The sequence below is a fragment of the Mauremys reevesii genome, linkage group 4, assembly GCF_016161935.1.
Source record: "Mauremys reevesii isolate NIE-2019 linkage group 4, ASM1616193v1, whole genome shotgun sequence".
Taxonomy (NCBI): Eukaryota; Metazoa; Chordata; order Testudines; family Geoemydidae; genus Mauremys; species Mauremys reevesii.
In genome coordinates this window covers 36,540,281-36,612,369 of record NC_052626.1, presented here as the reverse complement: position 1 = coordinate 36,612,369, position 72,089 = coordinate 36,540,281, and the positions used below count along the sequence as shown (strand labels likewise).

General features: G+C 43.1%; 1 long non-coding RNA gene across 1 annotated transcript; it reads right to left on the bottom strand.

Annotated features, from left to right (window-relative positions):
• Window positions 1–21,604: 21,604 nt before the first annotated feature.
• On the bottom strand, window positions 21,605–54,032 carry LOC120403259. Its single transcript, XR_005597506.1, has 3 exons — window positions 53,901–54,032; window positions 22,417–22,641; window positions 21,605–21,776 (listed from the first exon to the last, which is right to left on the bottom strand). It is a non-coding gene; the product is annotated as an uncharacterized LOC120403259 (long non-coding RNA).
• Window positions 54,033–72,089: the final 18,057 nt, after the last annotated feature.

Sequence of the window (72,089 nt, the reverse complement as noted above, 5' to 3'; positions counted from 1 at the left end):
AACTTTTAAGTTCTTCAGTGGCAACTATTCCTTTCTAGCATGTGTATTATATACCTTCTGATTCATCCAGATATGATTATCCTCCTCTTTCCTTCTGCTTCCTGTTTCTGTGTGCCTTTCTAAAACTAAAATTAAACAAGGCAATCCCTCATTCAGTTTTAATACTTCATTTAATGCTTCAACAAGTTCCAAAGCTCCATTTGTGTCATTGAGAGAGGCTGATATCAGTAAACCTCATCAAGTAAGTTTGTTTTTTTTTAACCTGTGAGTTATACATACTTTTTAATGAACCTCTGTGCTGGCAGGTAGAAAGAGACAGTCCTGTGCCGGAGGAGATGCTCAATTAGAACTGGATCATGTAGGACTTCTATTTATTGGGGCAGTGGAAAATAGTAGATATGCAATTAGAACTGGATCATGTAGGACTTCTATTTATTGGGGCAGTGGAAAATAGTAGATATGATACCAGTACAGAAACAAGTAGAGAAGAGACCTTCCTTTTACTTAGTGGAGTTGTGTGTATATCTTTGCCAGGCAGCAATTTTCTGGCTTGTGTAGACTCTAGTGCAATGGGTCTCCTTCTTTTCACAGCCAGAACCTCCCTCAGCCAGTCTCCCATCTAGCTAGCACTTCCCTCCCATTTAGCAACATAGAGAGGAAAGAGTAGTTGTGACCCTGACACTTGTTGTGACCCCAGGTTTAGAGCACAGCACTGCCCCTCGGGAGATCTAAGTTCCATTCCCAGCTCTGTTGCTGACTTTTGCAACCTTGGACAATTTTCTCTGTGTTGCAGTTCCCCTAAAAAAGGGGCATCATGACAGTTACGGACTTTTGTAAAGTGCTTTTCAATCCTTGGATGAAAGGCATCACCCAGAACTGATTGAAATTTTTTGACCAAAATTTTTTCCCATCAGGAAACATGGTTTTATTGAAATTGGAAACAGGGAAATGCTGGTTTTGATGATTTTTTTCAAGTTTTCAAACAGGTGAATCAAGATGGAAAATGTTCTTGAAATGTCAAATTGTTCTGATGCAAAATATCAACAGTTTCCAATTCAACATTTCTGATTTGAAGTTTTTTGGCACTTTTCATTGCTGAAATTTTTTTGATATTTTTATTTATTCCAATTTAGCATGGAAAGTAACTTTGAAATGTTGAAATATCATGTGATTGGAAAATTCTGCTTTTCCAGCAGCTCTGGTACTAAATAATAAGATTTGTTGTAAGCCAGAGTGAGGGAAAGGGATGTAAAACAAGCACTTGGGGAACCAGTTTGCCTTGGAGCTAAAGCGAGTTAAGATAGCTGGGTCCCTCATTCTCACTGGCTGGAGGAACTTGTTATGAACTGTTTGTGTTTAAATAAAATACCTTCCATTGGTTTAACCCAGAAACTACCTTCAGTTTGCAGGCTCTGATGACCAGAAATACAGATCAGAAACACTCATCTCACATAAGATAAAGTTTTCCCTTAACTTAACATCAAATAAGCAGAGGTATTAAAGGCAAGGACATTTAATACATCTCAGCTCCTTTCATTTTTTTTTCTTTTTAGACAAAGAAACATATACGATTTTTTTCTTTCTTATTACTTTCCTAGGAATCTACAGAAGGAAAAAAGATGTGATATTTTCCGGTTGCCACACCAAACACTTTTCTGCTCCTGCATTAGAGCAAATGCAATACATCATTTTGCCTTCCAGCAGCCAGCCCACCTTGGTGCTCCTAATTTGTTCCAAAGGGATGGCTCTCAGCACAACCAAATCTGCTATAGTCTGTACACTTACAAGGGAACCCAGGTGGCAAGCCTCTAACCGCTAGCTATCTGGAGAGAGACAGAGCGTGAGCAGATGCCTCCTGCTGCAAGTGTCACGGTCCTTATTTCTCATTGCCCTCCAGGAATACGCTGTCCTCTGCTCGGAGGTGTGTGCAGAGGGGGTTAGAATTTCATTACCAGACGGAAGGTCACAGGTGGTTTTGCATGGAAGCATAATTAAATTGCAGAGAATGAATTAAAATGGCTAGCAGATAAGATGGTCTTATTATTCCAGGCTGAATCGGGCAGATAAAATGCAGCTCCATGCTCAGACTGCAACCATTTTGCACTTTTGCCAAGGGAAATTAATCTGGAGTGAAATCACTTGATGATCCCTGACTTTCAATTCTTTGTCAAAATTATGCCTCTATCACCTGGGGATGAGAGAGCAAATCACTCATAATTAGGAGGTCATTTCTTTTTTGTATTAGTGTTTATGCCAGTCACAGAGTTGTTGGGGCCAGAGGGGAACCTCTCCCATCTTGGACAGAATTAACTCGTATGCGTTTGGGAAGAACATGCTGATCAAAAACAATTAAGGAGAAAGGAAAGTTATTAAAGATGAGGAGGGCCATTTAATTGCAAATATTGAGTTGCATGAGTTGTACCACAGGGGGAGGGAACGTAGTGTGGCTGCTGCCTCAGCTGCACATTCCATGTTTGCCCTTAATTAACACCCTCCCTCCCCACGAGAAAAGCTGCAGCATGGTCTAAGATGTTAAAGTACAGGACTGGGAATGAGGACTGCTGCTTCTGCCACTGAGTCACGGTGTGATTATGGGCAAGTCCCTTTACCTCTCTGTACCTCAGCTTACCTATCTTTAAAATGGAGGTAATATTTATCTGCTTCACTAAAGGGCTGATCCAGCAAGGTGCTAAGCACCTGTAATGCCCATTGATGTGAGGGTGCTGTACAGTACACAGGAGGCATTTAGGGTGAGATTCACAAGGGGGATGTAAATGCCTAACTGCCATTATAGGCTTCTAAGTCCAACATTTAGATGCCACTGATATTCACCATTTCCCTTTCCCCTCCACACACGCGCACACAATTGTTGTCCATCGCTGTAGGTGCCTAAAATCTCTAGGGGACCTAAGCTTCCACTCCTCAAGTCCCACAGATGCTTAAATTTCAACATCTGGGCATGCACACTGCAACCTAAATCCTGATGCTGTCCTGCAGCTTGGCACCTAACTCGTGCCTAAGCCCCGGCAGTATTCACGAACAAGGCATACCCCCACCTACCTCGTCTCTAGGAGTAGACATGGTCTGAGGATACCGGAACCTGTACTGGCTAAAGGAAGTGGTGGTGTTCCCCCTTATAGTCTTTAGCCTAGCGGTAAAACATTCACCCAGTATGGAGGAGTGCCAGGTTCAATTTCCCCTTCTGACTGATGGGGGGCAGGGATTTGAAGTTGGGTCTCTCTTGTCCCAGGAGAGCACCCTAGCTACGGGATTTTGGGGCATTCTAGGGCAATTCTTTCTCAACCTCTTTTGTTGAAATTAGTCTACTGTGTATCAATAATTAACTATTCACTAGAGCTGGGGGACTGGAACATGTGACTAACCTCTGGGCTGTAGAGCCATTCTAACTTTCTCTCTAGCCCAATTTGATCAAGAATTTGATTCCAAATATTCACAAAGGTTTGAGAGGGGAAGGAGTTCCCCCCCCACCCTTATGCCTTTCAGATGGCTTCATCCTTCCCTAAGAGAGATCATGGTGGAAGTGAGCAAAGTGCAAGCTACAGGCAGAGTTCCTAGATTTATGGGGGAATTTAAGGCCTATTCCTGTAGGAATCTGGATTGTGCAGCAGGAATTTCTATTACACATTTTCTTGGTTTGTTTTGCTTTGCTGTGGGAAATGACATGTTAGGGATTATGAACACTAGATAAATTGTTTTAGATGACATGGTGCATTAACTGTTCTTCACCTAACCACAACCATTGTCCTAATGTGGACACACTACAGTGCCTTTTAGCTCAATTGAGCAGGTGAGCATGTACTCTAGATTTCTCCTACTAGTTGTGTGAATAAGGTGAGCAGAGCTTGTCTCAAGATGATGGATAAGATACTAGAACCTAGGTAAACAGATGTGATTGGGTAGCCTATCTTCAGACAGGGAAACCTTATTCAAAAGTAGTAGAGGGATTCGTTGTGTTTTCTTCCCTCTTATCCTCATTAAAGGGCTTTTCAGCTGTTGCTGTGGACAATATTATTGGGCAACGGGCTGTTTTAAGTGGAAGATTTGGCCAGAAACACAATGTTTGTTAGTTATTTTAATTCTTTTTTTTCTTGGGGATATAAATATAGAATATTGTGTGGGCATCTTGGCTTCTGCAGGGATATTGTTAGAAACTAATTCAGCTGCTTGTTCCAAGGCCATCTGTCTGTAATGGAACAATTGGCCCATTTTAATCTGGAAGGACACTTTAGAGTTGCACAAATACGGAAATTCCACCAGGGAAGATTTTTTTTCCTGTTCTTTCTTGGCAAAGAATTAAAAATATATCTGTATTTGACTGGTACTCATTTGGTTGGACAGCACCTTACCCCGGGCACATGGGAGGAGCCAATGTCTCATGCAGAGCCGAGCCTAGTCACTATTTACTGTTACATGATCTCACAGTCTCCTTACTGGTGGGTTGGCACAGCTATGCGGCATTCCTGGAATAATGCCACGGGCAAAAACTCTGTTTAACAAGATATTACAATATCTGTTTATTACTGCAGCATCCTCTTAGAGTTGCTTCCTGAGACACTTCCTCACTGATAGCATTGTGCATAAAAAGTGTTAAATGCCAGATTACTAATTCCCTTGGGCAAGTCACGTGATTTATCTTTGTCTCACTTTCCCCATAATGACTTGAACAGCAGCAGTAGAAAATATAGGTTCCTCTCTCAGCCTCTAGGTGCCATCCTTGTGGAGGCATACAAGGATAACTGTGCCCCAAGGGATTCCTTTTGCCAATATGTGGTAAACCCCTCCTAGTCCATCCATTTTTCAAAGGTCGGTGAAGCACTGGCCTTTGGTTCCCACCAGCTAGCCCTTAGTCCATATATCAGTGGTGGTGTTGGTAGTAGTTTTTGGGGCCCTCTCTATTGTCATCCAGCTATGCAAGCCACTCCCCTTGATCCTGCTACTCGTGCCCTCCTGCCAGCAACAGGCTATTTTCCTGCTTTGCGCTCAACTGTTCAGCTCCAGCTCCCAGGCTGACTGCTTCCTCAACTTCCATTCACAGCCAGGCTGCTACATCTGACATGCTCATCCTCACACATAGACTTTTCCCCAAGTCTGATCCTGTCTGCCTTTGGGCATCCATTTTATTTTTTCCCAGATCACAGAGCCTCTTACCATTTAGAAGCAGAACTAGTTTACAGAGTTTTCTGAAGGCCAGATATTTATCTGGGTCCCTGCCCCTCACAGAATGGCCTATGGCCCAGTTTTTTCCCTTCAGCAAACTGGGGGCAAGAAAGGAGAAGGAAAGACGAGAGGAAGGTGATGGATGCCAGGTAATGATATGAACTTCTTGGATCAAATGTGGAGCCCACATTTCCAAACTGACCTCAGGGCAAGTAGCTGACGTGACAGCCATGGCTTTCTATGGGAGGCTGTTGTCTTTTCTCACAAAACCTCACTGCTAGCTATAAAAGTTGCTGCTCAGAGATCTTTGAATTCTCCGACTTGAGAAATGTTTGTCAACTCAAAGTTAATGGCAAGAGGAAATGAAATAAAGTGGAGATGCAGCTTGATTTATTTTTTTTCATTATTCTGATTCTTTCTCCTATCATAAAGGACTGAGTGCTTCAACATGAAATAAAAATAGCACTATTGCTGGGCTGACAAAAGGAATAGGCTAACTTATTGGATTTTACATTTTTACAGGAGGGAGCTAAGAAATAAATATCTTTTTTCATAAAAAAAGAAACATTGTAAAGTAAAATGGAAAGGCTGTAAGGAAACTGGATGCTTTTCATTTCCCTGCCCCACCCAGCTTCATAAAAAGGACAGAAGAGGTGCAGTGTGGGAGAGGGTCACTATCCTAGGGGGATGATACTGCTCATTTACCTTCTGTCTCAGCTTTCCCCAGAGGCAGGAATGATTGGAGGGGGAGAGCTGTGTTGCTGTGTGAAACATTTGCATTGAATGGCAAACTCACCTCAGCTGCACCTGGGTGAGAGGTTCTGCCAGTTCTGCACCCCAGGGGAGAAGACTTGCACACAAATAGCTTTGTCACAGCTGGCTGGCTTTGCTCTCTCTCGCCCATCCCCAACAACTGCTCCCTGAGAGAGTATCTGGCATTCAGAGCTACAATTCTTCATGAGGCAGGGTAGTCCCTTCTCCGTCTCTTTGAGGAGGAGGAGACTAGGTGTCTGTTTCCTATCAGCAGGCTTTTGGGGGGACTGTCCAATCTATAAGGGACTATGGGCCACAGGGTGAGAGGGAATAATGCACCCATTCTCTCCAGGTTCATGGAATCCTCTTCTACTACAGTAGCTGCTGGCTGAGCTCAGAGTAAAGCCTCAGGTTTGACAGAGCTGCTGTTCCTCATTCTTGCCCTGGTAGAGCCACCAAAAGCCTGCAGCCAGCAAAACTTCCTGTTCACCTGGCTAGTGGGTAACAACTATGACAACAACTGACTGGGGCTCGCTCTCACAGGAAGTATCCCCCTCCCTTCTCTAGATTAAAGATCACTATCTCTTGGGCCCAATAAAACACAGGGCATTCACCCATGAGGCATATGTAGAGAGTGCACCATTGCATCAGCAGAATCTGCTGAAGGGAGATGAGGTGCTGGCTAATTTGGTGAGGGAAGGAACAAGCCTATATTGGGATAATCCTCTTGAGCTTCACCTGCTTTCAGGGTACTTGTTTTGGGCCCATCAAGGATAGATGGTCTAGTTTCCAGTAAGGTAGTCAAGCAACAATTCATAAAGACCTTTCTGACTTCCAAGTGGGCTCCTTGTGGTTGATTTTTCCCCGCTGAAGATGCAGCTCACTTCTGCAAATAGATGTAGTGCATTCTGCTCTTGGCGAGCCTCCAGTGTAGTGATATCTCAGGTGATCTGACAGATTTCTCCAGGTAGGCGAGTTAATTTCCGTTTTCAATCCCATCCCCTTAGCAGAGATTCCCAGTTGTGTGTCAAATAGCATAACAGCTATTTTATGAGATGCACTGCATTGCATCAGAAGCCAAGCTGAGACCCAGCACCTGGTTGAGGACTGCAAGTTGGATCCTGACAGAAGCCTCCAAACCTCAAATCTGAGGCTTTGTCTTTGAAGTTATCCAGCTCTCCTGCTATTATGTCTTAGGGCGCCTCAGGGATTGCACTAATAAAAGAAGGAGAGACAGATGTTTCAGTTCTGCATTTGTAGGATTCACAGAACTGAAAATTCAATATCATCAAGTTAATGCTAATAATACACCTTCCCGTTCCACAGATATTTGGTGGGATAACTCACATGACTGGAGTATTGTCAAGGATGGATATAAACTGTTCAGGAAGGACAGGCAGGGCAGAAAAGGTGGGGGAATTGCGTTGTATGTAAGAGAGCAGTATGAGTGCTCAGAGCTCCAGTATGAAACTGCAGAAAAACCCGAGAGTCTCTGGATTAAGTTTAGAAGTGTGAGTGACAAGGGTGATGTCATGGTGGGAGTCTCCTATAGACCACCAGACCGGGGGGATGTAGTGGATGAGGCTATCTTCAGGCAACTAACAGAAGTTAATAGATCACAGGCCCTGGTTCTCATGGGGGACTTCAATCACCCCAATATCTGCTGGGAGAGCAATACAGTGGTGCACAGACAATTGAAGAAGTTTTTGGAAAGTGTAGGGGACAATTTCCTGGTGCAAGTGCTGGAGGAAGCAACTAGGGGCAGAGCTCTTTGCCGACCTGCTGCTCACAAACAGGGAAGAATTAGTAGGGGAAGCAAAAGTGGCTGTAAACCTAGGAGGCAGTGACCATGAGATGGTTGAGTTCAGGATCCTGGCAAAAGGAAGAAAGAAGAGCAGCAGAATATGGACCCTGGACTTCAGAAAAGCAGACTTTGACTCTCTCAGGGAACGGATGGGCAAAATCCCCTGGGAGAATAACATAAAAGGGAAAGGAGTCCAGGAGAGCTGGCTGTATTTTAAAGAATCCTTATTGAGGTTGCAGGAATAAACCATCCCGATGTATAGAAAGAATAGTAAATATGGCAGGCAACCAGCTTTGCTTAACAGTGAAATCCTTGCTGATCTTAAACACAAAAAAGAAGCTTACAAGAAGTGGAAGATTGGACAAATGACCGGGGAGGAGTATAAAAGTATTGCTCAGGCATGCAGGAGTGAAATCAGGAAGGCCAAATCACACTTGGAGTTGCAGCTAGCAAGGGATGTTAAGAATAACAAGAAGGGTTTCTACAGGCATGTTATCAACAAGAAGTTGATCAGGGAAAGTGTGGTCCCCTTACTGAATGGGGGAGTCAAATAGTGACAGAGGCTATGGAAAAAGCTAAGATACTCAATGCTTTTTTTACCTCTGTCTTCACGAACAAGGTCAGGGAACTACTGCACTGGGCAGCACAGTATGGGGAGGAGGTGATCAGCCCTATGTGGAGAAAGAAGTGGTTCAGGACTATTTAGAAAAGCTGCACAAGCACAAGTCCATGGGGCCGGATGCACTGCATCCGAGGGTGCTAAAGGAGTTGATGGATGTGATTGCAGAGCCATTGGCCATTATCTTTGAAAACTCATGGCGATCCGGGGAGATCCTGGATGACTGGAAAAAGGCTAATGTAGTGCCCATCTCTAAAAAAAGGAAGAAGGAAGATCTGGGAAACTACAGGCCAGTCAGCCTCACCTCATTCCCTGGAAAAATCATGGAGCAGGTCCTCAAGGAATCAATTTTGAAGCACTTTGAGGAGAGGAAAGTGATCAGGAACAGTCAACATGGATTCACCAAAGGCAAGTCATGCCTGACTAACCTAATTGCCTTCTATGATGAGATAACTGGCTCTGCGGATGAGGGGAAAGCAGTGGACTTGTTATCCCTTGACTTTAGCAAAGCTTTTGATACAGTCTCCCACAGTATTCTTGCCAGCAAGTTAAAGAAGTATGGGCTGGATGAATGGACTATAAGGTGGATAGAAAGCTGGCTAGATCATCGGGCTCAACGGGTAGTAATCAATGGCTCCATGTCTAGTTGGCAGCCGGTATCAAGCGGAGTGCCCCAAGCAGGGGCGGCTCTAGGCACTAGCAAAACAAGCTGGTGCCTAGGGCGGCGAAATCTAGGGGGCGGCAGGCTGGGCCGGCGGACCTGCCGCAGTTATGCCTGCGGGAGGTCCACCGGAGCCCCGGGACGACCGGACCTGCCGCAGGCATGACTGCGGAGGGGGCGCTCGTCCCGCGGCTCGGCTGGACCTCCCGCAGGCATGACTGCGGCAGCTCAAGCGGAGCTGCGGGATCCGCGAACCGTCCGCAGCCGCGGGGGGTCCAGCCGAGCCACGCGACACCAGCGGACCCTCTGCAGTCATGCCCGCGGGAGGTCCGCTGCTCCCGCGGCTCCGGGGCGCCTCCCGCGCATGACTGCTTGGGGCGGCCAAAACGGTAGAGCCGCCCCTGGCCCCAAGGGTTGATCCTCAGGCCGGTTGTGTTCAATATCTTCATTAATGATCTGGAGGATGGTGTGGATTGCACCCTCAGCAAGTTTGAAAATGACACTAAACTGGGAGGAGTGGTAGATACGCTGGAGGGTAGAGATAGGATACAGAGGGACCTAGACAAAGTAGAGAATTGGGCCAAAAGAAATCTGATGAGGTTCAGCAAGGACAAGTGCAGAGTCCTGCACTTAGGATGGAAAAATCCCATACACTGCTACAGACTAGGGACCGAATGGCTAGGCAGCATTTCTGCAAAAAAGGACCTAGGGGTTACAGTGGACAAGAAGCTGGATATGAGTCAACAGAGTGCCCTAGTTGCCAAGAAGGCTAACCACATTTTGGGCTGTGTAAGTAGGAGCATTGCCAGCAAATCGAGGGATGTGATCATTCCCCTCTATTCAGCATTGGTGAGGCCTCATCTGGAGTACTATGTCCAGTTTTGGGCCCCACACTACAAGAAGGATGTGGAAAAATTGGAAAGAGTCCAGCCGAGAGCAACAAAAATGATTATGGGGCACATGACTTATGAGGAGAGGCTGAGGGAACTGGGATTATTTAGTCTGCAGAAGAGAAGAATGAGGGAGGATTTGATAGCTGCTTTCAACTACCTGAAAGGGGGTTCCAAAGAGGATGGATCTAGACTGTTCTCAGTGGTTGCAGATGACAGAACAAGGAGTAATGGTGTCAAGTTGCAGTGGGGGAGGTTTAGGTTGGATATTAGGAATAACTTTTTTACTAGGAGGGTGGTGAAGCACTGGAATGGGTTACTTAGGTAGGTGGTGGAATCTCCTTCCTTAGAGGTTTTTAAGGTCAGGCTTGACAAAGCCCTGGCTGGGATGATTTAATTGGGAATTGGTCCTGCTTTGAGCAGGGGGTTGGACTAGATGATCTCCTGAGGTCCCTTCCAACCCTGATATTCTATTATTCTATGAATAATACTTTTTTTCCTTTTAAAGACCTAGGCAAACTGGTTCACCTAAAAGTTGTAAGGAAGCCTAATCTATTAGGTGTCTCAAAAAAGTCCAAGAAAGCCATTGGTTTATTTGAATGGTCCCACATGTCTTTGAGCTTTCTAGTTTCAGCAGACTGAAAATAAAATCTCTCCAGAAAACCTGATCCATCCCAATATTTAGATGAAAGATGTTCAGTGAAGCAGCTGACATTGTGATACTTATCCAAATGAAACTGCTAAAATGTAACAAATTAATAAAAGTCCTCATGAAAATATCTGTGGTGCACTTTGTAAACCTGTTCAGCCCAAGTGAGTCATTTGTTTTCTATGAAGTCTTTCTTAACAACAGCATGAGGTGGTGTGAGCTAGTAGACTGAACATGAACCCGAGAGCTGGGCTCTCCTGGGTTCTAATCCTGACTATGCAACGCAGTTGCTGTAGGACCTTGGGCAAATTATTCATGCTTTAAAGTGGGGATGAATTATATTTAGGCATTTCACCCTGTGGGGATGAATTAATTAATGTTTACACAGAGATCTGAAAATATAAAGCACTATACTGAGTATTATTGTCACCAGGCTATAGAACCTGGAAGAAAACCAACAATGAATTCAAAACCTGTGGATTGAAACCAATGATTTCAGTGAAAAGAGCAGTTTGGGCCCCAAACGTAGGTGGCATATAAACAAGAGTCACAGAACTTCAGGCTAGACCAACTGAAATGTTTCCCTGACATTTAAAGAAAGAAAAAAAAACACCTAATGCAAGAGCTTTTTCTTAAACAAACAAAACATTCTCCTGCAGTGTTTGCAATGTAAGCATTGTATGGCACCACGAGAGCACCGGAGGAGCTGGAAATAACAGTGGAATATGCTTATAAATAAAAGCCAAACAGCCTATTTCCATTCCCTGGGTTGAGAGAAATTCGAAGAATAAACCAAGAGTTGTAATAAAACAGGCATGGATGATATCTCGGTCTGTGTGTTTGTACAGTGCCTGACACAATGAGTCCCCAGTGGGGCCTTTGTCTAGAGATGTACTTTTATGCATCCACCCCCCTACTTTGCCTTCCCAGCAGCATGGTCTAGTCAGCATTGGATTGGGAGTGAGGAGATCAGGGTTTGACTCCCAGCTCTGCTACTGATATGCTGCATGAGTTTGGGCAAATTACCTCACCGCGCTGTGTCTCCCTCTCCTGCTTTATCTCTTTAGATTGTAAGATCTTTGGGGCAGAAAGAGTCACTTTCTATGTGTTTGTTCTTCTATCCACAATGGGCCCCCAGTCTCAGCTGGAACCCTAGGCCAGGGATCGGCAACCTTTGGCACGCGGCTCGCCAGCGTACACCCTGGCCAGGCTGGGCCAGTTTGTTTACCGCAGCTCCGGCTGATTGCATCTCCCACTGGCCGTGGTTCGCCGCTCCAGGCCAATGGGGGCGACGGGAAGCGGCGGCCAGCACATCCCTCAACCTGCGCCGCTTCCCGCCACCCCCATTGGCCTGGGACGGCGAACCACAACCAGTGGGAGCTGCGATCAGCCAAACCTGAGGACGCGGCAGGTAAACAAACTGGCCCGGCCCACCAGGGTGCTTACCCTAGCAAGCCACGTGCCAAAGGTTGCAGATCCCTGGCCTAGGCACTTCTGTGGTACAAATAGTAGTTATCCAGCCCATAGAATGGAAGGAAGTATTATCCCCTCTCCAGCGATGAGGTATGGTGGCCAAGAGAGATGAAATGATTTACTTATGGTCATACAGGAAATTTGTGGCAGAGCTGGGAATTGGACCCATGTCTCATGAGTCCTGGTGCACACAAGACTGTCCTTCCTGTTATGGGTGTCATTGAAATACAAATAATAATGGAAAATTTGTTCAGTTGGACTAATCTCAGAGTTGTGATTAGCAGTCTAGACAAACACCTTTTTTAATGTATTTTTTTTAATCTGACAATGTCCCTTTAAATTCTTACACCACAGAAAGTGGGAATAGTGATCTAAACACCTGGCTCAAAATATACCAGCTCTCTATGACCACTAAGGGGATGTTATGTTCTCACCATGTTGCACGTGATGGCCATTTGACCTGCAAGGTAGCAGTTATAGAACTTTACTCCCCCTCTGGCCAAAGTACAGGCCTCCCTGAACAGTGAACTAAAGGGAAATCTCCCTTAGCATTTAGTGGTGCAGGGCCGGCTTTAGGAAGCGCGGGGCCCGATTTGAACAGTTTCGACAGGGCCCCGGCAGGGATGACTAAAAAAAAAAAAAGAAAAGAAAAAAAACCACACACGTAAAAAAAAAAAACATGTGGCGCTTGTACTCACCGGGCGGTGCTCCTAGTCTTCAGCAGCGGGTCCTTCACTCGCTCCAGGTCTTCGGTGGCACTGAAGGACCTGCCGCTGAAGTGCTGCTGAAGACCCGGAGCAAGTGAAGGACCCGCCGCTGAGGACCCAGAGCGCTGCCCGGTGAGTAAAAATTTAAAAGGAGCCTCTAGCCAGGGAAGGGATTCTCGGCCACTTGCCCCACCCCGCAGCGGCTCTGCCACTGGGCACGGGGCCCTCTTAGGCGCGGGGCCCGATTTGGGGGAATTGGTGGAATTGGCCTAAAGCCGGCCCTGGGTATAGGAACAATTGTACAAATGATCAGCTCTGATTCTTTCCAGTAGAGGCAAGCAGTAGACATGACAACAAGCCAGCTCATTGCAAATCCTGCAGTATTGGTGACTGCACCTGTTCTATCAGTAGATTTTACAGGCATCTCATTCTACATGCAGTTTTGTCAAGAAGTCCAAGAAACAAAATGAAAGCCTTTGTAAATGACAGCATTGTCCCAGCAGAAGTGCTCCATTTGGCAAAGATAAGTCAGGCATCCCCAATGGATTTGCAATAGGGAAGTGGAGAGAATTCTGAAATCTTATGGTGCTGCATACTTTTGAAAGGCTGATTTAAACATTTTTTTTGCAAGGTTTAGAATGTTTGGAAATCAGTTATTTCTATCTTCCACTTGACTTTGCAAATGAGTGACATGGTTCCATTATTAAACCTTGCAAAATGTTGAATAATTTACTGTCTGTGACTCAGTAAATAGGCCAGCATTCATTGCGCTAACCTATAGATGTCAGAAAAAATGGCTATTTTTGCTTTGCTATGATCAACACTTTCAAGTTTTATCCGGTAGTATTTTAATCACTGAACCTGTCACTGTTGTCAGATGTGTAGTTAACACAAAGAAAGGCTCCAAAAAAGGAAGAAAGAACTTTTCATGCAACCCCGCCCTGTGTTTCTCCCAGAAGGTGAGAAGGCTGAAGCTTAAAAGGACTGTCAAATCATGATTCTAGCCAGGATGACACATACACACACACACACACACACAAAAGATTAAAGATCAAAAGCAGTGACATATGTTCTTGATTAAGAAACCAAGGACTGCTGAATACTGTTGATGAATTGAGTTTCCCCAACAGCAGCAGCAGCACCTCGAGAGACGGAATTGCTCTTTTTGTGCAGCTAAATAGTTTGAAAGAAAGAAAACAAGCACTTCAGCTAATCTTTCTCCTCAAAAACTTTTGAAATGTTATATATGATGCTAGTAATCTCCCCAGCCAGCAGGAATTCAGACGTGCATATCTGTAACCTTTAACTCTGATCTTCTAATTATGCTTTTACCTCTAGCTGTTTATCAGCTCCACACATCCCCTGATACAGACAAATGCTCTTGGAGGCTTGCAAAGCCATTTTGAGAAAAGGACATTTTAGGAGTGAGAGGAGGTCTATCTGTCTTGGCTCATTTCACAAGCTACTTGTAGTTGCACACTTGCTTGCTCAATAATTCTAACAATATGCAAACAGCTATATCTAAAGCATAGATAGGTTGGGCCATATTGTGTCCCCTAGGCAGGAAAACCCCCACAGAGACTAGGTAATCTGAAGGCCAGGAGGTTGCTGAGATCCCTCTAATGTCTCCAATAGAGGGTCTTGGTTTGCTGTCCTCACAGAGTGATTTGGAATTTGGTTCCCCAGACCTGTGGATCTTAGAACCATCCATCCATGGAGAGCTTTTTGTTTAGAATCAGTGCCTTTGTCTGACCACCCAGTCCTACTGCTTTTCTTATGATGACATAGTTCTCTCATCCTTTTCAGCCCCTTCCTAGCTCCTTGGTGTATACGGTCAGAACATGACGTGGAAAGCAGCATGAAATAATGTGGATAGAGGTAACATTATTTCACTCTGCTATGTCCTTGTGGATGATGCATCAAGCTGTAGTCATGCACGTTCTTGGCAATTCCCTCAGCTTGAGAGTCCTTCCATCGCTCTTAACATACATGAAGTAATATCTAACTCTAAAAGTGGTCCCACTGTAGTCAATAGGGTGCCCATGGGGTAAGATAATTTTTAATATGATTAATGATGGCAGAAATAGGGCATCAGAGAAGATGGGTTCCAGGTAACTTGGGGAAGAGGTAGCTGATAAAGAACCACTGCTCCATCCCTTCCACTCCCTCTTTGCCAGATTCTCATAGTTCACCTTCCCTCCACCAGCAGAACTGGAGAGAATCTCAGGCCCAAATATTTTGTAATCAAAATAATAACGATGGAAAAGAGCTATTATATCAGCAAGTCCATATTCTTAAAAGGTCAGGCTACACTCTCCCTGTTATAAGATGTATTAATTTTGAAACAGATTCCTCACTGGATCTTTTCCTAAATGTGTCTTGGGATCATTCTGTATAAAACGGACAGTATAAATGTAAGGTATGTTATTGTATACAGTATTTCTGTAGCTGTGTTAGTCCCAGGATATTAGAACGACAAAGCGGGGGAGGTTATATCTTTTTATTGGACCAACTTCTGTTGGTGAGAGAGACAAGCTTTTAAGCTTACACAGAGGTCTTCTAAAAAAGAAGTTGGTCCAATAAAAGATATAAACTCACCTACCTTGTCTCTTAGGTATATTATTTATTTATTATCCTACATCAGTGAGAGTCTCCTGTTAATCAGTAGGTTGAAGAATGGAATGTCCATTTTCCATGCAAGTGCCCAATGCAAATGTGAGTGTGAGCAAAATGCATAAAGAAAATAACATTACTGTAAGAATCACAAGATGACAGTAACATGCTGCTGTCAAACTGCTATCTCCATGAATAAATCTTTCCTTTCATCTCAGGATTTACAATAGCAGTTCAGTCGGGAATACACTTATGATTGAATTGAGATCCTTTTACACTCATTTCTCATGCTACAACATAATAAACACTTTTATTGCCCAAGTTTTCTCTATGTTTATGTTATTAGGAATCACAGAATGTGTCTCATAGTTGACTGCAGGAAATCAATAAGAAGTAACATCTTTTAAAAGTTCAGAGGGCCTGGAGGATTTTCACACAACACACCAATGAATATATTAAAGGGTATCTCACACACACACAAACAATGTGCCAATCTCTGGTGCTTTAGAAATGAAATCTTCTGCATTTTCACTTGTATGTCCTATCCAAATGTTGTCCTAGAATGACTCATCTCTACTGCATTAAAAAGCTTTGATTAGCCACTGTTACTGATTGATAGGAAGATCTGTCTGAATAAAATAGAAATCAGGACTTGCAGACACCGTTGTTTATTTTGGGGGTGGGGAAATTTGATGAGTTTAATGTCAGGAGAGAACTCCTCTCATGTTCAGGGCCAGTGCTACCATTTAGGCCAACTAGGCGGTTGCCTAGCACGCCAAGATTTGGGGGCACCAAAAAGCGGCGCCCCCAATTTTTTTTAAGCATTTCAGCGGTTGCTGTGCTGGGTGGGAGAAGGAGTCTGAGCTGTCAGCAGCCAGCCCAGGGGTTCCCCTGGGTCAGCGTGCCACCCCGGCAGGCAGCCCAGGGTTTCCCCTGGGTCAGCGCGCCACTGGCAGCCCAGGGGTTCGGGCTGCCGGCGGCACACTGACCCAGGGGAACCCCTGGGCTGCCTGCCGGCGGCTCAGACTCCCTCTCCCTCCCAGCACAGCGGCTGCTCCATCCCATGCAATTCTTCTCATTGCCAGCGGTGGCGCCGGCGGCTGGGCAGAGCTCCGCAGCTCTGCTTAGCGCATGTGGCATGAGCCCAGCGACGGGCGCGACAGCAGGGCTTCTAGAGCAGAGGTGAGCTGGGGTGGGGAGGTGCCGCATGGCTCCCTGGGGTGGGGAGCTGCCGGGGGGATGCCTCAGGGCGGAGCTGCCGCAGGGCTGGGGGGGGGCACAAGGTGGAATTTTCACCTCGGGCACAAAATTTCCTTGCACCGGCCCTGCTCATGTTCCTGCCAAGCTTTGGAATCACTCAAGTGGAGACTCTGAAGATTTCATCCCTGATTTTTACCAGTGAATTCTGGGGCAGGGTATTTTGGAGAGATGTCAGTTTTGTGTGCACCTCCAGCCCAGCTGAACATGCTGAACAAAGCTGCAAGTTCAGTTCTTTATATTAACACTACCAGTGTCTTAATTCAAAATTCCCAGTGATTTGGGAAATTAAGTGATGGGGGGAATCTGCCTTCCTTCCTTAATGCCCTAATGTAAAAGAAAGTTGCCCCACCAGTGGGGTAATGGGGCATGTGAAATTGCAGACTATTTTGTATTTCGTTTCACAGCAAGTTTATCAGTTTCTTCACTTTTCCCAAGAGTATGCTATTATGCACTGCTACAGGCTGGGGACTGACTGGCTAAGCAGCAGTTCTGCAGAAAAGGACCTGGGGATTACAGTGGACGAGAAGCTGGATATGAGTCAGCAGTGTGCTCTTGTTGCCAAGAAGGCCAATGGCATATTGGGCTGTATTGGTAGGAGCATTGCCAGCAGATCAAGGGAAGTGTTTATTCCTCTCTATTCAGCACTGGTGAGGCCACACCTGGAGTATTGTATCCAGTTTTGGTCCTCCCCGTTACAGAAGGGATGTGGACAAATTGGAGAGAGTCCAGCAGGGGGCCGGGGCACATGACTTTTGAGGAGAGGCTGATGGAACTGGGGTTATTTAGTCTTCAGAAGAGAAGACTGAGGGGGGATTTGATAGCAGCCTTCAACTACCTGAAGTGAGGTTCCAAAGAGGATGGATCTAGACAGTGGTGACATATGACAGAACAAAAAGCAATGGTCTCAAGTTGCAGTGGGGGAGGTCTAGGTTGGATATTAGGAAACACTATTTCACTAGGAGGGTGGTGAAGCACTGGAATGGGTTACCTAGGGAAGTGGTGAAATCTCCATCCTTAGAGGTTTTTAAGTTCCAGTTTGACAAAGCCCTGGCTGGGATGATTTAGTTGGGGACTGGTCCTGCTTTGAGCAGGGGGTTGGACTAGATGACCTCCTGAGGTCCCTTCCAACCCTAATATTCTATAATTCTATGATTCTATGGGGCCAAGTAGTTGTATAGCTTCCCTTTATCCTGTTTGTCATATTTCTTTATAACTCCAGTCATATCAGTATGCATTCTGACCTAAAGACAGTTGGAAACTTTTCAACAAAACAATTGTACATTTATTGTATATTTTTATTAGAAAATTATGATTCATTGAAGCCAAAACCTTTCATGGAAATGTAGTAGGTTTGACTAAACTTTAGTCAGTAAGGTTTCTTAAGTCTGGGATGAAATCTCTGGTCCAAATCAGAGAGAGAGAGAGAGCCTACCCCACATTAGCCAATAGCTTGGTGGTTATTACACTCACCTGGGATATTTTTATTTAACATGTTTATTGTGGTAGTGCCTCAGGGCCACCCCAAAATAGGGCCCTATTGTGCTAGGTGCTCTACAAAGACAGAGCAGTAGATGGTCCCTGCCTCAACAGGCTTACAATCTAATTAAACAAGACAGACACAGGATGGGGGAAAGGGTAGAACTCAGAAGCAGAATGAACAATGGGATGGGAACAAATGGCATGGTAGTTCCACAACTTTTTTGGGTGTGTGTTTGTGGTTAGTTAGGAGGGGATCACTGTGACATTGCACTCGATATGCTTTATGAAAATATGCTTATTAATGTGAATATGATGTAACTGGAATACGCTTTATGCAAAAGGTCTCTTGTAAGGTATCATTATGAAGCTTATAATCTACTGTGTGTGTTCATCCAATTTGTTTGCATGTATTATTTCTATGTCTGGAGTTAGGAGAATAAGATATAAACTTGTATTACTAATGTAAACATATTAAGTGGAAGACATTAAGGGTGCTTCAGAATCAGTGAACTGCAAATGACTATGTTTACTTGCAAACCTTCCTAGGTACATGCCAGCCAGCCCTGAAAGAATGGAGGCTGGAGTCTCACAGGACATGTGACCATGTCACTTGATAATGAAATCCATCTTAAATCTGGTACTTTTCCATTTAGAAGGAGAGGTGAGGACCCAGAGAGACAAAAGGTTCCCTCCTTGTGCCAAATCTATAAAAGGGGGTGGAGCAGAACAAAGGGGGCTGCCAGTCATGAGAAAACCCCTAGTTACCTCTTGAGCTGGAACTAACAAGGACTGTACCTGGGAAAGGATTGGGCCCAGACTAGGAAGGAGTCTCATCTGTGAAAGAAGCTTATTGGAACATCTCTGAGGGTGAGATATTACATATAATCAGTTTCTTAATGTATTAGGCTTACATTAAATACATTACATTGCATGTTTTTGCTTTATTTTCATATAATCATAGAATATCAGGGTTGGAAGGGACCTCAGGAGGTCATCTAGTCCAACCCTCTGTTCAAAGCAGGACCAATTCCCAATTAAATCATCCCAGCCAGGGCTTTGTCAAGCCTGACCTTAAAAACCTCTAAGGAAGGAGATTTCACCACCTCCGTAGGTAACCCATTCCAGTGCTTCACCACCCTCCTAGTGAAAAAGTTTTTCCTAATATCCAACCTAAACCTCCCCCACTGCAACTTGAGACCAATATTCCTTGTTCTGTCAATTGCTTGGTGACTTACTTTGTTCTGTCTGTTATTACTAGTAACCACTTAAATCCTACTTTTTATACTTGTATAACATCACTTTTGTTTATTAATGAACCCACCGTAAGTGATGAATACCTGGGGGAGCAAACAGCTGTGCATATTTCTTTATCAGTGTTATAGAGGGCAGACAATTTATGAGTTTACCCTGTATAAGCTTTATATGGAGTAAAACGGATTTATTTGGGGTTTGGATCCCATTGGGAGCTGGGTGTCTGGGTGCGGGAGGCATGTAACCCGCAGAGCTGTTTTCACTTAAAGTCTGCAGCTTTGGGGGCGTGGCTTGGACCCTGGGTCTGTTTTGCAGCAGGCTAGCAAGTCTGGCTCAACAAGACAGGGTTCTGGTAGTCCCAAGATGGCAGGGAAAAGGGGCTCAGAGGTAATTTCAGCACATCAGGTGACAGTCGCAACCTGTCACAATCACCTGAACGGGAAGGAAAGGAAAGGGAAGAGGAGTGTGTGTTGGGGGAGCAGGGGAGAATACGGCAAGGGGGCAGGTGTGGAGTGAAGTTGAGGTGAAGAGACTATGAGGGAGGGGGAGGATCGGAGCATACAGAGAGGAAGTCTAGTCAACACTGTAGAAAGTTATCTGAATGTCTAGGGGTACAACTGTCCCTGCTTGCTTTGGCTTTATCACAGGCTGCCTGGCCCTTTAAGGGCAGTCAGGCTCAACCTTGCCTGTAACCTAGCAGTTAACCACCAGCTGATCTTCATTTGAACTCAATAACAGTTAGTGATCCCACCTGTTAAAGGGTCAGGGAGGACTACACAGAGGGGGGGGAATAGAACTTAGTGAGGCAGAAGACTCAGGAGAGAGGCATTCCCTCTCTCTCTGTGGAATGGCCTGGTGAAGGCAGGCTGGACAGAACCACAGGGAACAGGTTAGGCTCTGGTGGGACGCTAGAGATAGGACCTGGAAGAAATAGAGAGGTCCTTGGTGAAACTGCCAGAGTTACCATGGAGAGGAAGCAGTGGGAAAACCTGTTAGAAGAAGGATCTCTGGGGGAAAAGCCTTGGGAGGCAGTACTCAGCCAAAGGCACAAAGAAGAAACTCCGCAGTTCCTGAGGGTAGAGATGAAGAGTGGGAACTTTGACATAACCTGAGAGGGGTAGGAGGAACTTTTGGTTGGATATTGGTTTGAAAGAATTCTTTAGCTGGACTTTTGTTACCTTTGGAAGTTGACCAAACTGGAAAGTGGTGACTTGGCTGGAGAGCTAGGGCATGAAAATAGTGGACAGAAACAGATCACCGCAGAGCCATAAGAGGCAATCCCAAGGGGAGGGGGTGTTAGAGGTGAAGACCCCTGCAACACTATGATCTAATGCCATGGGATGCTATGGTGGTGACTGGAACTGCTTACAGGCTGCTTTGGCTGTTCATTTCAGTGGGACTTAGATACCTAAGTGCATTTGAAAATCACACTAGGTATCTTTCTGCATTTTTTAGGTGCCTCAGCACCTTTAAAGATCTGGCCCTACGATTCTATGAAGATTGGAGGTAGATCTAACCAGTCTAATTGGCAAAACAGGTTTCAATCTGTGAATAATTAGACTGGAGAGCCCAAAGTGAAATGCAGTCTACTTCAGGAAAAGGAGTTGGAAATTCAGTAGATGAAGCCATGCCCTAGCATGGAGTTAAGAGAACATGTGGGATTATTAAATGTAAACTATTCATTCAATTACTGTAGCCTTTATATGTGTTTACAAATTGTGAACAGATAATTTTTATGTTATTCAAAATTAGCCAATGAATGCTTTGCGTGGACACATTTTAGCCAGTGAATTGTTCACAAACTGTATTACCTGTTCTTTCAGTTATTTGATATTTGCTGTGCCAGGTGGGTGACTGGACACCTAAGTCACATGGTATTGTTTCTGTTTCCTGATTGGATGATCTAATTTTTCCAAACTATTTTCATTTCCACTTGAAGTGAATTTGACAGTCAGAAAACCAAATTCCCTCAAAATTAAATTAATCTCAACTATGGCGTAGTCCCCGCAAGACAAAGACATTTTCTCATACAGTTTGTGTATGCCCACTGGTTGAGATGTATATTCCAAGGAACACAACTGTCATATTGCCCCCTTTGCTATTTGATTAGAGGAGCTAAGTCACACACACACGTGCGCGTGCACACACACACACACACACACACACACACACACACACACACACACCCCTGATAAAAAACACAACAAAAACAGATGAAAAGCCTAGTCACATGTCACGCTGAAAGCTCTCAAAATATAATTCACGCCATACTTAAAAAAAAAAAGCAAACAAAAAAGAAGTCAGTTTGCAATTCCACCATGGTGAAATAAACTTGTCCGTTCTTAGACCTGTTGCCAGGGGTGAGTAGAGTTAGCAGCTGTCCAGGCTGCAGTCCAGAATAAATACTGGCGGCATCATCAAGGCTGCTTTAATGGGGAGCTAGGGGGAGAAGAAAGAAAAATAAAGAATTAGAGAATAAGTAAACAAAGAGAAGCATTGTGCAGGCCATTTAAATGCATAGCACAGCATCTTTACCTTCCCCAACTCTTCTTTAATGCAAATGCTCTGTCTTATATGGCTTGGGAACATTACACTACTTCCCTGCCATTAATTACCACATTAACACACTTTAAATGTTTGGAGGGGAGGATGGGTAGGCAGCTTGGAAATGATTTCCAGGCAAAGCTTTGCATTCAGATGCTTCTCTTCTCACTCCCCTCTCGACAGCTCCACCCCTCCCATCCTCTCTCGCTCTCTCTTCATCTCTGCTGAGCCTGCAGAAAAAGGGGCAGCAGTGGATTTATGGCACACTTAATTCTTAGGCAAGGGGGATCAATATTCAGAATGCAGCCCTAGCCTGATAACCATAAGCCTCCCATATATCATTGGGCACCTCAGGGAAACTCGCAAATCATTTGGCCATCCTCTCCCTCCTGGAAAACGTTCCTTCCCATTGCTTGTTTCAGATTAGTTGGAGGCACTGTGTGACTCTTCCTTTGCTGATCTAGTCTTTCATAGTGGCTCATTTCCTATCCTGGGAGAGATGGGGGGACCCAAAGGAGCTGCGAATGCTGCTTACTGCTTGAAGCATAGCTGCGTCTCTGTTTCCCTCCAACTGGCTGGCAGGTCGGATTGGCCCTTCAAAGTCTCTCACAATGTCATCATGAATATTTGGTGCTTTCCTTAAAGTCTCAACTCCTGAAGTCTTGTGACTACATGAGACTCTGAGATTCCATTTTTTTTAAAAGCTAGTTTGTAGTCCTCATGGTTGCAGAGAGAATCTTGAATACGTGAATCTTGAAGGCTATAACAACAGAAGACAAAAGTTATTTTGAGTTATTAAAAGACTCAAAAGTTATTTTTTTATAAATAAAGAATTTTTGTGTCGTAGCAGTGTTGGTTGCTGGATCTGAGCGAAACAAGGTGGGTGAAGTAAGGCTCATGGTTAGTTATTATTATTATTTATAGTTATTATTACTTATTATATTAACCTGTCATGGACCAGGACCCCATCATGCAATATTTTTTCAGTCCAATGACACAAAAAAAGACTTTTCACAAACAAATGTTTTTCCCTCCTTGTGCTATAGTCCTCCTGCAAGTGTCTATGCAAGCTCTTCTCTTTATACGAGGGGCTAAGACAGTCCTTCAGTGTCTCTGGCCCCCAACTCTCTAAGGCAATCTCCTAGGCCGCAGGGGTTTCCTCACTACCTCTAGGCAGCACTGTAGGGTGCACCTATGCCCTGTTTACGTCAGATGCTTGCCCTGAGACACTAGACCATGAAGCTCCTTCTACCCCCAAATCAAAGCTTCCCCTGCTTTACCTTTCCCTATGACCACTTCCTATGACTGTCTGCTTCCTGTTACCCTTCTCCTGAGCCCTTTTCAGGGTGTCTGTAGACAAGCCCCTTCAGGGCCCATTCCCCAGATCCCTCTCAGTAAGGAAACCACAACAGCATTGGCCCAGATCCCTGTGTTAGGGAGATTCTTACCAACAAGCAGTAGCAGTTGCTGGTTTTTTTTCAGGTGTCCCCCACATTGAGCAAATGGGAGCTCTTTTACAGCCTGACTACCTTCCCTAGCAGGCTTTGCTATAGCTTACAGTCACATGATTTAGGAGGACACCCGTCACCGGGGAGAGCATTGTACTGAGCTCCTATTGAAGGTCCAGCTCATCCTGTGACAGAGCCATTTTGTGGACACTTCTGGATGGGTAGAAGGACTTTCTCTGACAAACTAGATTGATGCAGGAGAGCTCAGCTCACCACGTTCTTTCAAATAACAACAATACTTAGCACTTTGTATCTTCAATGTACTTCATGTGCATTAACTAATTCAAAAGTTCTCAAACTGTGCTGCGTGTGTGACGGGGGGAGCACTGGCTGGTGGTTAGGCGAGAATTGGCTGATCCCATAGTCCTGGCTCCTCCTCCTTATTTCCGGATGCTGAATTGCACTCAAGAGATAAAAATATATTTACGGATTTCTTATGATGGTTGCTATATATTCCTACTAGTGTCCATGGTGTGCTAGGCATCTTCCAAACAGAAGAGAAGGGATGAGGCCTGCCCCAGGAAGCTCATAATTAAAAGGTTGACACAATGCAACAGAAGATGGGGGGGCAACATGTTTGCAGTTACGTTAATAAATGTACTTTATTAAATGAAGGGCATGTAAATTATACCCAAGTTACTTATGTTTTTTCTCTGACACTGTCTCGGACACTGACACTACGTTTCTATAGGTAGCCCAACGGAGATGGGTATTTAGGCGGGACTAATAATACATTTCCATGTATAACTTATTTAGCTTTTGCTTACTAGGACTAGCTGAAAATTTTCAAAATTTGAATTGCAGCAAGGAAAAAAAGAGGAAACATTTTTCATATATATGTTTTTCTCCCTGGAAAAATGTTCCTGTTTTTTGACCAGTTCTCCTGTTTATTTTAGGGTTTTATTCTATGGCTAATGGACGGGAAGGTGGTCCATATGATCATGAAAGGGTGGGGAAGTGGTGTGCAATACAATCTCTAGTAATCTTCCAGGGTAGAGTCTCAAAGGCACAATGGCAGGCACTCAGGTGCCTAACTGGGAGTTAGTGCCACTTGAGCCTTTGAGAATCTACCCTGAAAGCTTACTATAGAGATTGTATTGCACACCTTCTCCTCTCCCTTTCCTGATTGCATGGACCACCTTCCCTCCAAAGTGTGTTTGAAATTGTTTGAGAACCACAGAGCTAATCTTGTCAGCACCCTTGCAAGAAAAGCATTTAAAATATGGTTCTGTTCTGAAAAGCGGCTGCTAAAAGGTATCAAAGGGTCATATGTGGGGACTAGGGCAAGACAGGAGAGAAAAATATGGATCAGAGCCTCTTCCCATCCCTCTCCTCCCAACCGATCGGGGGAAAGAGTGGGGAAGACAGACAGAAGAGATACTTAGACTTCCCATCTCCTGGTCTCAGAAAGGAGGAGTGAAAACCTCTCCACTCTGAATCCTCCTGCCCCTTCCCCTCCCTCCCCAGCTTCCTATCCCTTGAGGCTGCTGGGAAGAAAATAAAATGGCTCCCAATGGTTTGACCTGACTTTCTTCCCCTCCCTAGAGGCTGGGAATGAAAACCCAGCCACATTCCTCTCTAGAAGCCTGGGGAGGCTTTTAGGATTTCCCTGCTGCTTCCTTTCAGATTTCCTGGTGATAACATCTTCTGATGTCATGGAGAAGGACGGAGAAAAAACAAATTATGAAGCCCCCAACAGGCCTCATATTTCCCTTCACATTTATCAAGTGTTATCTTCTGATGGTATTTATGCATCCCTATGCAGACAGTACCCAAAATCTCTCAAGAAAACCAGATCTCAAGAGATTTCCAGTGCACTACAGACAGGGGCGGCTCTAGAAATCTGTGCTGCCCTTCCCCGGTCCCGCGGCGGGTCCCCTCTTCCCGCGGCTCCGGTTGAGCTCCCGCCGGCATGCCTGCGGCAGGTCCGCTCGTCCCGGGCTCCGGTGGACCTGCCGCCGGCATTGCAGCGGGAGCTCAACCGGAGCCAAATGCCGCCCCCCCGGGAAAGGGCCGCCCCACGCGCCTGCTTGGCGCGCTGGGGTCTAGAGCCGTCCCTGACTACAGATGCAAGAGCTATGGACAGTTAAAATACACTTTACCTGTGGGAGCAAACTTTTGATGCTTGCTTATATAAACCAAATCTGAACTCCAAATCTCCCTGTGTTGCAGCTTGCCTATCACTAGTGCCTATGTGAAGTGAAGAAAGAAAACATGGACACTTTTGTGCACATCATGAAAGTGCACCTGCAATTGTACATGCATTGACAGCAAAATGACTGGATAGTTAAACCCCAAATTAACTATTTTTATATACAGTTATCCTACATGCAGGCCGGGCTATTGTTCATGCATGTGCAGTCTGAGGTATGGTTTGTGTGTGTGTATTGCTCACCCATGAACTTCTACCAGTCATTGCATAGAATTCAGCTTCTGCTCACAAAGGCAATATCAATAGCTAGCAAAAAGCAAAAAATAAGATGCTATTGTGTAAAATCTTTACAGAGATTGAGTATATGTGAGTATGAGAGATGGAGAGAGAGGGGTTACATTAATAATTAACCTTTGAAAATAGCTCTTGCTTTCTGAGTGTGCATATCAATACAATATAATTACCAGATTTTATTCACTCTTTGCTGAAGAGTGCAATGGGTAATTTAAACATTGAGTTCACATTTGCATATTGGAGAGAGTGCTGCTTCTTTTAAGTGTCTCTCAGAGGAGGCCAGGATGGTGGCTCTCTAGTATAGATGCATACGCATTCCTTTAATTTGCCTGCTGGGGGAGGGGGGGAAGGAAGGGGAGGGGAGGGGAGGGGAGGGGCTGAGGGATGGAGCGGTGCTCTGTAAACCAAATCCTCAGGCTACATTCCTCTGACAGGTTTGCTGAGCTTTGCCAATGTTTCATTGAGCCTGGGCTGAACTGGGTGCAAACCTGGGCTGTATTCTGACTGAGCCTTAATAGAGTCTTCTAAAAACCTGGGACTAGATTCTGAGTGAGTCCAGAGGCTGGGTTTTCATGTAAACTCAGGGGCCCAGAGAGAGTCCAGAGACTGTGTTTAAGGTAAGCCTAGGTCAAATTATGAATGTTCATGGCCCAAAGTTCAACTGAGTGCAGAGGGCGTGTTTCAGGTTAGTCCAGAGAGAGGTTTCAAGTGAACCCAGAAGGTGAGTTTGAAACAAGCCAGGGTCCAAATGGGAGTTTTATTTAACCTCAGACTCCGAGATAAAATCCAATGCACGGAAACCTCACATGCCCTAGAGCCAACTCTTCACATCCAGCATGAACCAAAGAGGCTGAATTTCTCACAACTCTTCTCTCTCTGCTGTCAAATCGCTAAGCCTGGGAACCAGGGCAGTAACAGTATGTGGGGAATGACCCAGGAGTGGAACACTTGTGTTTTATTGCCTATGAGCGTGCAATGCCATCATTCATTTGATTGATGCATAATAACATCTCTTTCACCATAAAAACTGCGGGTTTTGCCTTATTTATGTGGGTTTCAAACCAATAATCTGGTTTCATAATGTGCTAATGTTTGCTTGTAAGCAATAAAGCGAATGGTGAGGCAATAACGCCGACACAGAGGAAATTATTATGTGATTGGAACTGAAGCTTTATCATAGGCTGGATTCTTTTTTTTTTATTTTCACACAGTCCCAAGCATGAAATAAAACATAACATCTTGCATCTCTTAGGAACATAAAAACCACCTTCTTACGGACATTAAGAGTTTAAACATCACTTAAAACATACAGTATCTGGCTTACTGTGAGATCCCATCAGTCTGTAAGATTTCGCTTTCTTTGTTGCAAAGCGATGCACATTGTACAGTCTGCTATGTGCCTTTTGTTTTCTGCTGATTTGCCTTTTGTTTTCTGCTGCCTCCGGATCTTCATTTCGATGTTGAGCATTAAAACAATTCTTCTCTTCATTCGTTGCCATGGTCAGAAGGGGAGTTTAGAGCTCTTAATTCTCTAAAGCTACACAGTTCTCTGTTCATCATCACCCCTTTGTCATCTTGCCTTGGGTATTTTTAATACCACAGTTCAATAGGTTAGATATTCCTACCAGCTACATGGCTCAGGCAGCCTTTCCAATCTATCCCATCTGACTTCTATCTAATTTATTGAATCAAAATGCCATTCAAGCGGATTGTTTAGGGGAGTGGCAGCAATTACATGGAATTTAAGGTCATCACAAGGAAGCTCCTCCAGAACATAAGCCATAGAATTCCATCCAGTGATTCCTGCTTCATCCCCATAACTTCTGGGCTAGAGAAGCATACCTTTTAGAAAGGCATCCTGTCTTCAAATAATGGAAAAGATGTCAAGCGAGTCATACAGCTTTAGTCTTAAAGCAGTTTGAGCTTCAGCCATGGGACATTTCTGTGAAAAGTTTCTTCACCTCCACCATAGTCTCTGCAAAATCTTGCTCAGCAGTAGTCTTCCGAGTGGTTAGTAGTTATGGAGCTGAGTTTTTCCCACTGTGAAGAATTTTCATGTTACTGTGCAAGCAAAATGTCTAAGGCTTGGACTGAGCTGTCTATTGCCATAGAAAGAACAATGTCTCAGGAAGCAATTCAGGCCAGGGACTTTCTACTACTCACATTCCAGGTTAATGCCCTAACCATGAGGCTATTGGGTATTCTAGAGTGGGTTTTATCTCTGAAAGATGGAGTGTCAGTGTCACTCCCTGCTCCAATAAATATGTTGTTATTTATGAGTGAAAGAGCTCCAACAGGAGACCTTGACAGACCTGCCCAATAATATATGAAGCTGGATATGAGTCAGCAGTGTGCCCTTGTTGCCAAGAAGGCCAACAGCATATTGGGCTGTATTAGTAGGAGCATTGCCAGCAGATCAAGGGAAGTGATTATTCCTCTCTATTCAGCACTGGTGAGGCCACACCTGGACTATTGCGTCCAGTTTTGGTCCCCCCACTACAGAAGGGATGTAGACAAATTGGAAAGAGTTCAGAGGAGGGCAACAAAAATGATTAGGGGGCTGGGGCACATGACTTACAAGGAGAGGCTGAGGGAACTGGGGTTATTTAGTCTGCAGAAGAGAAGAGTGAGGGGGATTTGATAGCAGCCTTCAACTACCTGAAAGGGGGGGGTTCCAAAGAGGATGGAGCTAGGCTGTTCTCAGTGGTGGCAGATGACAGAACAAGAAGCAATGGTCTCAAGTTGCAGTGAGGGAGGTCTAGGTTGGATATTAGGAAACACTATTTCACTAGGATGGTGGTGAAGCACTGGGATGGGTTACCTAGGGAGGTGGTGGAATTTCCATCCTTAGAGGTTTTTAAGGCCTGGCTTGACAAAGCCTTGGTTGGGATTATTTAGTTGGTGTTGGTTCTGCTTTGAGCAGGGGATTGGACTAGATGACCTCCTGAGGGCTCTTCCAACCCTAATGTTCTATGATTTTAATACCCAATATCTTGGTTGGGACATCCAGTGGGATTTTGGAGAAATGGGTTCAAGTGCCTGCTGTAAATCAGGCAGAGTGATGATTTGCAATGGGGTTCCAGCATTACAGGTGGAGCGCCCTAACCACTGGACAGTTGGGTACTCAGGACACTTCTGCCTGTCTGAGCCTGAACAATTCTTGTTCTACTCTCCCCGAGTTGTTGCTTGTGTGATGCCCAATTTTATAGGTGTTCCTACAAGGTTGGGCTCCTCTGGAAAGATAGAGTGGGGAACCCCTAGTTTAAGAATTCTGACAGGGCTTAGGCCAGAGTGAGGGTCTGAGCATCTCATTAGCTATGGGGTAGAGTCAGGACTTAGGCAGCTTTGCATATGTCTACCAGGAGAAACGAAGGCACCTAGGGACTTTAGGCAGCTACAGGATTAGGCAATAATTGAGGGTGGTTTTGAGAATGTCACTGGAACCTAAATGTAGGATTTAGGTGCCTACAGAGACAGTTAGGCAATAAGTACCTTTATGAATCTGCCATTATGTTGATAATGCCCAGATCCCCATCTATATCATGTCTATGTAACCCACACAGCTCCAGGGTGTGGTGTTCTGTCCCATCTAGTGGCACCGAGACCACTTAGAGAGAAAGAAAAAAAAAGAGTCTGCTCTATAACCTTAGCTAATAGCCAGTTGGCTTTTAGCTCATGCGGTAGAGGCTCATGCACTAAGCTCCAGAGATCTCTGGTTCGACCCTGCCCGCCGACAACTGGGGTCTGTCGACATTACATCTATATCCCCATCTAGAGCAGTACGTCAATAACCCAATGTCTATAAGAATTTGGGGGTTTGAAGATTCTAGCTGGCTATGGCTTAATCCAGACAAGACTGAGATAATATCAGTGGTCTGAAAGAAGCAGTCATAAGAGCTGGTGGAAGTTATATCAGCACCTCTGATTGAAAGAGTCCAACCACCATTTGTAACATAGGTTTTCAACTTAGGTATATCATTAGAATCTGGACCACTCCTGGATTATTATCCCTATTTTATAGATGGGGAAACAGAGATACACATAATAAATGAATTGCCAAAGATCACATAGGGAGTGAGTTTGCTGGGGGTGAAACAAGTTTCACTGAAGAGTTTAATCTTAAGGATCTGGGGAAAGACCTACTCAGCATTTGGGAGAGTGCATCACTGGTGATTAAAACAGAAAACAGTCTACAAGGGTCATATTTCCATCAAAAGTAGCTGGAATTTGGAATTAGTTGCTGAAGGAAGTAGTTGGAGCAGGTGGCATATATTCATTTCAAGAAAATATGGCTGTTCACCTAGAATCTCTTAACAAACAAACAAACAGTAATACAATATCAGTTCTTCTTAGAATCTCAAAGAATTTCCAAACATTAACTAGTTAAGCTTCAAGCACTGCTCACAGTCATCTGCCTGGCCAGGAAGTAGGACATTTTTCACTAGCAACTGGCAAACCTAATGAAGTTCAAGGTGTTATGAGCCTCCTAAATTAGGCTGTAGATTCATAAAACTAATCCTTGATCATGAACCTGTTTTCCTGTCATTTAAACTCATGTTTTATTTCACGGTCAGAAAATATAAAAAAATAAAAATGTTTTTCTAGTTAAAGGGAAGCCTGTGCTACATTGTGGGGATAGGAAAACCGTCCAGAAAGCTTAATTTATCCAAGAGTGTGTTGCTCTGTGTAGTGGGCCAAATTCAGTACTGATATATATGGGAGTATAAGTTACTCATTGGGCTAGAAAAGGGTCAATGTGATTAAGCAGAGCAAATCGCACCAATTTGGTATTCAATGTATGGGCAAAACGAGTGTAACTTACTAGCTAAGTGGTCTGAAGGAAGGATCTTGCACCATTGATTAGTTGCTTTTCCTGCTACATCATCTTTCTGCCCCTCATCATGTATGTGCAATTTGCCATCATGATGGAACTCACTGCAATCCAGATCTATGCGAATTACACACCTTTACCACTTGCATCCGTTTCTGACTCACACCCAATGTAGAACTAACAGCCCCATTTCTGTCACCACTATACCTGGCCCATGTATATTTATTTTTTCTTTCACATTTTCCTCTAGGCTCCCTTTTCCTGTTTCTTTGCATTTATTTTTCATTCTTCCTGTTCTCTGCTTCATTTTTCACTGCATTTTTTTTTTCAGACAGACATATTCTCTCTTCCTTTTTCTCTGCTCCTTTCATCTCAGTCTCTCTCCTTAGTGGAACATGAAGCCAATAATGTTTGAGCTTGAGTCATATTCTGCGCTGTGCTGCAGCAGTGTTTGCTCTTGGGAAGTAGTTTTTGTGATATTATACAATTACCTATCCTGTAAAATCCTTTTCCTTAATATTGTTTGGCATTTACTTGAACAGCAGCAAAAGTGTAGTCTACATAATAGGCCCCAAGACATTTAAAACAACTTTTGAATGTTCTTTGGCACAAGTGCCTATTTGGATAGGTAGGAGAGATGGAGAGATATAGACAGATCTTGGGATAAAGACACAGCAAAGCTTATGAATGAGCATTGCTAATCATTCCTTGCTTGGCCAATAGCATGCACCATTTTAGCACAACAAAGAGAAATGTCACTTCCTCCTTCCTCAGGGCCCACTGACCTGAGAAGTGACCAGCTTGGCTTCTGCCTGTCAGGAGCAGAAGCAGGTGAACTCTTGAATCCGTGTAAGAGGCTTTCATTAACCTCTCACTGCATGAGCTATGTCCTTCGGCTCACTGCTTGCTTATAAAGGGGATTAGACAAATGAATTAAGGAAAGTGACTAATGCTCCAGCAAAACCAGCCTGCCAGTGGGATGGTAAGAGGGGGTGATTGTTGGATTGCTCTCTTTCTTTAAGGTAATGAGAGTTGGTGAATAATAGTAAATTCTATCCAAGTGTTTTCTCACAGTTGGTTTTATTTTAGGGTAATTTAGGAAACAATTTGCAAAGCTTATTCCCCAGCTCACCTTTGAAATCACTGCTTTGGTAGCAGTGAGGTGTTATTGGGAAGCAATTTACTTTTCATTCCAGTGGTTAAAAATACAAAGTAACCCAAATAACAATTTTCTGGCTTGCACATTGTCTTGTGCAAATGGGAAATACCATCACTCAGGAGAACTCTCTCTGAAGCTAATTTAAATTAACAGATTCAATTTCATACATGTTATGAGCTACCTGAGTTTCCAGATGGGACCCGTGACATACAGACGGCAGAGCTATACTGAAGCTATCCTTCCTGTCCATCTTAAATTTTCTTAAAACGGGGTCATCACCAGTGAAGTGGATTTTAATCAGTATTGTTTTCAATCCAAAATTCAAATTTGCTGAAGACGTGGGGAGAAGAATAACATTATTGAAGAAACCAGAAAGGAAAGGCAGCCCTTAAGGATTGTGCAGAGGGCCTATTTACATAAAAGTGCTATTTAAGAATCTAATAAAAGAAAATATTAGCAGAAAAGAGGAAAAAAGCAAAGCCCAGCGGTGCTAAAATATAAGTGGGCACAATTCACAACTGTGTTACTGAGCAGCATTTAGCTACTGCAATGATCCATTGCATACAGTATATTTTTAAAATAACTTTTTAAACAACAACCCACTAGGGACTCGATTCTCCTCTCACTTATACTATTTTACACCAGCGTCATTTTAGTGGGCCAGATTCTTAGCCCCCAATAAATCCTCTTTGTACTTCACTGATGGTGCAAAACAGACTTAAGGATGCTTTCCCCTCATTAGCTAATGAATCCTTATACACATCTGACCTCAATGCAAGCCTGTTAGGCATGATTTATTGTTATTTATGATTTGTATCACAGTAGCACCTTGCTCATCCCAATCATAAATATAGCCCCATTGTGCTAGGTACTGTACAAACACATAGTAAGAGATGGATCCTGCTCCAAAGAGCTTACAGTCTAAAGAGACAAGATGAATAGAGTTGCTTGAAAATTTTCTATCAACATCTTTTTCCAGTGGAAAGGTGGGTTTTTGAATAATTGAATACTTTTTTCTGGAAAAAGTCTGCTTTCCTCAAAAATGTTTGATTTTTCCTTCTGAAAAAATGACAACCCCAATTTTTTCAGCTGACATCCATTTTTTCCCCAGTTTTCAGCAATTTTTGGTAGAAAAGTTTTGGTTTTCGGTTTTCTAGTGAAAAGTCAAAAGTTTCCCTTGAAATTTTTGACTAAAACAAGAAAAAAAAATTGTTTTTGTGAAAAATTTCTGTGCAAAAAAATATCACTTTCTGACTAACTCTACAGAACAAGGCTGGGAAAGGAAACAGAGATGAAGTGACTTGGCCAAGGCAACACAGCAGGTTTGTGGCAAAGGAAAAAAGGCCTTGAGTCCTAGTTCTGTGCACTAGCTACAAGGTCACTAACTGATACCATGGTCATCTCTGTAGAGAGGCCAAGGGCACAATGGAGACGGTAGCTGTATAATTTTCCTCCCCCAGAGGTAGTCCCTCTAGGACTTGGTTGGAGGTGAAAGGCAGCTTGTACTGATGCTACTCCGTACTCCCAATGATTTGTGTGAATGAATAAGGAATCCACTCCCCAGCATTGTCAGTCTAGTATCTTTCATAAGCACTAAATTAACTTAAAACATTGTAAATGTCATCAGGACATTATTGGTCTGCTATTATGTAGCTGTGCAATTTAAATAAAACACTAATACTCCATCTGTTTTACAGGGCTTGAATGGTACAATATTATGTTCAGGTTATTATATTTAATAAGGTGTGCAGCGGACTGAATGGTTAATAGTTTAGAATGGCTGTTCTAAAAGATTGGGCTTCCTGTATAATGGGATGTCTGACTGAGGATTTTTGTGATATTATCACCACTGTTATTATTACTTTTGGTATCTCAAAAGTCATATTAGGGCCATGATAGTCACTCACAAAATGACTCTCCCCCACACAGTACCCAGCAGTTTAAAAATGACAATTAATATTCTGAAGTGGGAGGGGTGGTTGGGAAGCAGAAAAATAATTTGCTTTTTTTTAAATTCAAAGCCCTGGCTGTTTTGTGCAATGGCAGCCAGTACTTAGGGAAACTAATGAAAGACTATTTCAATCAAGGCTAACTTAAGAAAAAAATCATGCTGTTTCAAAAAGGGGGAGTTGAATGTTGGGTAAAATGCATCATATAATTTTCAAATAGCTTGTGTGAACTGAAACAATTTGTGCCTTCAAGCTCTGCCATCTTCTTTATTTTCCTTTCCACCCCCCATAGGAAACCATTTGACTGGAGAGTCTAATAAAGCAATCTTTGCCTCCTATTTATAAAAAATCATTTGGCAGCCATGTCTCCTGTACATTTAATATAGCTCCCTCTTCATCTCATTGGAGATCCCTTGCAGGAGAATTACCCACATGGTTTAGACCAAAGTAAGAAATGAGCAGGGGATGGGGATGGATTCAAACAAAAAATAAACATTATTGTTCATGTAAATTGCTTCAGAGCTTGCACAAAGGAGTAGACTTTTATATGGCTTTCAGCCCTAGCTAGCGTAGACTCTGGCACCAAGGGTGAGTTATGAGTGCTCCATCTGGGGAGGAAGATACATGGCTGGAAATCACCACATTAATCCACAGATGGGGAATGACCCCTTGTGACTTGCCCTACTAAGAGGTACAGCTTGCTAATGGGGTTTAAAGCACCCCCTCTGTGGCCTTCCTACATCACTGATCTGTACATTCAGGAGAAAGAGAATCTGAAGAGGTAATGCTGTGTGCCACTCCAGGCAGGTGGAGAAGCAATGGACAGAGCCATGTAGGGAATCGGCGGAGTCTTGGCTCCAACCCCTCCAGTATGTCAGCCGGCATAGCGCAACTGAACCTGCACAGAGGGGGACGTAGACTGCTAATGGTATGGACCTGTGGAAGATTCCTTCTCCTTTGGAGCAAGTGTAGAGCCAGAGGAGGAAATGTGACTCTCCGAGACACAGTTCCTTCCCAGGACTCTTCCCAGGGGTTGGCGGGGATGTACATTGAAGTCTAAGCCTATGCATGTGATTCCCATAGCCATCTTTATTGCTCTTCTCTGGACCATTCCATCTTAAGGTGACATGACCAGGAGCCCTATTATACAATGTGTCTTCATTACAGTATTTCCTGTATTGTTTCTAGTTCCCCTTTTTATACACATCCTATTTGCTTTTTTCAATTTCTACTTCACAGTGAGCAGATGTCTCCACTGAGTTATCCATAATGACTCCTGTGTAAGTCTGTTTCCTCAAAGGTTCCCATGAGTTCAGAGCCCATCAGAACAGGTACATACTTGCCAGTGACAGATCAACTAGTCACAAGAGCTAATACCAAACAGAGAGAGAACATGAGACACATGAATTTTTCAGGAAGTGCATCTTCCATGAAGGACTAATCAACGTCAGTGGCAAAGATTCTGCTCACCCAAGATCTGTCATATTATTTCCCAGTAGGGGTGTTCGCAAAGACTTATATGCTTCTTGTCTTTTCAGTTTTAGTTTGATGTCATGTATATATCCAATTTATCTGTGCTCCATCTTATGCATATGTGATGTATTGCAAATTGACATTCAAACAGAGGGAGGGAGAGAGAGAGAGAGAGACTGAGAATGCCCGCAACCCAAGTTTAACAAAATCTCATCAGTTAGAAGCAGACAAGACAGTAACACTTCTTAATAACCCAGGGCTGTCCAACATGCATTAGTTCAGTTAATTTCTATATATTTTCCCCCTTAGATACTTCAACAGCTTATTTCTGCTGAATACAAATAAGAAAATGTGAAAGATATTTTGTTATAATAGCTAGATATACAGTTAGTAGTGCATTGCATTTGTAAGGACTTAAGATCATAGCATTTGGCAGTAGTCTATAGTTTTATGCATCATGGCACCCTGCCTCCAGCAATGACTGTTACTTGATATTTCAGAGGGTGCAGAACAAATTTCCCCCTGCCCTAAAAATCACACCTGCTGACAATCTCTGAAGCACTGTACTCTGAGAATTGGATCAGCAGATGACCCAGATTGTGAGTTTTGAATACATAGATTGAGTTATGATTTGAGATACATTGGTGTCAGTCTAGCACAGAGTCCATAGATTTAGATGAATTTACTCCTCATTCACATTGGCCCTTTGTCTTTGCTTTCTATACAGAAGTTGTAAACTTTACTGATGGCCATTAAATTAGCCAGTCAAAACTAGCAATATTATTTGTACTGAAGATCTCCTTCAGCAGCGAGTCCCAAAGGGTCAAGTAAAGATACAGTTCCCTTCATGTGTTTTTAAATTTACCCTCTGCTAACTTCAATTTGTGTCCTCTTGTTCCTACTCAGGTACAGGATTAAAAGGCAAGGACTGGATTTGTTTTCATCGTGCCCTTGATAATAATTTCATATGCCTTCACAACATCTCTTTCTACTTTTATCTTTTCTAACATGAATAATTCTTGTCTCAATGACAGCAAAGCAGTGCTATATTAAGAGCAATCAACCTAAAGGAGATCCAGGATTTCATAAGCGCTATTTTCCTTTCAGCATAACTAGTACTTGGGCACTTACAGAACCATGTATCTATAGAATAAGCAGTGTGGCATCATGGCTAGCAAACTGGAGTGGGAGTCAGGAAACACGGATCCTACTCCTGTCTTTGCCACTGGCCTATTGAGCGACCTTGGAAAAATCATGTCACCACTCCGTGCCTCGGTTTCCTCATCTATAAATTGATACTTTATACTATATAAAATGATACCTGGCTCCTTTGTAAAGGGTTCTGAAAGCACTAAGAGTGTCATTATTATATGTCTAATTGTGATCAAGTTATGTGATTGCACTCTAAAATCACCACATTCAATCTTGGGGATTATGTGGAATTTTACTTGTATCATTGGTCACTGAATACTGTCACCATTCAGAATTTCTTTATAAAGATTTTATTTACCACTCCAGGAAAAAGAATGAGAAGGCTTGCAAATGGTTGATATTTTAAGAGATTATCATTTTCACAAGAAAATATGTCCAAAAGAAATTTTGCAGCAGTAGCCAAGATGTGCATATGTGATTATCTTGAAGTGCTGAGGGGTTCATAATGAATTTATGGCCTGATTTTCAAGAGTGCTGAGCTCTTAACAGTATTGAAGTCAACAGGATCTGTGAGAACTCAGTGGCTTTGAAAAATCAGACCATTTGTGCTTTCAAATAGTGCAGGATTGACAGCCTAGAGATATAAACTATGTGATTATGAATCACAGACAGTGACTGCGGAAACTCTGCCTCCCCAGTGTAATTTATACCTTGACCTGGAAAAGCCACATCCATAAAAAAGAGAGTAGTTTGGGCTCCATGTCTAACCAGTCTTTGACCTTTCTGCCAAGGCCAACAACTTTTGGTATCAAGTATTAGAGGGGTAGCCGTGTTAGTCTGGATCTGTAAAAGCAGCAAAGAGTCCTGTGGCACCTTATAGACTAATAGACGTTTTGGAGCATGAGCTTTCGTGGGTGAATACCCACTTTCGTCGGATGCATGTACATGTACAGGACACCAACATAAGTACTGTCTGTGTGATGTGAGCAGGGGCGGCTCTAGGCACCAGCAAAACAAGCTGGTGCCTAGGGCGGCAAAATGTAGGGGGCGTCCCCTGCAGACCGGACCTGCCGCAGGCATGACTGCGGAGGGGGCGCTCGTCCCGCGGCTCGGCTGGATCTCCCGCAGGCATGACTGCGGCAGCTCAAGCGCAGCCGCCAGACCCGCGAACCGGCCGCAGCTGCGGGAGGTCCAGCCGAGCCACGCGGGACCAGCGGTCCCTCTGCAGTCATGCCCGCGGGAGGTCCACTGCTCCCGCGGCTCCGGGGCGCCTCCCGCGCATGACTGCTTGGGGCAGCCAAAAACGTAGAGCCGCCCCTGGATGTGAGTAAAGGCAAATCAATTCCAAGGCAGGGAAAAAATTACACATTACAAAGAAAGATTTTTGGAAATTGAAAAGCACTTTGAAATGCAAATATTAAATGTGGAGTTTAGGGAGTCAAAGGCACAATTGTTAACTGTAATGGGTCTTGTGCATCTGATTCTGTATTTATAATGTTTAATGCCAAAATTTAATAACAAATCTTAATGAAAGTATCCACAAGGACTCATCAGTTCCGCAATAAGAAAATTCTAGAGGTGGGCTGGACAGCTGAGGTGAGAGGCAGCTCCCTAACCGGGCTTTTTATTTCTTGGCCACTAAATCCAGCTCAGGAGTGGCCAAAAATGGGAGTGATCTGATGGCTGTTTGATGGCATCTTTGAAGCGGATGTCCCAGTCAAGTTCTTGGCAGATAGGTGTCCCCAATCTCCCATAAAACAAAAGAAAACACCTTCATATTTGGCACTCACTAACAACACTGATCAAAGTGAGAGGCTACAGGCCCATTGCCCCACTGACTTCAGTGCAGCTGGGTGAGGATCTGGCATATTGGTTTCAATAAAGTTGCATCACTTTTTATCAATGTACAAGGGCAGAGGAGCAGGCCTTGTGCTGTGACAGACATTGGTATCTTGCTTCTATTTTCTCTTTATGTATTTAACAAACAGTGTAACACCCCTTTGTCTTAGAAATGACTGTTTCCTGCTAGAAGAAGGATGAGCCAGTGCTGAAAGTGGGAGGTGGGGGTTGCAAATCCAGAATAAATACATAAATGAACATTGAGCTTGGTCGCTGAAGAGTGCACTTTAAGCACTGTCTTGCCACAGCTTCTGTTCCTGGGCTATGATAAATTCCTCACTTTTTTCAGGACTGGGAACAGCTTTTCTATACACGGGGAAATCCTGAGAGCCCCACTATAGTCCTTAGCTCTTATGTGCTGTACAGAAGAGCAAAGGGGAGTTAGAATCCCCCATGGCCCTGAGCAGCCACATCAGGGTATTGCTGCTCCAAGTGCTCAGGGGAATGTGCTGAGATGCGTTCCTGGGACATAGTTGAGTAGGAAGTGGGGGTGGAGGTTCTGGCCCCCACAATGTGCTGGCCTGTGTAGCTGACTGGCTGCATGCCAAAGGATATGTTGCACCCATAAAGAGGTATCACAACAGAGGAATCCCAGGGGGATTCTGCCTTTCTATGGGCAGTATGATCTAGCCCTCAGATTGTGTTCACTCCTGACTCTGGCAAACTCCCATTGACTTCAGTAAGGACTTCAGGATTTGCTCCATGGATTACAAACTATAAACTGCAGTGGTTGGCTTGTCCTGACTATGAAACACTTTGCTTCGTTGTGGACTTTCCTTTAGAAAGAACAGACTCAGACTTTTCCTTTTCCCTTCGATGATGCATGTTTTCATATATGGTGATGGTGACAATTTTATTGCTCTCTACATACATTTTCTGGGGCATCAATATATTTTTCTTGCTAGGGAAAGGACCAAATGTAAACACCTGGTAATTTATTTACCTTTGAAGTAAAATCATATGGTGTGCAGGATCCCCTCATTTATGCACATCTGCTATAAATGCCTACTTTAGGTAGATTTATACAGGTGTAAGGAGGGCAATGAAAGCCATGAAATAAGTATTGAACAATAGTGATTTGGTATCAATCAAGCTAAACTGCTGCTTTTACCTTCCACTGCCCCCTTATTTTGTTCACCTGTTTAAAGTAAATTTAGTACTGTTGAAAAATACCAGGCACAGAGCCTGTAGCTGAAAGCCTGAAGCCCTCTATTTAGTTTCTGAACAGCAGCAGTCTGAGGTCAGACAGAGCTGCAGTGCAAGCTTCCAACTCATTATCTTCTGCAGACATGCCTCAACCATGACCTGGAGAGACTGCCATAAAGATCAAGAATGGAGTTCCATCAGCCCTTGGAGTTGCTACTTCAGGTACATCTACACAGCAAAAAAAAAAACAAAAAAACCTGCAGGAGAGAGTCTGAGCCCAAGTAAACCAAGATGGGCTCACTAGGCTTATGCTGTGGGGCTAAAAATAGCAGTGTAGGTAGTCAGGCTCAGGCTCTAAGACCCTCACCCCTCACTGAGTGTGAATCCTGGCCTAAGCCCAGAGGTGAATTAGAGGTTTGTGGGTTCCTGGGACAGAGCAAGTGGGGGCCCCTCCCTACCCCTTCACCTGCAGTCCCCACCCGCCCCTCTCCACCGCTCCTGTCCTGCCAGGGAAATGGTGTCAGGATGTCGGGGCTTACCCCACCCCAGCCCCTGTCCGACATTCGTTTTGGGGAGCTGGATTGAGGTGTGGGGGCTTCCCCCCCCACCTGGCGCTCTTGCCAGTGAGCGGGGTCAGGGCATAGGGGTTTCCCCTGCTCTCCAGCAGGAGCGCTAGGAGGGCAGAGTGGGACAAACTTCTGTGCCCCAACCCTGTTCCCCAGGCAGAGCAGGTCGTGGCATGAGGGTGCCCATTTTTCTGGGGGCCCCCACTTGGTTGGGGGCCCTGGGCATGAGCCCCGTTGTCCCAGAGGCTAATCTGCCACTGCCTAAGCCTGAATGTCTACACTGCTACTTTTAGCCCCACAGCAGGAGATCATTGAGCTGGGCTCTGGGACTCACTGGCATGTTTTTTGTTGTTGTTGTTGGTTTTTTTGGTTTGTGTAGACGTACACTAAGGCTAGGTGGCATTTAGTTTCACTAGTGCTGATGATTTTTGTCATCTGGTCTTTTGTCCCCTGGTAATGGGCCTAAGATCCAAAGACTCATTGCACACAGGCCACCAAACAGCCATAATATGATAAGAGCTGTCGCTAAATACAAAGGCTGAAATCCTGGCCCCAGTGAAGTCAATGGGAGTTTTGCCATAGATTTCAGTAGGGTGCGGACTTTCTCTATTTTTTGTGGAAAATTTTGACTTTTTGTCAAAAAATAAAAACAAAATATTATGAGGTTTTGGTCGAACATTTTTGGGGCTTGTTTTTTTGCTGAAAAGAGACAATTTCCCATGGAATCTTGACCTCCCCACCACATGCACATATTTTTTGACCAGCTCTACAGCTAACCTTTCTGTGACTTAGATCTTGGCTTAATTAGTAACAAATTGTGACCCTTGAATCCAGAGCACTACAGATCATTATTTGTTATATTAGAAAGTCTTAATTTTTTAACCTGTGCAAACTCAAAGTAGAAAAACTTGTTTGTTAATCTGATCTTCAGAATAAAATAAAATAAATGACAAAACTGACCCTGCATAGTGGACGGGAGATCATACAAGAGATGGCTGTCAAACAGTAAGAATTTGTTGTAATCACCTGAGAAGAGGAAAGTGGATTGTGTAAGCATCAGTGTAAATGGAATATAAAGGATGCTGGATGATGGTCAAAGCTTTCCACACTCTTTCTTAGAGCTGAACTGAAAGAAGGATTTGGATAGAAAGCAAGAATGGTGAATTCTAGAGGCTGGTTTATTAAAGTGAGAAGACTATTGAAAGGTGATTGCTGTAGTAGGCAGCAGGCAACAGGAATACGAGGGATAATGTGTTATAGTGATTAGGAGCTCTGGCCACTTTGTAATACTTCAAGGCTCTATTCTCAGATAATTGATTTTACAAACAGCTACAGTGCACCTTAGTTTAGCCCAGTTGGTTTGGGGACATCATAAATATTCCAAGAAGGAATCAGATAATCAGGATTAATTGAGCTCACTGTCTGAGAAGATGTGGCTATATGCTAAAAAATGGTATATGGATAGGGACTGTGTAACTGAGTGTGAATTTTAAATAGGGGAAGTGGGACTGCTCCATCTTCCTTTGACAACAGAAGGGAGCAGCTGTATTCACAAGTGATTACATGAGTGGAATGTCATGAGACATTCATTGCTTCTGCTGGGGTACCTATGGCATAGAAAATTAGCTGATTTTATATGTCTGCTCAGGTCAGTTCTGACACTTTCCCTTAAGGTGCTCCAAAAGGTGCAGTCTAGGTGTCATTCTGCTATTGGACAACAGTGTTCAGTGTTGTATAATGACGGGAAAGAGAAACCACTCATATTGCATTGGATCTTCTTATGGCAAGGTGAGGAGAACCAGCTTCCCCTTGCATTAGAGAGGATCGTCACAGAGAAGAAGCACCACCAGCCATTTTGTGTCTGGAGAAGGATACCTACAAATATGACCCATGTTTGCAAAAGGCTCCTCTATTCTTTCAGCACTCCAGGATGCTGTTAGAGAGACACAAATGCTATGTGAAATGGTCCTTGCACTACCCATATTATATCTTTGTCTCAGGAAAGAGATGAAGCATGTGGACATCCCTAGTGTGATGCTGTAGGAAGAATGGTACCTCATCCACCAACGAAGTTGTTCTGAGCCAAACTGATCCTTGTGGAGATAATGGATTACCCCTTGTGAAAACACTGCTCAAAGGAATACTTCACTTCAAGGCTACAGTTTTCTCAGCTCAAGATACTTCTCTTGAGTTTGAGTGAATGGGAGCTGCCACCCTATAGCGGCTAATAGCACCTGGCTTTACACCATGCCAGATAGTGTGGCAGCTTATACCACATCCTGCCATGTCTTTTCAACATCTCATCTTGGTGGCAACCTCTTCAAAGGTAATGCACTTGGTACACTGGACAGTGATGCAACAATTTAAAGGAAAGTAGCTGATATGTCTCATAACACTAATGTCTCTGGACCAAATTCTGCAATCACTTACCCACATGCAAACTAGCTAACCTCAAAGAAATTGCACAGGTGCAAGAGAACTGGGCCCTTTGTCTGAACTTCAAAGGGTCACACTAGGCAGCACTTAACCTGTTTCCTGATGTATCAGGGGTTTTTACCTAGCTGTGACAGGATTACATAAAATTAAGCATCCAAACACTAAATTAATATAACTTTAGGAAAATGAGTATCACGGCAGGTATGCAGCAGTGCAACTGCATGTACACACACACACACACACACACACACACCTCTGAAATCACCTAGAGACAAAGAGTTTCACAGCACTTAAAGACCAGCTCCCTTGCTTAGCACCTAACATAGGTTTAATGCATACTGAATTACTATCACCTGTTCATTCAAGCACGCTACAGTACTTGCTGTTAACTGTCTTCTCCATTTTATTCTTCATGTTCTTTCACTTCTGCTTTGTCCAATTTAAAAATTCAAGCAGATAAACAAGCACCAGCTTGGTGTGGCTGTTTCAGATTTGACCCGTTCGTGCAAGCACTCCGGGGTTTTGTTTTGTATTTGGCTGCTCACTCTAAGCTGTTGCTGTTTAACTCAACTGCTTTTATTTACTGAGGGATATTTAAAACGTGAACATTCAGTTATACAAATCCTGTTGGCTGCCAGGAAAACATCAAACGACAAATACCAGAAGAAGTAATAGGAGTTCTAATAAACAATCTAATAAAATAATCTTATGTCTGATTCTCTGTCCATATACCCACCAAAACCAACAATTTATTTTGGGGAATGTTGTTAGGAAGGAATAAGTTTGCTGGAATATAAATCTGGGATCCACTGGATTCAAAACCAACAGCTCCGTAGGAACCATAGAGGCAAGATCTACTCTTTCTTCCGTGAGTAAGGTTAGTTCTCAATTAGATTGGTGTTTTGTAGAGCCCATGTCTCACTGAATGTCTACCTTGTGTAGGTTAATGGGTTCTGCTGGAATCTAGGCAAACTGTTTCATATTATGGAATTTCCTTTTTCTATTTGTTTTTTTTTTTAAATACCTAGGAAATTCCATGGGAGGGGAAAGCATTAAGAAAACATTAGGGTTATTCAGTTAATTACATAACATTTACAAAATGCCTAAGCTAAGGTAGCATGTGCATACAATTTGCAATCTAAATAGAGGTTAGAAAGAAAAGGTGCAATAAAGGAAGTATTATCCTCATTCTTTCTGATGGGGAACTGAAGTACAGAGCGATTAAGGTGCTTAGATGCCTAACACCCATTGACTTCAGTGGGAGTTAGGCTCCTAAAAGGCTTTGAGAATCTGGACCTAAGTGACTTGCCCAAGGTCACCATGGAAGTTTGGGGCAGAGCTGGGAATTTAATCCAGACCTCCTGCATGCCAATGCAGTGTATCAGCCAGAAGGCCATCTTTTCTTTCTGCACATTAATTGCATAACTCACCTAGATAACTTTCCTAGATTCTGACCGGCATACAGAGACTAGTGTACAGTAACAGAAGATATATTGAAGGTTGCAGGAAAAATGCTCTGATATAATATAGTATTTGACAAATGTTTTGTGTTTGCAGTGTTGTTGCAGCTGCATTGGTCCCAGAACATTAGAGAAACAAGGTGGGTGAGATAATATATTTTATTGGACCGACTTCTGTTGGTGAGAAAAACAAGCTTTTGAGCTTACACAGATCTGGGAAAGGTACTCCAAGTGTCACCGCTATATACACGGTGGAACAGATTGTTTTGCCTTAGGAGTTACCATGTTGTAAGAGACTATGCAAGGCGAAGTTGGTGTTGTGCATATACTAAAGGGGGCAGAGTTAAGGTTTTGTGTGTGACCTTTACTTTGTTATTTCCTGGTTTCTGAATGATGCAATTTTAACATTCTCTTCATGCATTTTCCTTGATAAATATATACCGTACATGTCCTTCAATGGGTTTTTATACACAGCAAGGCTCTAGAATACCCAAGGTGGCAAATATTTAAGATGAAGATTTTCTCCCTCCATCATCACCCTTTGAAAGATTTCAATCTGATTAGAGCCCCATTATTTTAAAAGTGTCCCTAATCCACTGCAGTGTGAATTGGCAGGGTTTCCAAATATATCTGTATACTCTTGCTTCTGATAACATCTCAGATGGAGAGAAGGAACATAAAGAGAAGTTGGGAAGATGAATAATTTCCACATGCATTCTCCAGAGAGGCAGCTGATTCAGACAAGTAATGAGCACAGGAAGTGTTTCTACACTGTCCTGTGATCAAGTGCAGTGAACTGGAAGGTTTATGCTTAAATAACTTGTCTCTGACTAGACTGGATTGCTATTTTTCATCCCTTCTCTCATCATTAATTCATTTCTCTCCCCACTCTTTTTTACCTTCAGTACTTTGGTTGTAGTTTGGTCATAGATTTGTTTTCCGTATTCACTGCTATATTGCTGTTCTTTTGCCATTCTGCACCCTCACTCTTCCCACAACAAATTTTTACAGCTATTAACAAAGGGAAGGAACAGAGAATTTTCCCTTTTTACATTTAATTGTGCTAAGAAAATATAAACAATTCCCATATATCTTGTGATTTGTATAATCAGATTGAACCTTGTAAATCTAGGTAGCTGGCAAACCCAGGTACTCCAGAATTTCCTCATTATTAACTGCATTGTCCTACCTTCTGTACTGGAATTATACTTTGAGAAAGAAGAGGTTGAACCTTTTCGCAAAACAAAGCAGGTGTGTGTGAGTGATGATTTTGGAAATTACGTAAAGAATGTAGCATGAGTTAGGATGTATTCTTACGTTTTAACAGCTGCTGCGTCTATATCAAATAACTCTCCCTAGCCAGATGGTATGGAGTTTTATAACTCTTAAGACTTTTCCATTTGACTAAGTTCTCACTAAGGTAACCAGTCTTCAAACCCTGAAGGTAGTGATCTAAATTCCAGAATGAGTGATTTTAGTAGTGTACAAGAGAATCAGACTTTCTGTTAGGAGCATTAAGAATAAAATTTCTTCTTACCCAAAAGACTCTTTGATTATTATAATGCCAGGTGACCAATAAAAGGTTTTGCTTTAAAAATTATCCTCTCTAGGAACTTATCACATATATCAGCTTTCAGATGATCTGTTTTCCTCTTGCTGATGCCAATGCTGTAGCAGTTAGGGAGGACAGAACTGCATCCTAATCTTCTTCCAGGTTTCTAGCTCAGATGTGAGTGGCTCCACGTATGTTTGCATTGAGTGAAAATGTCTCTGATTAGAGACAAGTGGGTATAGTAAAAGACATAAGCTGGCATTAACAGCAGGAGTAGGGGAGCACAGAGGACTTGATGATATTAAGGGTGATGCCAATACCGCATCAGCAACGTCCAGAATAATAGGATAAGGAGTGGGAAAAGGCCAGAGGTAAACAATAGTAGGGACCAGAGAATATATTGTGTTGTTTGCTTGTTTGTTTCAATATTAATGTTATGGTCTAATGAAAGGCAACATTGGATTGTGCACAGGGTAAGGAAGAACCTCCTCTGTTCTCTTTGACACTGACATCGATTTACTTGATTAAGTTACTTAACATTTTTGTGTCCGAGTTTCCCCATCTGTAAAATAAAGATGATTTACTGACTAATTAAATCTCACAATTTCTATGAGATAGACAAGTTAATATTTGTAGGGGGTTTCAGGATATAAAGTACTAACTAAGCTCTAAGCATCAGTGTTAAGAGTGTGTTCTTCTCTTGCTCCATTCATATTTCTTCTAGCAGTGTTATCTGGCATTACGCAAACAAATGGAGAGGAGAAATATTGCCGTGGTTTACTTTGTTTGCCAAACATCTTCAAGAATTAGGAAATGAGAAGAGAACCAGAGTGGACAAGATCAGGGCAGAGAACGAATGCGATTGTGCTCTTAGTTTAAAAAAAAAGTTCTTGATTAGACATTTTGATTTAAGATCTAATAAGCATTGTGTGTTTCATATATTGGAGAGTTCATGGAACTTTAGCCATAAGTTCAAGTGACTGTAGGGCATGAATTGATGAAATAATATAGCACAGTGCTTCAGAATGTGATTTCCCACTGACTTTAATGGGCTGGTTTCCCCAGTGTTCAAGGAATGAAAGGAGGCACAGGGAATGAGACTGTGGCTCTCTATTACCTGTGCCAGTCCATCCTGAACAGTAGGTCACAGAAGCTATGGTAGACAGGATTCTGTGGTATCTTAGGGCTACATTACTAAAGAAGTAATAAATAATAATAATAATTATAAAACCTTTAACAAGATTAAGCAGCTGGAATACAAGAAAACAGTTATTCTGAGCAAACAAGGTAGTTTTATAAAGCCAATTAATGCTTTGAAATTAGCATACAATTCATTTTTGTAAAGATATTGGCCAAATTCAGTCCTGTTGTAATCAGGTCCAACTCCATGGACTTCAGTTTAGTTACATCTACCTTCTGTACAACAAGGCAGAACTTAGCCTGTTTTTTCTATTCAGGTCTAGTTTTGAACAAAACTTGATCCTACCGAAGGCAAAAATCCTTTTGACTTAAGTGGGCCCTTGATGTGTGGATTGGACATCTAAAGCAACATTTTAGAAAGGATTTTTCCCCCTGTCCCTCTTGTGCTGTCCTTGAAGCGGGAGAATTGGTGGCTCTGATTCTGAAGGCCAACTCTGGCCCTAATCCAATTTAGTGCTGCTGACAGACCACTCTATGTTCCACTGATAATGCAGGGTCCTTAATGAACTCCACATTAGTAGAGGATAGGTACAGCATAGCAGAAATCTACCAAACATCCTCTCTTCCCTCAGCATACCCCCTGCCTCCTTCAGTGCACCCCATATGAGTCAACAGTGTGATGCTATTGCAAAAAAAGCAAACATGATTCTGGGATGCATTAACAGGTGTGTTGTGAGCAAGACACGAGAAGTCATTCTTCTGCTCTACTCTGCGCTGGTTAGGCCTCAACTGGAGTATTGTGTCCAGTTCTGGGCACCACATTTCAAGAGAGATGTGGAGAAATTGGAGAGGGTCCAGAGAAGAGCAACAAGAATGATTAAAGGTCTAGAGAACATGACCTATGAAGGAAGGCTGAAAGAATTGGGTTTGTTTAGATTGGAAAAGAGAAGACTGAGAGGGGACATGATAGCAGTTTTCAGGTATCTAAAAGGGTGTCATAAGGAGGAGGGAGAAAACTTGTTCACCTTCGCCTCTAAGGATAAAACAAGAAGCAATGGGCTTAAACTGCAGCAAGGGAGGTTTAGGTTGGACACTAGGAAAAAGTTCCTAACTGTCAGGGTGGTTAAACACTGGAATAAGTTGACTAGGAAGGTTGTGGGATCTCTGTCTGGAGATATTTAAGAGTAGGTTAAATAAATGTCTATCAGAGATGGTCTAGACAGTATTTGGTCCTGCCATGAGGGCAGAGGACTGGACTTGATGACCTCTCAAGGTCTCTTCCAGTCCTAGAGTCTATGAATCTATATGCTGGCATATTTGTGCTTTGTGGAATTCTCCATATCATTTATGGACAGATTACTGCCTCTTTACATCATCTGAGCAGTGAGCAGGCACCATTAAACCATGAGAAAATCTGGCCATAAAACCTGTCAGGGTTACTTTGTCTAGGGTTTAGATGCAGGCACATCAAAACTTCCCTGTGACTTGCATTGTGACCCCTGGTACAGGTCACTTAACTTTTCCATGCATTGAATTTGCTCCCTTGTAAAATGGATGTGATAAAACTTATCTCATAGGGTTGTTGTGATGCTAACTTAATATTTGCAAAGCACCTTGAGGTTCTCTGATGAAAGATGTTAGAATACCATGAAGGTGTACAAGTTTATGCATGAGTACTTCCATGGAAGCCAGGGAGAGGATTTAAGTGCTTAAATTTACTCATGTGCTTAAGTGCTTTGCTGGATTTGTGCCTATATGTAAAGTATGATCATTGTTAAGTCCTATGCCAAACTAGGAAAGATTTCAAACAAAGTGAAGGACTGAAGAAAGTTACAGAAAAATCATCTTGAAATATAGAAAAGGAATCATCTTGAGAGATGAGCAAAATAAAATTGGAGCTGGATTTATTTGAGTAAGTATAAAAGAAGCAATCCAAAGCAAAAAAATAAATTCTATGACTAGATCACGTTCAAAATCAGAGAGTTGGAGTAAAAGACCCTCAAACCTCACTTAGAGGAAAAGTTTCTTGGGTTAAAGGGTAAACCTTGGCTTTGCTGCTAAAATTGCCAGCTCTGTGCCTAACCCAACTCTAACAGATATTACTGGGATGTGGATGGTTTTGAGATGTGAATCCCTGTTCATAGAAGCTGGACTGAGACCCCCAAATGAATGTCATACAGGCCACCAAACAGCTACGTGCGACCAAGACAATGGTCACTCCCAACCATCTTGTATTCAAACCATTGACCTAATAATGGAAGGCTCTATATCCTGTGGCCAATATCAGGAAGTCATCCAAGATTCTTGTTAGTATTTCTTCTTACTTCCAATGTTTCCTCAACTCCTTGCTTTCATTCGGGGAGTTTGCTTATTTCAGTCATTGTTACATTCTCTGCCTCGCTCCCATCTCGCAGTATTTATCTTATTGCCGTCTCTGTGTGTGTTTGCTATTTTTGGTAGCCTTTCTGCTCCCTGCTGGGACTCATAATTGTTACTTGGCAGATTAATACTGGCATGTAGAATCATTACTCTGAACTTTTCATGAGCCCAATTAGCAAACAGTAGTGGTATTGGGGGCTCCACTCAATTGGACTCCCTGAGCCACTCTTCACCCATGTGCAAATTTGCAGGAAGAGCAGCATAATTATAGTTTTGCATAATTATAAATCGTGTTTGCCTATGGAGAATTAATTCAAGAGATGCCATTATCATTTGTAAGAGGTTACCTTTCCAATGGAAAGCAGACAAATGTTTATGAAGGTACATTGAATGGGTTCAGTAAATGCATTAATATGCATAGTTCCCAATGTGCAGCACAGAGAATGTTCAGAGAGACTAATCCATCTAGGTGATGGGATGGAACTAATAACACTTCACTTGCTGTTAGCTGTAAAGGCAAACCCTATTCTCAGGAGAGGCAGCAACACATACGGAGGTTATGTAAAGATCGTGAGCCAAATCCTCAACTGCTGGAAACTGGTACATCACCACTAGAGTCAATGGGGCTATGTTGAAATACACTAATTGAGGATGTGTTTCTAATTGTGTTTTAATTTCACTGCTATCAATCCATCTGGGGTGTGTGTGTGTGTGTGTGTGTGTGTGTGTGTGTGTGTAATTTATTAAAATGTTTGTATTTTTGTTAACTTTTGCTTAAATAATTGTATGACTTTAATGGTAAGGTGCGGGGTTGGGAGGGTCAAAATATTGGGCTTGATTCTGCTCTCACTTCCCCTAGTATAAATCAAAAGAAACTACGCTGAAGTCAATGCAGTTACAAAAGGTGTAAACTTGGAGTGGGAAGAGAAATAGGCCCACAGAATTACTTGTAGAATTCAAAATGTTTGGATTTGGGCTTGTGGGAGTCTGTAGAAGGGATACATTTTTATTGCACTTGATCTTTTCTCCAAAGAGCTAAAAATTCAAATACATTTCTAGATTTTTTATATGTGTATTCCTTCGTATCACCATGTTGCATGATCATTTGCTTCATTCAGATGCTACAGTATTTTTATGCAATGTTATTTACATCCAGTGACAAGAACTCAAACATCTTTTATGGACATGTACAGTGCCTAGCACAGGTTCAACCCTAAAATCAGATTAATTAATTGCTAAACCATTATTGTGGTTATTGTCTAATCAAGATGTGTGGCTGGCATAAACAAAAAGTGGCTCCATGATAAACTGTGAGGCATCTTCATTCCCTACTATTAGATTTTCTATATGGCTATAACCCTCCAAACTTGTTCCTGTAGCGTCACTGTTATCACATGACATTCCCTGTCTACTTATATATGGAACTATAAGCAGACACTCCAGGTTGCTTAACATGTTTGTTTCAGATGTGGTGGTCTGCAGCTAACCTTGTGGATTAGAAGGAAGAAACAAGTAAATGCTATTTGTTTTTATATAGCCTGGGGAATTATGGAAGATCAAGCTACAGTTGGGAGTCAGGAGTAATGCAAAAAAACCAGGAGTACTTGTGGCACCTTAAAGACTAACAAATACCTGCACATCTACCAACGTGATATATGCCATCATGTGCCAGCAATGCCCCTCTGCCATGTACATTGGCCAAACCGGACAGTCTCTACGCAAAAGAGTAAATGGACACAAATCTGACATCAGGAATCATAACATTCAAAAACCAGTGGGAGAACACTTCAACCTCTCTAACCACTCAGTGACAGACTTGAAGGTGGCAATTTTGCAACAAAAAAACTTCAAAAACAGACTCCAAAGAGAAACTGCTGAACTTGAATTAATATGCAAACTAGATACTATTAACTGTGGGTTAAACAAAGACTGGGAATGGTTGGGTCATTACACCAATTGAATCTATTTCCCTATGTTAAGTTCTCCTCACACCTTCTATGGGCCATCTTAATTATCACTTCAAAAAGTTTTTTTCCTCCTGCTAACGATAGCTCATCTCAATTGATTAGACTCTGCCTGTTGGTATGCATACTTCCACCTTTTCATGTTCTCTGTATGTATAAATATCCCCTGTCTGTGTGTTCCATTCTATGCATCCGAAGAAGTGAGCTGTAGCTCACGAAAGCTCATGCTTAAATAAATTTGTTAGTCTTTAAGGTGCCACAAGTACTCCTGTTCTTTTGCGGATACAGACTAATACGGCTGCTACTCTGAAACCTGTCATTATGCAAGGAGTAATGCAGTATTTCTTCAAGTAAACCTCAAAGCCCAAGAGGTCTTTGGGATTAATTAGGTCAATTATTAACCCCTCCCCCCCACCAGCTGAATCATAGAAGATGATGGGAAGAAATTAGTGCCATCTTCCTCCTGCATTCACAGGAATCAGATCAGCTGGTGGGATATGCCCACCTGATTTTTACCAATCTTAACTCTCCAGAGCAGTGGCTCTCAAAACTTTTTTACTGTTGACCCCTTTCACACAACAAGCCTCTGAGTGCACCCCCCCATAAATTAAAAACACTTTTAAATATATGTAATACCATTATAAATGCTAGAGGCAAAGTGGGGTTGGAGTGGAGGTTGACAGCTCGCGACCCCCTAAGGGGTCCCGACCCCCAGTTTGAGAACCCCTGCTCCAGAGGGATGTAGGTGCCACTTAAGGTGCATGATGCCATCCTAGAGCATTACAACGAGATCATTTCCCTCTGCAGCGAGTCAGGAAGTTTTTTGAATAAATGGGTTTTTGTTGGAAAATAAGAATTAGTCAAAACAAACTTTTTGTGGAAACGTTTCAGTTTTGATAAAACTTGCACTGGGAAATGATTTCTCAGTCCAGGGTACATATTGCCACTCTAGAGCATTACAACTGGGTCACTCCCCAGTCTGTCTGTCTTCCTTCCTGGTTTTTACATTCATTTTGTTAAGCTCTCTCTTCTCACAATTACTTTGCTGTAAAGTGTCTCTCTCCAGAGGCTTTAATCGGCTTTGCTGGTTCCACCACACATACAGAGAGTGACTGAGCAAGTCAGTGACCTCAAGTATGCTTTGCAGGTGAAACAACGATCGCTCCACTTCAGAAGAAAAAGATCCCCCACCACCACTCTGATGCCTCTGCAACACGTTCCACTGAACCAGTCCTAAAACTGTCTCTCTACCAGAAGCTCTAATTACTCACACTGAAAACATTTTCAATAATTTGCTACAGTGCAAAGCATTCCCTCCCCCACTATGTGTGATTAACCATAAACCCTTTCAAAGAGAGAGTCACTGGACTGGAAGTTTAGGGCTGGAGAGGTTTTGAAGGTTAATTGCCAATTATAGAAAAAGCTTTGTTAAAAGGGAGAAAAAAGAAAAAGAGCAAAAACTGAAGAGCCCAATTTAAACAAAATCCACTATTTCTCCTTTGTACCAAAGCATTTGCGTTCTGAACCTTGTTCAGTTGGGTCAGCATTGTTTAATTTAAATGTTGGAGGTTCTGTGAAGTTTGGAAACACACACAGTGATGATGAGGAAAGTGCTTGAAGAACCCAAAGAAAATGTCACAGGTCAAGGGGAGATGATCTGCTGTGCACTTTCCACATCCCTGCTGATTGCTGTAACTGTGGGGTGAATTAAGATAATCAAATGCGCAGTTTGCAGTAAAACTGCCCCTTCTTATAGGTGTCAGGAAAGTATATGGTGACTGACACCATTTAAAAATACAAGTCCCATGAAAAGCATTAAAGCTGACTCAAGTTCTGGCATGTGACAGAAGAAATGGATTGCGGTTTGTGGGTATGAAAAGGTCATACAACAGGAAACCTTTTAATACTTCTGATCCTTTGACTGAGTCACTCAATAAACTGTAAACGTTTCCTAGACAAAGTCTTAAATGTTCATCAATATTCCTCACACATCACTTAAAAGAATAATGATTAATGCCATCTTGAACTCACTGAACCAAAAGGAGAGAACAGCCCATGAAACATTTCTTTTAAAGCATACATCTCTGTTAAGTCTGCTATCCCACCACAGTCTTACTTGACCTCAAAAGCTCAGTGGGTTAGATCTGGCCAATATTTGATTGAGGGTCCACACAGGAAACTCAAGCTGTTGGGGAAAAAGCAGTCCTGGGGGTTCAGTAGATAACCCATTCTGCTCTGAGTTAATACTGAGTCTATTCTGAGGTGCTGTCTATTTTCTAAGAAAAAAATAGAGGTGCTGATCTGTGGTTGTTAAAAATCATCTGGCACTTTTCCTGAGGGTAGGAGGTCAACACCTTGATCATCACTTGAAAAATTACATTCTGCCTCCTGAAAGTGTTGCTGTGGGTTGAATTATACATGGTGTGCTTCTCCACTGGATACATGCTTCCACTTTAAAGGAAGACTTCTGTTGGTTGCTACCTATAGAGAAACCCATATAATTGCTTGCAAGAGCAACATTAAGCTTGATGCTAGACAAGTGCTTCCTCAGAAAGTGTTTTTCCACCAGCCTGAGAGCAGCAGATGCTTTGCCTATCACATTGGGCAGAGAAAGGATTAAACTGGAGGCTGGCCTTCTACAGGTGCACTAGACTACAACCTAGCTTCCAATGTGTGCAAACTGGATGTTGTACATTCCATGACCTATGGTGGAACAGAGCCTTTTAACACTAACCCACAACCAGGTAGATACTGGCAGAACCCAAGCACTGACTCTAATCCTTTCATCTAATTAACAATACTTTGTTTTCACATGTAAAACTTCTGTTTGCTTTTTGTAAACATTATAGGGTGAGGCTGGTAGCATTACCTATGACTAATGTTGCCCAACACTTCCCATTCTAAGAGCCTGCTTTCAGTTGCTTATAACTTTAGCGGTATAGGCTGAAATTTTCCTTACCTAGTGTTTGCCTCAAGTTGAAGTTTTTTAGAAAGTTTCAGCCAAAACAACTGTCTGTTACAGCTCCATTTTGTTCTTATAGCTGTCCCCTTACTCCATTTTGTTCTTGTTTTCCTCCTCTGGCCGCCCCTCCCTGGCTGTTAAGTTGTTTACCAGGGCCTCTGCCCTTCTCAAAGGGAGGGCCCTTTAAGTTGTTTAACAAAAGCCATTGCCCTTCTCAAAGGGATGGCCACTTGTGCTAAGTGGGACCACTGCCCTGTTCAAAGGGTTAGTCCTGTTATCACCTTGTTAAAACCTGGGCTTGGTGTAGGGTAGGCTCTGTCCAGAGTTGCAAGACCATTTGTGTTTTTAGGATCCTGGGCATGAGTCATACCTCTGGGCTCAGGACTAGTCCAAACATGCCTCTGTGGCTGCCTGCAGTTTTTTCTCTGCCTCCCTTCTCCCTGTAAGAGGGGGAGCCAATCAGAGTTACTGGCGGGAAGCTGCCAGGGTTTGCCTTTAAAAACAGACATTTTTTGAACAGACTTCAGAAAGGTTCTTGCATTGCTGCCTGATCTGATCAACCAGGGGTTCTGGGGGTCCTTTCTCTGCTCTTGTTTTATTTTTGAGTGTACCCCTGTTTTTGAACCCCCCCCCCCAAAGATCGAATTGCTGCCTGAGAGATCTCCTGATTATCAAGACTGTATCAAGCCTTCTGATGTTCTTGCTGCTTCTGCCTCTGTTGCTGCCTTGGGGGATGGTAAGAATCCCTCTGTGAAACTTTCTATACTTTTATTTTATTATTTTAGCTGCTGGCTCTGTCTCCCCAGCACACAGACTCAAGCTAAACCTTGGTCTGTGTTTTGAAACCTCTCTCTTAAACTCTGTGGCACTCTGCCACTAAAAGTAAGTTTGTGCTGCTGCTAAGTTCTGCTCCTGTGGGCTTTGCCTTGGACTGTTTTCAGCTCTATCCACTGCTGCAGTCACCCCCCCCCCCCCTTTGGAGCTGTGTCCTGGACACACACCACTCAGCCCTCTGGAACTATCCTTAGCATAAGGTGCACCCATTAAGTTAAGTTTAGCATTATACTTTGTAAGTTAGGCTTAGGGAATTGTTGCATTGTGTTTTAATTTGTGTAGTCTTGGTTAAGTTAGCTCATAGATAAGATTTTGCTGTGTTCTGTATAATTGTAATTGTCTGTCTTCCCACTGCAAACACACACCCCCCAGCTTCTCTGTGTCTTTCTACCTTGTTACACTCTCTCTGCTGCTTAAGCTTGCAACCTGTTTGCTCTGTCTCACTAAGTTTAAATCTCTAGCATAAAACCCCATTGGTTACTTTCTTCCTTTCTGGTACCCCTCACATTCTACATTTACACCACTGTGACACATTTTTACCTGGAATTGTTTGTTATTTAACACATTTTATCCATAACTGTTAGTTGGTTATATGCTGCTGTGACACACCTTTTTACATAGAAATCGCTAGCTACTTGTTACATTCATACCTCAGTGTTAACTGATTACCCACTGTATTGTATCCTACTGTGTTGTACCCCACTATTGAAACCTCCTTACTGTTTACCAAAAAAGAAACCCCTGCCCAATTGTCTACCTTAACAACCCATACCCCTCACTATTGAATTTTCCCTGTTTTTGTATTTTCTTAATAAAGTTTATTTTGCACCACACCCGTGTGGTAATTGTTCCCCAAGATCCCATATACCTGCTGGCAGGGACAACAACTAAACTATTTCTGAGAATAAGGCTACAGAAAAAAATATTGTTTTTCAATTTAAAAAAATCTAGTGACTTTTTCTTTGAAATGCGGTAGTGCTCTATGATGGGATGTGTACACTGCACTAGAAGTGACTAAAAAGGTTGGCTGGTGCCAGAGAACAATTAGGACACCCAGTAGCACCTGGAGGGTAGCCCAGGCCCAATTTAGTATTAGGCCCAGCTGGGGAGGAGCTGGGAAGTTAATAAAAGAACTTCAGGGCAGCAGGAGAAGAGAGTAGGCTCTAGGAGCCTTGCCTGTGAAGGAGCTATGGCAAAAGGCTAGGAGAGCTATTAGAAAATCATTAGAGCTGAGTGAGATCCTGTGGTGAGCCTTGATAAAAGGGCAAGACCCCTGAGAGGCAGCCCAGGGGATCAGGCTCCTGGAGTAGAGAGACTTAGACACACAGAAAACCTCCAGAGCAGCAAACAAGAGCTGGGCATCTAGGGAGGAAGCTGTGGAAAGTGTTGCCTGATACAAGAGCTTGAAAGCAATGAAAAGTGTGGAGGAATGAGTCCAGAAAGGAAAAGATCTTAGAGACAGACTGAGATAGGAATTATTCTAGGGGACAGCAAAGAGTCTGAGGAAGCAGAATTTAGCTGCTTGTTACAGGATCTCTAGACTGGAATCCATGCTAGAGAGAGGATCTGGGTTCCCCTACCAGCCACTGATGAAGGTGGCATGAAAGCCCTCTGATACAAGAAGTGTAAGAACTATTGAGCCTAGGGTCAGGATGAAAATATGGCATGAGGTCATTGGGTTATTGTTTGGGGGATCTCTCTGTTACCCCAGAAGGGAGGGACTATATGTTTGAGGGTAGAATCATAAGGAGACTAATGCAGGGCTGGAATGGCTGTCAGCTGAGATGGGGGGCAGAGAAGGAGACCTTGCTATGCCATGCCCAGCTATGAGGGGGTGCACTGTCACTCTTCTACATGCCCCCAAAGCTTTGGAAGAACTTGACATTTTGCAGTGGGTGTCCTTTGCACCAGGGCTGTGTCTTTTGCTGTTCCTGTAAAAAATTGCCTAAAGTAGCTAAGTTATAAGCCTTTGAGCAACTGTAATCTGAAATTTTTCAATGGAGATTTTTTTTGCATGCAGAAGCCAAAATCTCTAAAGATTTGTCCTTACTGAGCATGCTACTTTCCTTCACAGCTCCTATGTGTGATAGTCCTGCATGTATGCTCTTCCTGCTGAGCATTCTCCATCCCCTCACAGCTGCTCTGGGCCAGACACCATTACTAGGAGCAAGAAGCCCATCTATCCTGTGTTCTTAAGGACCCTCCCACCCCCACCCATTAGCATCTAGGCAGCATAAAGCAGGAAGCTGCTTGACTTAAATGCAGAGAGGACAAGATCTGGGCAGTGAGGGGAAGGAGTAGATTGGGTCAGGTAGCCTGGTGAAACTGGGACTTGTTTGTGTGTGTAGAGAAACAAACAGTTGTGTGGGAGACACTGAGACCAACTAGGTAAGGAAACTGTGATTTGGAGGTTGGTGGGGGTGAGGAGGTGGACTGGTGGTTGAGCAAGTATAGTTGGAGTAGGATAAAGAGCCTGGGTGAGAAATTATGGGACTGGGAAAGAGAGAGGTTGGAGGAGAAGGAGCAGAAGAGCCTGTGTCCACTAAAGCACACTCCCGTCCCGAGCCTGGAATGAGACCCAACATTGCTCAATCTCACCATTCCTCCCCCCTCAGCAAATATCTGTGAAACCCATTGGCACAATGTGTATCATCCCCTGCTAATGCTGGTTCACACAGAAGATGACAACCTACTACTGCTATCAGTTACTCTCTTAGCTCAAGAGGAAGAAGCCTGGCTGATGGATCTAAAGTATCTAACCCTGATAATTTGCCATGTTGGTAATATGATGCCTGATGCTGGAATTTTTCGTTTTTCCATTTGCTTAAAAAAAAACCCCCAAAACATAGGAAATTACATACACCAACAAAACAAAATCCTCATATTAAAACAAAACACTGTCAAGGGGGCAAAACTGAAGCACTCAACTTAGGAAATGCCAGAATTGTGGTTCTCCATGCAATATAAGTTTGGCCTACAGTGCATATGAGTTACAATATCATGATCACATACTATTTTGCCCATAGGATGCCTTCCTCATTTAATGCACAGGATGAACCTGTAGTGAAGGAAGCTGCTGTCTGTAGGACTCCTGCTTCATTTTTTGCAGAACTTGGAAAGTGCATAGTACATGAGGCAGGGGACTGTACGATCAAACAGGATGTTATACAGTTAAGCATGGGCATTGGGTAGGAAGGCTGGAGGCTGTGCCTCCCCAAACAGCCAGTTGTGGTCCTGCCCATACTCCAGCCCCACTTGGGCAGTGCCGCAGGGCTCCAGGAGCTGGGGCCATGCTGCCTGCCTTCCTGGGGCTGTGGAGGCTGCAGCAGTGACACCATGCACTCTCTCTCCCGGTGCTCCAGGGCTGGGGGCAGTGCTGCCACAGCAAGCTCTCCCTCCTGGTACTCCAGGGCTGCGGGGGGCTGTGGGCCTTAGCCAAGCTGGGGTGGGGGGGCCAGGGGCTGCAGCTCTGGATTGTGTGGAAGGGGCGCAGCTGGGGGTTAGCCTTCCCTAGTCAGTGGTTCACGTACCGCCCTTGCAGTTAATACAGTTGAATAGTGCACTGGAAACAGGATTCTATCCTTTCCTCTGCCACACAGTTCCTATGTGGTGCTGGGGAAGTCATTTAAACCAAACTTTTCACAGGTGATCACTAACTGGGTGCTCCTCATCTTCTGAGTATTTGACTTGAGACACCTGCATTTAAGCACTTACAGCTGCAACTAAAGTCAGTGGGAGCTGTGCTTTGCACATAGAAAATACTATGTAGTGCTAAGAACTCTGAAAATCTAGTCCTAGGCATCTCAAGGCAGGCACCCAGAACTAATGGATACATTTGAACTTAATCTCTCTGTGCCTTCATTCCCCATCTGCAAAATGGGGATAATACCACCCCATACCTTACAGGAGTGGTAGAAAGGTAAATTAATTGTGAAGCACTCAGATACCATACTGATAAGTGCCAATGAAAAGTACACAAAGCTAATCATTCTGGTTTCAGAGCAGTTTTTGAACAGAATACAGTAACTAAATCATAGAGCCACACATTGAACTATGAGGAGAAAACACAAAATATTGAGTAGCTACTCAATAAGTGAGCACTGTTGATCCTGTGCACTGAATGAGGTGGGATCCTGTGGAAAAAACACTATGTGATTAGGTCATTAAAGACTGTATCATAATGCATATGCATAAGGGGGCCAAATTAAGGCTATAGAAAATGCTATAATTAAGGTTGCTTCTATCTTTTGAGTGCTTGACCTTGCAACCTTAGTGCTTGATTAATGGTGTTTTAGTGTGTACTATTCACATACATTTACTGACAAGCAAGTGTGTAGTAGCAGTTTGTTTCATAAATACTCACAAATTCATATGATTGTTTTTATGTTAGTTTTGTTACAATGAGAAGTCTCTAATTCAGTACTTCTACTCCCTCTTTGCAGTCTTTGCAATATCTTGCATCATAATTTTCCCCTTTACCGGTGAGAGGGACATTACACACAGTGTATAATACATAGCATCCCTTCTCTACCACCATCGTAGTTCAGAAAGTATTCTCTCTGCACTTCAGGCTTTATGAACAATTACTGGGAACACATGATAACAGCCTTTATCTTGCTAGTCCTTCCATATCTATTCTCAACCAACTGCACATTTTATTTACAGTTGATTAAATTTTCTTTTACCCCTTTAATTTTTTAATCATTCTGAGAAACAGATTCTTTTCCCCTTCAAGAAAATGTTATATTATTAAAGTAGTTTGAAAATTAGCATATTCTGTAAAGCCATCTCTCTCTCCAGTCCTCACCACCTCCTCTCCTTATTCTTCACTAGATGAAAGTGAGTATGTTAAAGTGACCTGTTAACGTTGGGACCTGCTGTGGTCTATTGGCATTTCTTAAACCTCCCATAAATGTTTAACTGATTGTTCACTTTAACTGTACACAGATATGATTGAACTATTATGAATAATATTTAGGGTGTGACTACAAGTTAGACACATTTGTCTGGCTTGTGCCAGCTGACTCGGGCTCATGGTGCTCAGGCTGCAGGGATGTTTAATTGTGATCCAAGAGCTCGGGCTGCAGTCCAAGCCCAAAAGTCTACACTGCAATTAACCAGCCCCTTAGACTAAGCCCAACCTCCTTAGCCTGAGTAATGTGGCATGGGCCAGCTGCAGGTGTTTGCAGTGTAGACATACCCTTAGTGCACAGCAGCAGGGTCCATGTGGCAAGCTAGTTTGCTGTAGATTTACATCCCAGTTGGCCGTGCACCCAGTCTCCGTATAGACAAGCCTTTAGAAAAATACGCAATGCTTAATGTATTAGGGTGGGGGCTTTAATTCCTAAAGACAGTAACTCTACAATTTTTTGAAATTTACTTCATCTTAATTGTTTTAGAGAACAGCAGACTCAAGCATGTGCAGCTGCTTTCAAGTCACACCATATGCTTTCCACAGAGAGCAACAAGTGAGAAAGGAACTGAGAAAGACATTGATTTATTAATGAAGGCAACACAATCTTCATGTTCCTGTGTTTAGCAGCGAAAAGAAACATTGACAGAGACAATGTTTTGGTTTTTTTTTCAATATGAGCATTAGGGAAATTCCATTGGGCACATAAGGTTATCTCCTAGAAGCATGTACCAACACAAAGTTAGCTAGTGTGTTAGATACATAAAGCCATCCCTGCCCCAGGGGCACTGGAACAGTTTTTATAGTAGAGGTGCTGAAATCCACTGAACAAAACTGTAAAGTATTTGTTTGCAATTATTAATTCAAGCTGGGTATGCTGCCACACCTCTAATTCATAAAATCATAGAATATCAGGGTTGGAAGGGACCTCAGGAGGTCATCTAGTCCAACCCCCTGCTCAAAGCAGGACTAGTCCCCAACTAAATCATCCCAGCCAGGGCTTTGTCAAATTTGACCTTAAAAACCTCTAAGGAAGGAGATTCCACCACCTCCCTAGGTAATCCATTCCAGTGCTTCACCACCTCCTACTGAAAAAGTTTTTCTTACTATCCAACCTAATGTCCCCACACTGCAACTTGAGACCATTACTCCTTGTTCTGTCAAGTCGATCCATCCTCTTTGGAACCCCCTTTCAGGTAGTTGGAAGCAGCTATCAAATCCCCCCCTCCTCATTCTTCTCTTCCGCAGACTGAACAATCCCAGTTCCCTCAGCCTCTTCTCATAAGTCATGTGCTCCAGACCTCTAATCATTTTTGTTGCGCTCCGCTGGACTCTTTCCAATTTTTCCACATCCTTCTTGTAGTGTGGGACTCAAAACTAGACACAGTACTCCAGATGAGGCCTCACCAATGCCAAATAGAGGGGAACGATCATCAAATCTTTCGATTTGCTGGCAATGCTCCTAATTATACAGCCCAAAATGACGTTAGCCTTCTTAGCAACAAGGGCACACTGTTGACTCATATCCAGCTTCTCATCCATTGTAACCCCTAGGTCCTTTTCTGCAGAACTGGTGCCTAGCCATTCGTTCCCTAGTTTGAAGCAGTGCATGGGATTGTTCTGTCCTAAGTGCAGGACTCTGCACTTGTCGTTGTTGAACATCATCAGATTTCTTTTGGACCAGTCCCTCTGTATCCTATCCCTACCCTCCAGTGTATCTACCACTCCTCCCCAGTTTAGTGTCATCTGCAAACTTGCTGAGGGTGCAGTTCACACCATCCTTTAGATCACTAATGATCTAGATGATGCTTCCAGCACCTCTGCCTCTCACTGGGAGATTTAGTGCTATCTGTAGGAATCTGGTCATCCATATATTGATTTTTCTTTCTAATAGAATGGTGTGTTAATATACATTGTTAGGCAAGATGTCTTTGTGACATTTGTAATGGTTAAAAAATGCACAGTTTGTATGACCTTAAAATATCCAAAATAACCATTAAAGATATTGGACATGCATGGTTATACTCCTGTAGTTGATTAATTTTTGCTTTTAAAATGTGAGAAACTTTGATTGTATGACTGAAACTAGAGCATAAAATAGTCACAATAAAAGTGAAACTACTTGAAATTTGAGGGTTAAGGATTGTTACTGTCTACCCTGAGTTGTTAGCCAATATTCAGAATCCCCTGGGTTGTTTCCATTAGGAGCAAACATTGATAACGTAGTCAGGAATTTCTTTGATGCAAGCCTGGTTGTTTACAAAGAACGTATACAAAGCCAGGTTTCCTGAACAATGTAGGGAAAAAAATGAAATAAAGCTGGACGCACCATCTTTACTCACAGTTCTAAGCCTTATTTTCACCCAGCACTCTGTCAAAAAAGCTCAGTCTCTTCACTTTTTCTCAGGACTACATTTCCAATCCTTCTATTGTTGTTGTCTTCTTGTCTTGTTGGTTGGTTCTCTCTGCCTGGTCTCTAAGTACCTCTGTCTTCTTCTGCTCACAAACACATAAACTTCCCCCACATAGTACCCAGCAAAACCCTTCTAGCCACATATATCAATTTCTGACCAGCATTGCATGTGGCCTAGAGTTGCCAACACTCCTGGTCTCATCAGGAGTCTCCGGGAATTGGGCTCTATCTCCCAGAGATTTGAGGTTCTAAAAGTCCGGCAACACAGCAGGGCTAAGGCAGGCTCCCTGCCTGCCCTGGCTCTGCACCGCTCCTGGAAGCGTCCGGCATGTCCCTGCAGCCCCGGGGGGTGAGGGGGAAGGGCAGGTGTCTCCGTGTGCTGTCCATGCCCCGAGCACTGACTCCACAGCTCCCATTGGCCAGGAACTGTGACCAATGGAGCTGCGGGGACAGTACCTACAGGCAAGGGCAGCGTGCGGAGCCCCTATGTCCCCAGGGGCCACAGGGACATGCCGGATGCTGGGAGAGGCACAGGCCCAGGGCAAGCAGGGAGCCTGTCTTAGCCCTGCTGCGTCGGCGCCTGGGAGCCACCCGAGGTAAGTGCAACCCAGCTTAAGCCCTCATCCATCCCACACCCCAACCAGGGGCGGCTTCAGGCCCCAGTACGCCAAGCGCGTGCTTGGGGCGGCAAGCTCTGCCGGTCGCCGCAAGGGTGGCGGTTTGCCTGCGGAGGGTCCGCTGGTCCCACGGCTTCGGTGGACCCTCCGCAGGCAAACCGCCGGAGGCAGCCTGCCTGCCGTGCTTGGGGCAGCAAAATCCCTAGAGCTGCCCCTGACCCCAACCACCTGCCCCCAACCACCTGCCCCAGCCCAAAGCCCCCTCCTGCACCCAAGCTCCTTTCCAGAGACCCATATCCCTCACCCCCTCCTGCACCCCAACCCCCTGCCTCAGCCTGCTGAAAGTGAGTGAGGGTGGGAGAAAGTGAGCAACGGAAGGAGGGGGATGGAGTGAGCAGGGCAGAGCCTCAGAAAATGGGCGGGGCAGGGGCCAGGCCAATGATGTTTGGATTTGTGAGATTAGACAGTTGGCAACCCTTATGTGGTCTGTGTTTTGGACGGTGACTCCTATTTCAGCTATCTTACTTCAGAAAGGAACTTAATTGCTTCTTACATTTACCTTGAAAGAAGACAGCTGTCACCCCTTCCCAGCTTTAACAAGGTTTTACTCAACCGCCAGCATAACAGTATTTTCTATTGAACCCCAAAATGTGCCTATTTGCCACATAGTGAGTTTTTCAATTGTGATGAGCCAGTTTTTAAATCTAAATGTACCCATTCAAGAAAAATTGACTTCAAAATGCAAAATTTGACATTTAATTTCTGCTGCTGTCAATTAAAAATGACATAATTTCTTAGGAAAGAAAAGTCTGAGAAGCCCCATATCTTATGAAATGAGACAACTGAACATTTTTGTGTAATTTCATGGAAAATATTCATTAATTTTTTACCGTTCTGCCTAAAATATCTTAGTTCATCTTGATCGCTGAAGCAAGTACATTTGTGAAGCTATAAAAAAAGAAAAGCATCAAAGCCAAGAAGCTCCGTAACATACCAAAATTTGTGCTTAGAACATTGACATCACATGTGGACATATAAAACTCCCTTTGACTTTAACGGCAGTTCCATGTGTGTGATTTTGACAGTATAAGACCATCAACACAACTGTGATGGTTTGGATGAAATATCTGAGCCTTTTACTCAGAATTTTAAGAATTAAACCATGAACCTTTGAGTTTTGGGGGGAAAAAACAAAAGTTCTGAACAAATTCCCATTATTAAGGACTTCAGTAAGCCTTTTGAGATAGTCCCACATAACATTTTCATAACTAAACTAGGGAAATATGGGCTTAGATGAAATTACTAGAAGGTGCACAACTGATTTAAATAGCAGTCAAAGAGCAGTCATCAACAGTTTGCTGTCAAACTCGGAAGACATATCAAGTCAGTTCCCATCGGGATCTGTCCTGAGTCCGGAACTACTGAATGATTTGGATGATGTAGTGAGAGGATGCCTATCAAATTTGTGGATGACACCAAGCTGAGAAGTGCTGCAAGCACTTTGGAGGATAGATTAGAATTCAAAATGACCTTGAGAAATTGGAGAATTAGTCTGAAATCAACAAGCTGAAATTTAATACAGGTGCAAAGTACTGATTGAGGAAGGAAAAATCAAATGGACAACTACAAAATGAGAAATAACTGGCTAAGGTGTAGTACTGCAGAAAGGGATCTGGAGATTATAGTGGATCACTAATTGAAGGAGCCAACCTTTGCAGTTGCAAAAAAGGCAAATGTCATTCTGTGATATACTAAGGGGAGTATCAAATGTAAGATGTAAGGTAGCTGTTCTGCTCTACTTGGCACTGGTGGGGCCTTTGCTGGAGTACTGTGTCCAGGTCTGGGCACCATGCTTTAAGAAAGATGTGAAAAAATTGGAGAGAGTCCAGAGGAGAGCAACTAAAAAAAGAGAGTAAGGCCTGTTCTACACAAGGAATTTAAGTTGAAAAATCCACAACCCTGAGCAATGTAATTAAAGTGACCTAAGTCCCTATGTAGACAGCACTAGGTCAGTAGAAGAATTCTTCCGTCGACTAACTACTGCCTTTCATGGAGGTTGATTACCTACACCAAAAGGAGAACCCCTCCTGTCAGCATAGGTAGTGTCTATACTGAAGGGCTACAGTGATGCAGCTGTGCCGCTCTAGCATTTTAAGTTATGACAAGCCCTAAGAAAACATGACCTGTGAGGAAAGTTGAAAGAACTGGACATATTTATTTTAGAGAAGAGAAGGCTGAGGGGACACACAGTAACAATTTTCAAATATTTAAAAGGTGGTTGTAAAAAGGATGGTGACCTATCCTCAGTGAACATGAAAAATAATTGATCAAGAGGTAATCAGCTTAGTTTTCAGCAAGAGATATTTAGTCTACTGAAGCACTGGGACAGATTCCTTGGGAGGTTGTAGAAACCCCATGAATGGAGGTTTTTAAGAACAGGTTAGATAAATACTCATGAGGGATGATTTAGGTATACTTAATCCTGCCTCAGCATGGGGAGATGAACTAGATTGCTGCTTGATGTCTCTCTATATTTTTATGATTCCATGAAAGTGGGTGACAACATTCTGAGTCACAAACTTATCCCTGCATTTTCAATATTTTATAATAATCTTCAATTGCTGTGTGCCACCCTATTAATGGCTGCATTTTAAATGTGGCTGAGGTCATTCTTTTACCTATTTACTAGCTGGTCCAAAAATATTTTGGTTTTCTTTTTCCTATGAAAAATGTTGTCAAAAATATTTTTGGTCTAAATTGTCCATGGAAAAAAATCAATACCAAAAAACTCAGCTGAAAAAAAACCACAAAGAAACAAACAAACAAACAATTCAGATTAAATTAGAAATATTTTGATTTGGAAATGCTGCCAGCGTTCTTCATCAGAGCTGTAGTTTGGGTGCTTCATGCTCCCATTCTTCTCTCTAGGCTGGGCTCCATAATTGAACTACATCTCCCATGATTCACTATGTCTCTCCATTTGGGGTGGGCAGGTAGTTCATCATGGGAGTTGCTGGCATTCAATTTTTTATTTCTATTTGATAAATAAATCTCAAAAGGATTGTTATATTTGGTCATAGTTATGATACATTTTCAGAGCTGTGTTGAGGCTCCCAAGTGTGTAATGGCCTAATGTAGTTCAGGATTGAGATAAACTGAAAAAGCTGCATGGGAGCCTGCATGGGAATGAACTAGCAAGTGTCTGTGATCTCTAAAATTCCACTGTCCTCAGTGTGAATCTCAGTGAATGGTGGAACTCCTTTACAAAAGTCCTGACTTGCTCTTTTTTCATAAGAGACGTGCGGTTTGATAACTCCTGGTGCCTTGGAAGAATTGGTTATGGCATTTTATGTATCCTGTATACTGCACTATGCCTGGCTGTAGCCTGCAGTATCAATAGTTCACTTTCATATGCATAAAATTCATCCTCTCGTTTTTGAAAGTTTTTTCTACCAAGATGGTAGTCACACGTCTGAGTGGCTTGTTAATTAGAATAAAGCATCTGAGTTGTTTAATTCTCCAGTGGCATAATTCTAGTGTAATCAGTTTCAGGAGAGATACAGAAGCTGCTGATCTTTCTTTTCCTCACTCCATGTGACATTTGTTTTGATCCTAACACATACTCCCGTGCCTCTGTGATTGTTTCCTACTTCATAAAACATCTTAAATTTAAACTTAAGTGACACTGACTAAGCCAATTTAGTGATGTTCAAACACACTCTTTGGCACAAATGAGAAAAGGACAATTGTACTTTAAACTGTGTTTTTATTCTCATTTCAGTATAATTTTCTGCATAACTGGCAATTAACCTTCAATACCTCTCAAGTTGGACTGCAGGGAGGTTACTAGTGGAGTTCCTCCAGGATCAGTTTTGAAACCAATCTTAGTCAATATATTTATAAATGACCTTTGCACAAAAAGTTGGAGGAATGTGGTAAAAGAAACTTGCTGATGATACAAAGATGAGAGGCATCATAAATACAAAGGAGGATTGGAATATTTTCCAGGAAGATCTGGACGACCTTGAAGATTAGAGTGACAGAAACCGGATGAAATTGAATAGTACAAAATGCAAGGTCATGCACTTAGGGACTAATAATCAGAATTATGGCTATAAGTTGAGGGCTCATAAGATGCAAGTGACAGAGGAGGAGAGAGACCTGCTTGTGTGGGTTGTTCACTAGATGTTTTTGAACCACCAGTATGATGCAGCTGCAAAAAAGGCATATGTGATCCTATGATGTATCAGACAAGGAATTTCCAGTACAGAAAGAGAGGTATTAATGCTATTGTACAGGACCCTCTTGAACATGGGTGACCAGGTGAGGTCTCAAGAAAGGTGAATACAAACTAGAATAGGCACAAAAAAGAGCTACTAAGATGGTCGGGGAATGGAGGTCCTATTTTATGAGAGAAGACTGAAGAGCTTGGTTTGTTTAACCTAGCATAAATACATCCGGGGGATATACACCGGGAAGGGTGAAGAGCTATTTAAGCTAAAAGACAATTTTGGTACAAGAAGAAATGGGTATAAACTGGCCATGAACAAATTCAGTCTGGAAACTAGAAGAAATTTCTAACCACCAGAGACCAGCCTTCCAGTTGGAGTTGTGGAGGCAAACAATGTAATTAGTTTGAGATAGAGCTAGACATATTTATGAGTGGGATTGTATGATAGAAGTCTCAGTAGACCAGGGTGTCTCTTCTGGTTTTTGTCTTATGTTCCAAAGCTCATGATTCAGGGCTTTAGCCAGTCACCTGCAGGAGATTCCCCCCTCCCACCAATGTATTGTGGTTTTTTTTGTCTACTTCCTCTTAAGCATCAGATATGGCTACTGTTGGAAATGGGACACTGGATGAGGACGGCCATTGCTCTGAAAGGACACAAAACATTTTCTCTTCATGAATTCCCTTCCATTGCAGGAGCCTTGGGTATAGGGGCACCTCGGTACTGCCTATTCTCTACCTGTGCCACATAATAATTTAATGTCTTGTGTGCTGTAATATTTTGGTCTAATTTGGGTTGTTGAGTTTAGCGTGTGGGTGCCGGTGGCCTGTGATAAACAGGAGGTCAGACTAGATGATCCGGTGGTCCCTTCTGGCCTTAAACTCTATGACTCAAAGTCCTCTATCTCCAGGAGAACAACTCCTTCATCTAAACTTTCAAAAAGGAGATGCATTGTCTTCTCACTTGCTGGCTTGTTCAAAATGTCCCCAGTGCTGAAGAATTTTTGCACCCTTAGAAGATCAAGCATTTATAATGCCATGTTCTGCAATGAGAACTATCCTCATCAACAATAGTGTTTCCAGTTGGAGATCCTGCATCTCTGACACTTTCTCCCTGTGGCTAGAGCCCTGAATTTGACAAGCCTTAAGGTGCAATGACAGATTTATCTGTAAGCAAAGGCTTTTATCCAATATTTATGCCATGTTAGGTCAGTAGAGTTACTGGAGTTTTTGGCTGTAGAAGTTTTATTGTGAAAGTTAATAATTGTGGTTAATTATACTTTGAATTTCTATAGCACCTTCCATCTGAGGATCTCAAAAGGCTTTGCAGACATTCAGTTAAACCTCACAAATCTCTTGTAAGGTAGAGAATTATTGTTACCAGGATTTCACAGATGATGAAATTGAGAGAAGGAGGGCTTGGGAAATTCAATTTTCGAAAAGGTTTTTGGGTGCCAAATTTTACACACACAGGTCAAAATCAGGTACCTAAATAACACTTCTAAAATTGCACACCCAGAAATAGAGGAATCAAAAGTTAGAAGCCAATTTAAAAATTTGGGCTTAACTGTCTTGCAGAATGTCATATTAGCCCATATCCACCAAATGGAATTAGGTACCTGGAAAATCATAGGGACACCACCATGATCCACAAAGCCTTACTTAGGTACCTAGACTCCCTACAGAATAAATGGAGAGAGAGAGAGGGGTTTTAGAATGTGATCCACAAAACCCAGCATGCAGGGTGGGGACCCACCTAAGCTAGCTAATGAGACATGCTGATGATTACTATGCCCAATCCCTCTCTTGAAGATCGGTCCCTCCTTGAAGCCTGGACTTAGGTGTCTATCTCTTCCAGTAATCAACAAACAAGGGGAAGATAGGTGGTTCTCCTCTAAAGTCACATGCAGGCCCAATATGGTAGACATGCTCAGAGGACACCTGACTCTACAAGAAAACCTGGGGTGGTAGGAAGGAAAAGGGAAGAGAAAGATGATGACCTCCCTTTAGCCTAGTGGGGGACCACCAGTGCAAGTCCCACCTTTGTCTAATGAAGAGATTTGAAAGGGGATCTGCCACCTCTCAGGTGAGTGCTCTAACCACTGGTCTACAGTCATTTTAACTCGTTCTCTGGCCTAATTTGTGTTCAATTAAAGTTGAACAACTTCAGTAGGAGAGACTGAGGGAGCCCCACATCCAAATAGTCCATATCCCAATGGTTAGAGCATGCATCTGAGAGGTGGCAGATCATTGTTTAAATTCCTCCTCATCTGGTAGAAGGGGGACTTGAATCAGATGTCTTGTATATCCTCAGTGAGGACACTATCTTGTGGTTAAAGGTTATAGGTAAGGCCCTACCATATTTGCGGTCTATTTTGGTCAATTTCATGGCCAGGTTTTTTTTAAATTAGTTATTTTCACTTTTTCAGATGTTGACATCTGAAATTTCAGGGTTTTGTAACCCGTGGGATCCCAATCCAAAAGGTAGTTGGGGTGGGGGGGGGGGCACAAGGCTATTGCAAGGGAGTTGTGGGATTGCCACCCTTTCTTCTGCCCTGCTTCTGGCAGGGGTGCTGCCCCTAGAGCTGGATAGCCAAAGAGGAAGCTGTTGGCCGAGCTCCCAGCTCTAAAGCCAGCACCACCACCAGCAGCAGCAGCATAGAAGGGAGGGTTGCAAGGTATTGCAGGGTGGGTTAATATATGTCTAATTTTCCCAGCAGTCTCCTGCCCCCATGAAGGCCTGACAGCTGGAACTGCAGCCTCCCCATAGGGAGACAACAGCTGGAGCCGCAGCCTTTCCATGCACGGGAATAACGGCTGGAGCTCAAACTGCAGCATCCCAGGGGAAGGAGGGGTGACAGCTGGAGCCACAGCCTCCCTGGGTGGTGGTGACGGTGACAACTCAAGCCACAGCCTCCTCTCCTGGGAGGGAGGATGACAGCTGGAGTCGTGGAGCTTCCTACAGCCGGGGGAGATCCCCGAGGTGTGTATGACCCGCCCTAGGAGCAGCCTTGCAGGGGAAGAGGAAGCCTCAGTCCCTGGCCTGGACTAGCACTTGTAGCCCTGTGCAGGGTAGGAGCCCATGGTTGCACTCCAGATGTCACAGGGGAGATCATCTTTCACACTGCATGACTTGTTTTTCATGGCTGTGAATTTGGTAGGGCCCGTGGAGTTAAGTGGCATCTGAGCATGCCTACCTGACTGGGCTCCTCACATGATATAGGTGGAGGAGTGCCTATCTTTCCCTGGTTTGTGGATTGTTCTGGGGCTTAGGTGGGAGATAATGCCCAGGCTCCTAAAGTGAGGTAGCAGTGTGCATGCTCAGTGGTAGAAACATAGGTGCCCAAGGAGCTTTTACTGCAAAAACTTAGGTGCTGAGCAAGTTTAGGCAACAGCTGAACAGTTTTGTAGATTGCATTGGTGCCTAAAAATGGGACTTAGGTCCCTAAGTACCTTTGTGGATCCCACCCATTGTGATTACTGAGTTCTCCATAAGGCACTGAGTCTAAACAATGAGGTACACATAAGCATGAGTTTAATATTCACAGTTCAGTTCCTAAGCTCTCTAGATTCCTTCCCCTCCTGCTCTATGCTCTGCAATATTTTTCTGGTTTGGTTTGACCATACATTCCTATATATACGCTAGAATAAAAATAAAGACAATGTAAAAATGGCATCTGCTAACTCAATGTAAACTGCTCTTTACTGACGTGCTATTTTTGACAATTATTGTTTGCACCACAGATCACTTACAGCTGCTGAAGTTGCTTGAGGCATCATTAACAAAATTGTCTGCTATGTTCCTATTGTAAAAAACGTATCACCAATGGTGATTTAAGAGACACAAAGAACCCAGCTTGATTTTCAGATGCCTCCAGGCCAGGTTTGTGGCATTGGCAATTAGGAAAAACATTTTTTATTTGTGAAATGAGCCAATTTGATCTTGAAGCTACTGAGAGGGACTAAATAAGGAATCCTGCATGGGTATTTTACACATTTGTGGCTATAAATACACTTAAACTGCATATTTATTAGATTCCCTCAACATGTTTGAAGATGTTAGGAATCTTCCCACCTATGTAAGGTACTTATATGGCTCTCATTACTACAGCATCTAAGCACCTCACAATCTAGAATGTGTTCCTATGTGTTATAGGTTTGTTCTTGAGTCCTCATTTTACAGATGGGAGTGGGAGAAGGAGGCACAGAGATTAAGTTACTTGCTTAAAGTTCCACACAGGACATCTGCAGAGCAGGGAATTGAACTCAGGTTTATATGAGACCGAGGCTCAGGCTCTGACTATTGGGTCATCCTTCCTTCCCTCCTTTTTTCATGCAGATGAAATGTATTTGTTTTAAGTCACAGAGAAAAAAAATGTTAGTTGATGCTGCGTTTAGATTTTAAAGTACCTGGGGATTGTTTGTGAGATGTTATGTTGTTGTTATAACCCCAGAGGAAATAGCTTTCTGATGTTTTAAACTCTAGAAAAAAAAATAGCACTAATAAGTGCACTGATTAAATGAATTTAGAAGCATTTGGTTAGTGGAAAGGCAGCCTCTAAGACAAGGACACTTGAGCATCGTGTTTTATATGGGCGATGCAGCCGGGGCCATAATGAAGAGTAAACAGAAGAAAGGTATTCCACTTGAGGTCTCCGGTAAAAAGTAAATCACTCTTTGATGAAGGAGTCCTCAGATAAAACTCTAGATGAATTAAAAAAAAAAAGATTTGATGAGAATTGGAAAAATGTTTGCCTTGAATGTCCCCCCCCCCCCCACAATGTCCCTTTAATAACAATCCATAGCCATCTGCACAGCATTCAGCAAACTTCCTTCTGGGGAACTGATTGAAATAACACTGAAGTTAATCAGTAATCATACTTCTCATCCTCTTTTCAGGCAGTTGCTTTGGCTGGTGTGAAGAGGGATGTAGTGTGGTGACCGAGTCTGTTCTCAGCAGATTGCACTTTGCAGCAGGCTTTCTCCAAATATAGTCCATTGAATTGCTGGAACTAGCTCCCATCATCTAGTCAGTTTCAGAAAGTCAATATTCTTGGTGTGCCTTGAAGATCTTGAGACACATGTCTATCACACTTCAGCTGCCTGTAGTAACCCTTTCAGCACTGACTTTATAAATACTCTGGGTTTATAAAGAATCCAGAGCACTTAAGCACACACCATG